This window comes from Chamaea fasciata, unplaced genomic scaffold (genome assembly GCF_029207755.1).
Source record: "Chamaea fasciata isolate MVZ Bird 193981 ecotype frontalis unplaced genomic scaffold, bChaFas1.0.hap1 SCAF_1, whole genome shotgun sequence".
NCBI classification, from domain to species: domain Eukaryota; kingdom Metazoa; phylum Chordata; class Aves; order Passeriformes; family Sylviidae; genus Chamaea; species Chamaea fasciata.
In genome coordinates, this window is record NW_027094086.1 from 110,723,272 (window position 1) to 110,791,524 (window position 68,253).

General features: G+C 41.1%; 1 protein-coding gene across 1 annotated transcript; it reads left to right on the forward strand.

The window, feature by feature from the left end:
- The first annotated feature begins 3,950 nt into the window (after window positions 1–3,950).
- Window positions 3,951–57,261, forward strand: ZNRF2 (zinc and ring finger 2). Its single transcript, XM_066193680.1, is given in 6 exon segments — window positions 3,951–4,485; window positions 4,487–5,036; window positions 34,821–34,916; window positions 53,144–53,249; window positions 53,961–54,038; window positions 55,172–57,261. Coding segments are annotated over 5 exon segments (1,002 nt in total). The 5' UTR covers window positions 3,951–4,293; the 3' UTR covers window positions 54,019–54,038; window positions 55,172–57,261.
- The last annotated feature ends 10,992 nt before the right edge of the window (window positions 57,262–68,253 follow it).

Genomic DNA, 68,253 nt, shown 5'->3' on the forward strand with positions numbered 1-68,253 from the left:
ACATCAATATGTGTAGTTATTCAATGCAAATAAAAATCTAAATCTGGATAATGGGGTCTCCTGCATCTATAAAAATGCCAGACACCAGCTGGAGCATCACTGACACCAAAATCTATCTAAAGGGATTCCTACAATAGGTTTATGTATTCTTTGTAGTCACACTGAGAGGGATTATAGGGGACCTGCTTCCCTCACTGTACAGATGTGAACATAAAACAGCCTTGTCTGCTGGACGGCTTACTCTAGCTACAGATGTAAGGCATGTGCATTTGACACATCTTATTTCAGGGGGATAAAACAGTTCTGTTTTGCCTTCCCTATGATCAACTGAACACATCAGAAGCCTCTATTTTCAGTTATCTGTGCAGAAGTGGTGTGCAGAGCTATTTCTTTCAAACAGATGAAATACACAGTAATGTAAAAACTGCATTGACTGACCTCTTCCAATCACAATGTGCACTTCTAGCCTGGTACCTGCTCAGAAAATCTAGTTGGCTAAACCTTTTTTAGAAGGTTTTAGAAGCCCACACTAGTTATTATAAAATTAAGCTATACCTTATGAGGACATGCCATTACTTTTTAAATATTTCTCCTTTAGAAAAGAGTACCTGATTGGTTCTGAACAGAATGAAACTCTGTCTGGCTTTATTAGTTCAGGGCCAGATGCTTCTATCAGTAATGAAACCTTGCATAAATCCTTGTTTCAGTGTGCCTTTAAAAGCCAGCAAAGATGGAGGCAAGAGGGGAGAGAGGAATTTGAGTTGGCATAGCTCACTGTCGAGCAAAATGCAGGCCCCTGTTCCATTTATCAGCACATATTTCTCAAAACATGCAATATTACGAATTTACACCTAATTTTGTATGCTTAGGGCACACCTGTCACCTGGTATGTTCAAGGAAACTGGTCAAGAATCAAGTTTGTTATTTTCACTTGCTGATAGACAAGGTGGTATAACCAGAACTGAAATGGAGGTATGCAGCTTGTAACAAAGAACAGTGAGTATATTTGCCTGTCTAAACCAGTTTTTTCCCACTATCCTGGACAAGGAACAAGTAATGCTTATTTAAGTATGACTATGATTCCCTAGGTATGTTTCTACAGGAAAAAAAGCAGCATTCACTCTATGGACCTACAGAAGTTCATTTTTATAAAACTATCTGCTTTTCCACTGAGTTCTTGAAATCTATAGAAGTATGGTCAGCAGCAAGATACTCTACTCTCCCTCTGCAATGCTTTCTCTCGTCACTAGTGACTTTCTTTTGTAACTTAAAAAGTTTTTATGCAAACATGAACAAATGGGTGGAGGTTACAGTGCTAGGTACTTGCCTCTACAAGACAAGACAGCTAATAGACATTTGTTAGAAGAAATTTTAGCTTGAAAACCTAACTGTACTGTTGCTTATATAAAGCAAAATTTCATATCCAGAAAAATTTCTATTCATTTTTCAGAGAGACCAGGAAGAGTTGAGGGGAGAAAGCTGGCTCAAAGGCATGGCACTTTTTGTTTTTCTGAAGATGTAGGTGTTATTTGAGAGACGTGTTTTGTTTAGACTCACACTTGATAGTGAGAGAGCTGCAAATATGTCATAGATGCAAAACAAAAACTGAAGCCTATAAAAAAAAAAGAAAAAAGAAAAGCATATTGCACTGGGAGCAGTCATGCTCTCTGAGAAGGGAACACAGACTGTCCTGTTGTGATTTCTTTTCTGTAAAATATCCTATGCTGTTAAATGTAACTTTCTGACTGTAAGACTGAGTAACTGTATGTCTTTTTTGTAGGGCTTTTTTTCCACCATAAGCTTCGTAATTTAATCCTAAATTGAATAAAGTATTATTCACAGTCAAATATTATCTGTATTTAATACTTGCTTAATTCTTAAATCCACTGTAAAAAAATATAGAAAGTGCTGTGATACTGTGTAGCAATGTACTATTTTCAAAATGCTGTTTATTCTAGCAGCTGAACAGCTCTACTAACACTCAGCAGTGGAAATTTTAAAAACTCCATAAAACTCTGAGCATGCTCCCTCTAACCGTGCTCCAATAGGGCTCAACATGCCACAGGCATTCTGTGAGCAGCAGAAATTATGAGTCATGTTTGCAACATCCTTTGCCCAAGCAGATTCCTGGAATCTAGCAGGATAGGAATTCCTACGGTAGCTTTCCTTTCTGTGGGAACATTAGAACCTCTATCTTCTACATAACCACTTATTTCCTATACCGTTAATGTCTCTCGGAGATTTGGCTGATGCTGGACAAGGATTTGAAAAGTAACCAGTGGCAGAGCAGACAGAATATCCACACTGATTTTCTTCTTTCTGCAGGGAATTGAACTAGAAAGTGCTCGTGATTGATCTACTTTGGAGTATCTACCAGTGCTAGCAGAGACTGCAGCTTATAATTCACAAGTGGGGATGACATAGCTTGGGACGGCAGATTATCGACCCCAGCTGTCTGCCCAACACCCAGCACACAAAAGCTGTCTTGATGAGACAGCTGTGGAATCACTGCCTCTTGCTGAAACAGGCAAACAGTTTACACCAGCATTCTCTAAATGGGGTTCAGAGTATTCACGGAGTGTCTCAGCTATCCAGAAAAGCGGTGTTGAAATGAAGAGTTAGTGCTAGTAACCTCCTGTGCCACCCCCAGCGATGGTACCTCTTCTTGCAGACCCAGCTGTGAGCTGCAGTGATGCCAGAACATGATGCCACATGCAGTTGTAAGAGGCACGGCAAAAGGAAGGGGAACGGGAAGCGTTTCACATCTGAGAAGGAGCAGCGAAGATGCCACAAGTGTAAATAATACTTTGCATTTTAATTAAGGTTTGGATCAGTTTTATGGTATTAATTATAACATGGCTTGGATACTGTGCCACTGTGACATAGGCAGGAATGTAGCTGGAATCCCTACTGAGACAGTCTGACAGAGAGTCCTGAAGCACTGCTTCATGGTGACATAGTCTATTTTAGAGCAGACAGTAATCCATAAAAACAAGCAGTTTTCCTCAGATGACCGACTGTAGGAATCGTTTATATTAATTCAGTGTATGTGACACTCAGTATCCAACAAGGCACAAAACGGTTTTATGTCTCTGAATGTCTTGTCATGAGCAAACTGAGCCTGCTACCCACATGGGTATTATTCACTGGGATAAAATTTTCAGCCTAGTTAATCCTCGTGTAAGAAAACCGTGACTTTGAGTGAGAGACTGAGGTATACAGGATTTTCCTGTAGCACCTGTGAACCAAAGATGTCAGAGATTTTCGTCCTTCTTGTCTCGCTTCTCGATATGTCCACACGTCTCCTGGTACGTCCAGGTTCTCGGAGAACAGAGACTCGCAGCGAACCGTCAGGCTTGGAAGCCGCCGACCCGGGAGAGCTCCCAAGGGGGCCAAGGGGCCCTTACCCCCACTGTCCCGCCGAGCCGCGGCCAAGGCGGGCAGCCAGGAGCCGCCCCAGGCGCCGAGCTCGGGCATCCGGGCGTTCGCTGGGGCCGCAGTGGCGGAGAACCGAGCGGCGGCGCGGCAAGAGGGCACAGGAGAGCACCGCCGCTCCGGCACCGCGGCCCTGCCCGCCCCGCCGAGCCGCCTCCCGCTGCCGCCGCTCCTCTCCTTCACCTGCCGGGGCTCGAACGGAGCGCGGACACAGCGGCCGCAGCCGGCCGGCCCCAAGCACGGCCGCTCGCCTTCCGCCAGCGGGGGGCTGCCCGCGGGACGCGCCCGCGGGCGAGGGGACAGCGAGCTCCCCTCATGTGGGTGTCTGTGTGTCCCGGCGGCGGACCCTTCCCGGGAACTCTCCCTCCTGCCGAGGCGAGCCCGGACAGAGCCCACGCGGGCCTCACCTGGCGCTGTCCCGCACCTTGCGGGAGGAGCGGCGCGGGAGGCGGGGCGAGCGGGCGGGCCCGGCCCGTTGCGCCGCCGTCCCCGCCGCCGGGGGCTGGTCTCCCGCCGGGCGCGGGGGGGAAGGCGAGGCGGCGGCCCCCGCCCGCCGTAACCGCTCCCCATCCCGCCCGCTGGTGCCGCCCCCAGCATGGCGACACGGTAGAGGAGCGGCTGCGCCGGGGCGACCGCCCCCTCCCGCCTCCTCGGCACAGGCACGGCGCGCCGCGGGCGAGCGAGCGGCCTCGGCGGCGCTGCTGCCGCCGGTGCCCCGCATAGGGCTCAGCGGCGGCGGACGAGGAGGAGGATGGCGGTGGCGGTCGCGGCGGCGGCGGGCACAGCGGCAGCAGCAGCAGCAGCGGCGGCGGGGCCGAGCGGCCGCGCGGCGGGAGCCAGCACCGTCCCGAGCAGCTCATGGTGGCGCCCCAGACCCGCCAGCAGCGGCCGCGCCGGGGCCGCCAGCTGAGCCGGATCCCGGCGGGCGGCTCTCCCCTCTCCACACCGACCCATCGAGCGACCCGTCCCCCTTCCCCGGCTCTCCCTCTCCCCCCTCCCCGGCGCGACCCGCGCCTCGGATCGCCCCCGCCGGGGCCGGACTGCGAGCACCCCCGGGCGCCGCGGGGAAGGCGGCGGCTGCGAAGGGCACCGGGCAGCGCCAGGCGGCGGCGGGACCATGGGCGCGAAGCAGAGCAGCCCCACCGCCGCCAATGGCCGCACCCGGGCGTACTCGGGCGGGGATCTGCCTTCCTCCAGCAGCAGCAGCAGCGGCGGCGCTAACGGGACCGGCGGGCGCTCGGCAGGCGGCGGCGGGCGCTACGCGCACCTGGCGGCGGCGCCTCACGCTGCTCCCGGCGGCGCGGCGGCCGCGGCGGCCGGAGGAGCGGCGGCGGCGGCGGGGAGTGCCGCGGGGTCGGCACCCCGGAGCAGGTCCTTGGGGGGGGGCACGGCCTCCGGGGCCCGGGCGGCGCAGTCCGCCTTCAACATCCCCCACAGCAGCGGCCCCTACGGCTCGCAGGACTCGGTCAGCAGCACCCCGGAGGAGGGCGGCCGGGAGCGGCCCGCGGGGAGCGGCGGCGGCGGCGGCGGCGGCTCCTCCGGCGGGCCCCGGCTAGTGATCGGCTCGCTGCCCGCGCACCTCTCTCCGCACCTGTTCGGAGGTAAGGGACACCGGCGGCGCGGGGAGGGCCGGGGTTGCGGGCGGTGGGATGGGGTGTGTGTGGGGGGTCTTTCCCCGGCTCCGAGGTGGGACAGGTCATCACTCCGGGGGGAGCTACGGCTCTTCCAGGCGGGCGTCCGGGTTTGGAGACGGGGCTGTCGGGCCGGCGTCTCCTATTGTCTGTAAGGCGAGCTGTGAAAGGGGAGGTTAAAAATGAAACGAGCCCGGCGGCGGGGAGGAAGCGGAGCCTCTCCGGCCGGCGACTTTAGACTCTAATAGCTGTAATCAGTGCCTGTGTAAATACTCTTGCCTGCTACTTACATAATTAGAATTTAATTGGATCATGTGTCTCCGCCGTTTATTCTAAAATCGGACCAAACTCCTCTTTAGGCACTGATTAATGTGTGGCTGATGGTCGTTCCTCTTTCTGAGTTCTCGGCTTCTCTGTTCAGAAAGTCCTCTTTTCTCAGGAAAACAGAAGTTAAAATAAGTTTCTTTGTTAATGCACCCTCTAAGAGGTGAGCAGGGCCGGATAGCTGTCCCTGCCGCTGGAGTACAGGCTCGCAGCAGCGGTGCCCTGTAGCCTTGAGGATGGGCACATGTGCTCTTGAGGCAGGAGGAACACTCAGCTAAACTCTAAAATAACCAGGAAGCTGAGGCTCTTTGAGAAGCACATTAAACGTGGAGCACGTTGTAGTTGGTTTTGTTGTTGTTTTTTTTTTTTTTTTTTTTTTTTTTGCCTGTCTTGCGCTACCGAGATTAGTAGGGCTGCATAGGACGAGCATTTTACTGCCTGTTTTTTACCTTGAAGTTGAAAATCATCTTGTTAGTTGCCAACTGCTTTCAAAGTTGGTGACCCCTTTAAGTACTGCTCATTCTAAAGTCTGTTCAAGTACGTCAAGCAATGAGCAAGTTTTATTTTTAATGCATGTATTCTTCAACTGATAGTTTAAATACATACATACATACATACATATACATATATAAGCACATATATAAGCACATATATAAGCACATATATAAGCACATATATAAGCACATATATAAGCACATATATAAGCACATATATAAGCACATATATAAGCACATATATAAGCACATATATAAACTTAATATCCCAAAGCTTTTTTTAGGGGGAGGAAAGAAGAGGCTAATGGAAAATGTCTACATTTCTGCATTCTTATTAACCCATTTATGAATACTGTTTGTAGCAGGTTGGCTTTCTTGTTTTCAGTAATTCACCCAGTTTTTAGCCAAAGCGGAGCTGCGTGCAGCCTGACCCTCGCAGGGTACACGAGGTATCTGTCACATGGCCTGCTGCCTCTGGCGTGGTGACCTCAAGACAGCGTAGCTCTTACTTCCTATATCTAAAACTGCCTCGTCCCAGCGGTTGAACATTAACAGAAAGCTGTCAAACCCTATTATAATAAATAATATTTTCCTCTAAGAAAGAAAACATAGCTATTCTCATAGTACCAAGCTGCTGCACAGGCATGCTTTGTTGCAAGGATACTGATTACACCATCAGAGTACCTTGAGGAGGAAGAAGGTGCATGTGTTTCTTCTAGTGATGAAAGGATGTGCTATCATGGAGTATTGTACAGCTCCTGCTGAGCACAAGGGAGTCATTAGAATGTGTATCCAACTGTTGCTCAAAGGTGAAACTCTTTTTCCCCCTCCTTGCTTAAACACTGTGCTGCAACTTGCCTTGGTGCCAGGAAGGAGTGGATTAAATGTAGATGGAGTGATGAGGATAAATAACCTAGGAACCTGTGTTCAGATGCAGGAAGGTCTCTTCAGAATAACTCTGAATTTGATCTTACTTTTCTATGGCATGTAATAATTTTTTAATTGCTGTGCTACACTGTATTTTGTCCTTGGAGTGATGCAAAGCTTGTTGCTTTTACCGGTTCAGGAGAAGCGCCAGGAGAGGTACACTGTCTTCATCTACTCCTTAATAGATAAGGACTGCCTTATGTTAGGAGTATAACTGGGAAGTTTCACGATACAGTAAGATTTTTAGTGAAGAAGCAAATAGATTCATTACAATCTTGTGACTACATAAAGACAGTGTATCTTAGTGGGATGAATAACTGCTTAATCATAATACTGCAACACCTGTGAAGAAGGCCTCACTTGAAGCATTATTCTTTCTTCCATTTTAAATATTTTGTGATGTTGGTGATACATTACTCCACATCCCACTCAGTGTTGCCATCCTTTTCTAGTTGCCTGCTTTGTGTTTTCTTGATTCCTTGTAATAACTACATGCTTGGGAAAAGTAGCCCAACTGGAGATCATGCATTAATAGCATCAGCATAGCGAAAAATAACTTGAAGCATTGTTTTTGTCCTGGTGATAACTAGCTCAAGCTTGTCTAGGTGTGGTATCTGGCATTTATCTTGTGTATCTTGAGCATGCTTGAAGTCCCCTCCCTTGTTTTGTAACTTGCAAATTAGCTGAATTATTTCTTTTTATCCTGAAAACTGCCAAAATTAATTGTGAGGATTACCATAGCAATTCTGTGAAAATTAAAATAAAAAAGAAGAACAAGAATACCTCCTGTAAGTTGAACTGAATCTCCAGCTATTTAAGTTTTTAGGCATACTGCTTGGCTTCGTCAGTCAGTGACACGTGGGTGGTGCATTTGTTAAATTACTGTAATTAATTTGCCTTTAGTGAATTACACTCTATTGTCACTTTTACTGAGCTGTTTTGCATGCTGAAGTAATGTATAAATATTAACCCTCTGATGTAACATGCTTAAATATATACTAAGCTTGTTAATGCACCGTTTGAATGAGAATATAAAGATTACGTTAATGTATTGGCAAGTGTGTTCAGTTCATGCCTCTGTTCCTTTAGTAGGAACTGTAGTGCTAACAGCCTTTCCTGACTGTGAAGGTCTCATGTTCCCATCTGACCTCAGGCTAAGGCACTTTTATGAACAACATAGAGTGGAGTAAATACTGCTGTGTAGCTTTTTCTCATCTCAGGGGCAGTTCACCTCACTCAATAATCAGGGCCTTGGTCTCACAAAAAAAACCAAAAAAACCCCAACCAAACAAAAAAATGTATATGTATATATATGCGTGTGTGTGTGTGTGTTTAACTTTGTGCTGTGAGCATGCCTGGAGTGGCTTAGGGCGTTAAGTAGAGTGAGACCCAAATTCCATAAGATCTTACGGCACTCCCAGAGAGGCCAAACCTGTGCATGACATTCAAGGGCTTTCTTGCAACACAGTGCCAAGTTCCAGCTTCCTTTAAGGTGATAACACTTATCGGGAATTTTGACCAGTAGTTTCCCTGCTCTGTTCCTCAGTGAATGGGACTTCCTCTCTCCTTCAGCCCCAAAGTAAATATTCTTACCTTCTGTTATGTGTAGAAGAGTTGGCCCTGAGGACCATGGGGCCAGATTCACATTAGTTTTTCTACTGTGTTTTTAGAGATTACATACTCGTCAGTACTGCAGCAAAGCTACCAGTGTAGTTACAATATAGCTTGTTTTTGTCAGTGATGCAATTGGTTCAGCTAAAAATGGACTTCTGGGATGGTCTTTGCTTTGGGTAGCTGCTGATGTGTTACTTCCATCACTTGAAGTGTTGACAGCTCCTCAGAACCTTCTTCAGGTTTATGTTCCTGTTTCTGGGTGGTCATAACTGGGAGAATTCTTGGCAAAACCACCTAGTATAAGTATCCTTCTGGTGTTCAAATTTGGGGATGTGTTATAAGACAGTAGTGCCATTAAACTGTTTTTTGTTTAGTTTTGTCATTATGAGTCTCTTAGGGAATAACATTTTAAAATTCAGCTGAAGGTAGCAGAAACTCAAACATACTGAGTTTTTAAAAATTTTCACATCAGTTCTTCTTTCAAGATGATTGAGCAGACTGTACAAGTATTATACAAAATCTGAATTTGTGTTGTATATGGTCATATACAATTTTATGTGATGTTTTTATAGGTAGATTTTTAAATGTGTGGTGTTTTCAGATAGAGCTGACAATCTTCATGTCAAGACTGGGAGTAATGATTTGGAGATCAAGTTGCATCTGTTCAGCTTTATTAGGAGAAGGAAGTTTGTTACGTTCTTATTAAGCCATATAATGATCAGACTTTTTTTATTAAGTACTTTACAGTGCAGGAGTTATCACCAGCTACTGAATGTACATAACTCAGCATGGGTAGAACTTCGTAAGTATATTATAGTAGCATCTCTTTGTAATAATAGTAGAAATAATGAATTAATTCTTCATTCTATAAAAGAAAGTTTATGAGAGCTTCAGGTTCCTGATTTCAGGAACCTGAATTCCTAGTTGGATTGTGGGAAGCAGATAACAGTAGAAGAATGATGTGAACTCTCAGGAGAGTGTTTTAGATGTCTCTCACACTGCCTAGAAGGCCACATCTTGTTTTGTTTCCCATCAGATCTGTTTAGTTATATGATACGTTTGGATATATTTTTGTGGTTCAACTGTCTTTTGGTCATTTCCTTGCCCTTCTCTTCCAATATGACACAAGTACTATTGCTTTGAGAAATTATAAAACTCTGAAACACTTCAGACTTAATGCTGCTCCCATTTTGCCAGCCAAAGGGGCACTCTGGGGTTTTTGCTCTCTGTACTGGGAGAAAGGTTGGGAAGAGTGCCTTGCAATGGGACTGTTTGGATGCTGGGGGCAAGGGATAGTTATGTTCCATTACATCAGTGAGTTGGCTACAAAGTGAGAGAGAGGAGTTGCTTTTGCAGTTTCTAAAAGATGTGGAGGATTTTGTAAACACATTAGCATTCCCTTCACCAAAACACAAATTGAAAAACCCATTATACTAGGAGAGCAGTCCAAGGATAAGTCCAAGTTCTGTTGATAGTGAGCTTTAGAAGGTCTGTTCTGACTGATGAGTTTGAGGAATCCAGTCCCTTTGCAGAGTCTCACTATTCCAGTGTTTAGTTGGGCTTCTCTGCTCCTGTGTACATTCAGTGGGCAATATACACTTCCTGGTTTGGCAGCAAAGGTGTAAACCCTCCTGAGTCAGGGACAAGAAGAAGTAGCAAAAAGTCCCACACCACCAGCCACCTGCTCCAGCTCAGTCAGGTGAGTGCTTATAGTCTCAAATGTTAAGTGTTTGGACAAAGTAAGCTGAAAGAAGAACTGTTTGAGTCTTCTGGTGGTGCTCATTAAGTTCCTGGGAGTCATCTTTCATTTCCTTCAGTTAGAGAACAGTGTCTGTGATGGTGGGTAGCTTGGGGCAGTGAAGTAAGGACTGAAGTGAGTGATATGGGATCTTTGAAAGGCTTTTTTGTTGTTTTTTGAAGGGCTTCTTTTTTTTTTTTTCTTGTTCCCCTCTGCCTGCTTGGTAAACAAAAGGGTTTAGGAGAAGCCAGATAATAAGAAATGGCAGGACTGCATTTGTGGGTGAAGTGTAAATAGTAAACCATCTGAAGAAAAGGAAACAGCCTAATTGTAATGGCATATATAAATATTTCTTTTGGATATCAAGGTAGTGATAATACCTGATTGAACCTTTGCAGTGCCAGTTCAAACAAAGGCTTTCTCCTTATTTAATGTCTTCTGAATACCTATGCAAGCCTGATATTCTGACAGTATCTCTCCTCACGTTCTGTCATATTATTGCAGACTAGTCTCCAACAATCTCCCAAGTAATTTCTTTGTCTCATAAAGAAAGCCTTTTGTCACTGCTAGAAATTCAAAACTATTTTTAAAACACGTTGCCTGTGCATCTGTTTGGGTAAGTTCTCCTCCCCTGTTCTTGCCAGCTGCTCATGAAAGCTTCATCATGCAAACATTCTTGAATTGCTCTCTTAGCCTTGCTGGAAAGTTTTAGGTTTTGAATAACATTGAAAAATTTTGGGTAGGTTTACCTTGATATTTGCGTGCAACCAATTTTATATTATTTTCCAGATTTTTCTGCAGTGTGTCTACTGCCCATTAATGGCTTAATTAGTTTCAGGAGATGTGTATGGTCGTTTCAACAGATTGTGTTCATTTACTGTGGTAATGGAGCATGTTATTCCTGCAGATGTTTAACCCGTGAAGAGAAAGAGAGAAATCCTTGAGTGCTCTGAGTTTTTGTTTTGGAGCACCTTTAAAGACATGCATCTTTCCAATCAAAAGAAAACAATTTGTATAAAACCACAGCTACCTGAGTAAAACCAGAACTGCCTATCTTAAGCATCTAGGAGAGTGGTTTTTGTTGTCTGCTATCTGGATAGATATTCCCTAAATAAGTGCCTATGTTCCCAAGACCACCTTTCCTTTGTAAATGATCATCATGACTTTCACGAGGATATCTCAGTGTGCCTCCAGAGGGCTTTGACCTCTGTTGTTTGGGAGGCTTCAAATTCCCGGTGCTTACAAAAATGGAAGGGTAAGCCATAGAACGAATGAGGCTGGTTCTCCCTTTCACTCAGGACATGCTTCTATTTTCTGCATGGAAATTGAATAGTATTGACCTGGAGAGATCAGGAAGCACGCAGGAAAATCTCATAGGCCTCGGGGTGTCTGACTGTCTGCCAAGCAGAATACCAAGTGTTGTGTGGGATTTGACTCTCTCACTCTCAGTTGTCTTCCTCAGGGACTGACCTAGCTGGGTGTTTTCTTGTTAGTCTGCTCTGTCTCAAAATCAGACCACCACAGCCCGTGCACAGTCCCAAAAGGGTGGGTGTGCTGCATACCATCAGGGATATTTTTAGCAGATTCTGTTTGCTGACTGACTTAGTGTGCTATAAATACAGAGTTCTCATCTGGCATGCACTTTGCGTGTCTTCTAGTAACTTATAATAAATTCACCTAAGAATAATGGCAAGGAGAAGCAAGCTGTTACAATTTGTTTGGCTTTCCATAAAAAGTATCATTTATATAAAGCAATTATTTAGTAACATTTTAACTGTAAATGGCTTTTAAAACTAGTGTTTTCCAAAACACTTCCTAGTTGGGCTCCCATAATTAGTCCTTATGTCGGATTGATTTATGCTGCATTTTCATTATGGTTTTAAATGTTGAAGGTGGTGTTTTTACCTATGAGAGGTTACTTGAGCATCTGGAATACTGTCAGTACTAGTAAATTACAGTATTTTTTATGCCAGTATTAGTGTATTCCATAAAGGTTATTATTTGGTAAAAAATGAAGCTTAGTTATGACTCCCCTGGAATTTTTTTCCCTGAAGTGTAGGTGTATATGCAATTTCTTGAGTTGAAATATAGTTAAGGCACTTAGAGCACTTCAATGCAGGAAGGGGATGATCCTATGTCTTATTAAAACACAGGTGCATTTGTCTTTGAGTGTTGAAATTGACACAAAATTGAAAGATGGATTCTTGCTGAATTGAACTGAGTGTAACGTAAATGCAGTTGTTCTGTACTGCTAAAATAAAAACTGTCATAGCATACACTAACAGACATGAAGTTTTCCTTGTGCAGCAAAAGAAAAGACTGCTCAGAGGTGCCTTCTGCAGATTGCCTGAACACATAAGCAGTGTTTTGAGAATCTTAATTTTTTTTACAATGAAATCTGGACCACTCTGGTGATAGTCCTTCAGAAAACTTACAAACTAGATTGTCATCCTGTCAAGAATCTTAGATAGTTCCCTGAAAATCATGTTACTTTGAATCCTGATTTCCTGCAGCTATCAGAAGTTTTACTTACTGTAGAATGAAGAACATCACTCCTCCTTTATTCTTCAATGTGAATGTGGATAAAAGTTCCAGTTTGGGGAAAAAGAATCTTGTTTCTCTAATGAAAATGCTGTGGCCCTACCAAATAGATCAGAGCATTGTTAATTAAGCAAGTGTCAGAGAGGTAGTGGTGGACAGTCTCCAGTACATAAAGATCAGTGACAATAGTAAAATGTGGTTCTCTGTGGTCATTTAACTGCTCTGCTTTCACTATGAGGCAGTTCTCTTTCTTCTCACTGTCTTTGCTGCATCAGCAGGGAGGACTGAAGTAGCCTAAGATGTCAGACTTGAGAATTTCCTGTCCATTTTTTGTGTGTGTTGTTATCCTTTGGGAAGAATGAGTTTAAAATCACACACCTGTGTTCTGAATATTGGAAGGCATAGTTTGCATGTGTATGAGTGACTCAGGGCTCCTATAATATCTTATATTGGATAATCATGATTCGTCTTCAGAGCTGATTGTGATGAAGTTTTCTAAAAGGTGGTATGGCTGAGTTCAGGTGTGAAGTGCCCAAATGCAGGGCTGGCTATGCAACTGGCCTTCTGATTTTTCAATGCTGTGATTTTTTCAAACTCAGTTGTAAATTAGAGCTGGTTTGAGTGTTTGAGTTTTAGGGGTTTTTTCACTCTCTTAGCCATGTGGGTATAGTTGTTAGCGGCAGTCAGATCAGTTTGGATAGATACTTGTTTTATTTTTATATTGGGAGTATTACTCAGTGAATGACAAGTAGATTGGTTGCTTGAGTACAAAGCAGAGCAAAGATGACCTGATTTTTTGTTAAAGCTCTAGCAATCTATAAACAAATTACAATTCTAAAATAATAAAACATAGTTGTAAAACTATTTTTATATTTTTAAAGTGCTGTGTAAAGAAATAAAATACCTGGTCCACCCATGCAGTAGTGCCACAAAGCTGTTGCTGGCTGAAAAGAAATTATCTACTAAAACAGCACATGAATGAAAACAGCATGAAATTCACAAATGGAAAAGGGCTGCATGCTATTAAAGAACCCTTTGAATATCTAATTCAGCTGTCCTAACATTTGCATACTAGATATCTGATATTAAGATACCAGATGACGAGTGTAGAGGCATTGCCTTGCTTTTTAAGGACTGAAATAGTTAAAATTAATTGAAGAGTAAAGCATGTATAGCTCAGCTGTTGGATTAGTTTATATCCCAGTGTGCCATGTCTGTGAATTTGTGTGTTTTCTAAGTGATAACATTTTCAAAGACATGTGATACTGCGCTTCTTCATAACCATGGCTGCGAAAATCCAAAGTGTTGAAAATACTATTGAAATAAAATACAGTACTGAAATAGCTTCTGGTTTGGAGGAAATACAGATGCCATTGCTAGAATAATAAACCATGTACTAAAATAAACTGGTTTTCATGCACTTGATAAGATCGAGATCCTGTGACAGCACAGAAGTAGGGAGTGGAGGAAATGTTCCTTGGAAATGTGGGACTAGTTTTGCTGCAAACAAAGGGATAAGAAAGCTAATGCAAATAATGTGTTTTACAGAGTGCAAGGGGGGGAATGGATGACGTGTTCAGCCCAGGTTATTCCCTTTGTGTCTCCACTTGGCCTCTCCAGTGGTAAAGCACACAGTTGTGTTTAGCTGGTGAAGTCAGAGGAAATGATGAACACATCTGGAGCTGGAGGGCAAAAGTTCCTCGTAGTGGGCTAGGTTGGTATACGTGACTTCTCTAGAGGTGTGCAGGCAACCAACCTTTTACATGTATTTAATCATTGTACGTTTTGCTTTAAAGCTTTGTTTAGAATAAGTGTTTAAAAGCATTGTCAGCTTGGATGATGTAATTTCTTGACGTAAAACCATTTAATGTGTTGGGGAAATGCATTAATTTGTGAAAAGTGAGCTGGAATTAAGCTCTCAGAAGAGAGCTTGGACTGACAGCAGTGTTGAGATTGTTGCTATCCACACAGATTTGTGTGGTCATGGAATGTGAGGCCAGGGAGTGGTTGTCAGAAGCATTCAATTTTTTAAATTCTGGCCATTGTTGATTCTCTTTTAGGGATTGGCTAGCCAATAAGCAAGTTGCAGAGAAAGGCTGCCATGTAACAACAAATATAAGGCAAGGCATACTTAGCATTGATAAAACTATTCAGAGTATAATTTTTGCCAGGAGTTGAAATAAATAACAGAAATTAATTTTTAATATTCTAAAAGCAAGGACCACAATAAAGGTCCTTGAAATCTTTTGCTCTGATACTTAAACAAGTTAAAAGGGTAAATATTTAACAAATTTTTAAAAGAATTATTTAGCCAATGGTCAAAACTACAGCTTGCCAATACCCCTGTATTTTCCAAAGTGCTGCAAAATACTGCACCTCTAGGTACTCCTGGTTTTCATCGTTGTTCTATCATGGATTTGCACTATCTCTGGGCTGTTAAATAGCTGTGTCCCATGGTAGCCTAAAACTCTGTTAGCTGTAGGCTGCAAGCATTCTTTGAAATGTGCTTAAAAACAAATATTTGTATTCAATGTGTTGCTGGCCCAGCATTACTCACAAAGATGCAGAATTAAAATGAGTGAAAAATGTAAGCACCCCAGGAAATGTTAACCTCAAAAGAAATCATCTGGCAAGGATGCCAGATTTGTAAGCAAGAGAGAAGGAAAGGTCTGTATGGAATGGTGGTGTTCATTGCATTCTTATTTAGAGGGATTTGGGATGCAGGGATATGAGTACTGATGCCGTTGTTTTCTAATCTCTTAAACTATGGTCCTGTGACACTAAAGTGCTGTGTCACTTTTTGAGAGCCTCTCCCTTTTTCTTCCTTTTCCCTTGCCTTTTGCTGTTTTCTGTGTGGGTGACTCATCTTACTTGCAACACCTTTATTAGTGACTGTAGTGCTATTGAAAACAAAAATAAATATGCAGAAATACTGACTTAGCTGCATCTTAAAAATACTCACATTTGAAAAGATGATCAGTATTTGAGTTTAGGACTTGTTTCTTTGTTTTTCTTAAAAGACATAATTTAGGGTATTATATATAATATGGATTTTAACTTTAATATCCTATTTTTATCTAGCAATAGTATATCAGTAGTACTAATGGAGAAGTAATGCTGAAGAGAAACTTACTGAAATAGATAATTAGTTCTGTATCAAAGAGAAGAGGCCATTTTGATTAAATAATTTAATTTAGAGTATCTGTTCATAAGTATTTCCTTGAATTCCAATTTTTCTAACTTGCATTTCCTCAAACTTGAAAATTGTGATGTAAATTTTTTTTTGTTAGCAGTATTTTGAAGCACATGAGTTAAAACTGATAAAATTTGCTCCCTCAAAGAGCTAACCATGTAAACAGGCTGTACATCTAGCAGAAGGCACTATAGCCTGGAATTTAAATGTCAACATATTAAATTCTAATCCTATTGGTTTTCTGTTTATGCCTTAAGGATTTGTAAATTTACAAAATTACACACTTGTAATTTGATTTCAGACATGTGAAATTTCAGATAGAAATAAGAAAAGAAGAAAAGCCTCAAGACAGGACCTTATTTTTCTTTTATTTTCCCTCCTGTAGTTTCTCTCTGACATACTAAGCCTCATGCTCCTTCAGGCAATGATGATGAATGTACTAGGTACAATGTTTTTGAGCTATTGGTACAGCTAAAAGACTGTGAGGACAGCTTTACTCCAGTCAGTGAGCCTTGCTCGTGCAGAACTTTTTGTTTGCTCGCAAATCTACCTTGAAGGGCATAATCCCATTTGTCAGGAATTGTCATCTGTAACTGGCAAGGATTTTTTCCTCTGCTGAAGGGGAAGGAGCTCTGTCTGCAGTCTTGGTGTTCATGTTCCTTAATTTTTGTAACCCTCTGCAGAAACTCATAAATTGTAGGCAAATTTTAATGGTGCTTTCCTAACCCTGGAAGTCAGTGAGTTCTATGGCAATTGAACCCTCTAAGTGAGGATTACAAATATCACCACAAGTAATTGTATGCAGAGAGGTAGGTATAGAAGGAAAGATACTTAGCCAGAAATTTCAGTCAGCTGTTGTTGTAAGCAATACTTAAACATTGTTTTTTTCTTTCTCACAGAGTGTTTTGGAAAATAATTCATAATTTAAAAATTTTTCGTTATCTTATTTAGCTTATTATGCATACAATTACTTTTCTCCAAAAACTTTATGCAAAATGGCTTGAAAGGACAGACTTAATTCTCATGAGTGATGTGTGGGCAAAAGTCTCTCTGATGTTCATAGCACATAAAGAGACCTTGGGGTTCCTACTGGCACTGGAATATGGGATCAGCTGGGTTTAGCCCCTTCTGAGCAGATGGTGTTTCTTCTTTCTTAATTTCATAGTGGAAAACTGTCTAATTTCTCTGGTATTTTATTTTGACAACTCATTTTACCATTGGAAAAACTCCTAATAAGCAAACTACTCTTACTGTTTTGCAACTGATTTCCAGTTTTGAATGCAGAAATTTGCAATTGATGCATTTTTTTAAAACAGATAGTTCATTTCTCATTACGATCATGAAGGGCTCTTTTCTTCCTTTCTAATTGTGCTTGACTCTTGCTAGCTATTAGGTACAATTTCAATGATGCATATAGCCTTGAAATGTAACTGAAAGGACATTTATTGCACGTAGTATCTCTGGATTTTTATAGCCTCTTACCTTGAATTAGGCTTGTAGAAAGCTCTAATTTGTTAGATGTGTCTGAAAAAAGGGACCAGGGCGGTAGTGAAGAAGACAACATTTAACAACAAAGTCACTGTTTTTAAAAACGTAGGTGGTTTGTTTCTGTCAGTGGCTGCCTGCCTAGTGAGATTCAGGAAGATAGATTGATAAGAGAATTCATTGAAAACAGGCTTGTGTATAGAGTTATCTAGTGTTACTGTTTGTGTTAGCTAGTAAACTTGAAGCTGCTGCTTCTTGTATAAACAAGAAAGCCAGCAGCAATTATTCTTTAAAACTAAAAGCAGCTGTTTGGGCCATAAAAAGACGTTTCTGTAACACAGACGAAAGCACCATTGTGACTGTTTATACAAATTGGCACTCCTGCTGTATAAACAGAGACTTTCAGGGGTTTTCTTACACTTGCATGTACCTCATCATCCTGGTACACAAACTGAAATTTTTACCTTTAAGCCGTGAATCTTGGCCAAAGGCTGAGTAAAACCTAAAGGGCCTGGATGCAGAAGATAGGCGTCACATATTAATATGTTTGTGTCATTCTTGTGGTATTTGGCTAACTGCACGGAATAACGGGATGAATGGCAATCAAGGACGGATTGTTTGAGGTTAACACCCGCTCTGTGGAGGCCAAGGAGAGGAGAAAGCAGCACCCCGGGCGGGTCCGTCGGCGGGCAGACCCTGTTCAGCACCGGCGCCCTGGACAGCTCAGGCGGAGCCCGGTCCCGCCGGGCGCTCCAGGTGCTCCGGGACCCGGGCGCTTCCATAGCCCGCAGGTGAGGCACGGCACTCACAGGGGCTGTACGTGCCACCCTGCCCCAAAGCTTTCCGCCTGCCTGCTGAGTCCTAGTTTACAAACCAGGAGTTCGCCATAGGCTCTCATTTGCCCCAGTGCCCTGTGGTGCAGAAAGCAGCTTTCACAGCCTTGAGGGTAGAGTAGGTACACTTCCCTGGAAGGCTCTTCCTTGTTCTTTCCAAGTTTGACTCACGGGCCTGCAGTTCTTTTCTTTTTTAAATCAGAAATTTATCTACTTGTTCACTTTTATCTTAGAAAATAGGTTTCTGTCACAGCTTTCCAAAACATTGCTAAACCACCAGCTTCCCTGTTCTTAGTTTCATCTCTGTTGTTCATTTTTCACGTGGTTTTAGGACTTTCTGGAGCTAGTTCTCATTTTCTGCTGAAAGTTTCGTTAGGCTTGTGGTTTCAGCTGGACTTCCCTACTTTACAGTAAGTGGAAGTAGAAAAGAAAAAGCAAGTTATGCAGATCCTTGCTGTTCTCACTGTCTGTTTTACCCTCTGTGACCTCACTGTTTTGAAAAAGAGAGGATTAAAATATTTTACCTTAAATGTTTTAAAAACTGGAGAAACCTCTGATATGTTTTGAGTTAGTATTAGAAAGATGCCTTGAGCAGTAGGAGGCTCACTGAAAGATTAATCTTTAGAAATAATACTTGTTTATCTTGACAAGAGGATAAAATCTACAAGGTGGTATTCTGAAATATTTACTTTTTAAAAGGGAGAGCTTTGCATCCAGTAATACTGAGATAACCAGACAAGATCTAGCTTGTGCTTGGAGGAAAAAGAACAAAACGTGAATAATTAATTTCATTTAATGGCTTGCAAAGCCAAGATGGAAAACATGGCAGTATTTCGATTCCTGTGTGAAAACAAGTTTTGTAAATACTTTAGTGACCTTTTTCCTTTCTTTTTATGACCCTGCCGCAGAGAGCTATGTTTTAAATATATATGGTTTGAATATTTTTTAAAATATTGTTAAGTGCAGTTTATTTAAGACAGTATGTGCTTTTTTCCCTACTTAACTGTCATCTTTTTAGCAAAGTGTTGCAGAATTTGCCTTAGGGGTGGGAATCCTAAGTAATTATAAATTCCTTTTTATGCTGAAGACCTTTTGGGTCTACTACTATATCATTACATCAGGTTCTATAAGAACATTGGTAGCTTTATTCAGTTTGCTGCTGAACAAATAAAAAAGTAACCCACGTACATTTCATGCACTCCCTCCCTACTGGAAGAAATAAGGTGAATTTCAGGAAGAAAAGAAAATTAACTGGTTTTGCTATTTCAGTTGTTGGAGTGTATTTTCTAAATGAAAAAATGAAAATCCATCATTAAACAAAATTAATATTAGAGTTTTCATACTGTCCTGGGAAAGATGTGTTTGCAAATCACTTGTCCTAAGTTACGGGTAACTTTGCTTTTTTTAGGTTGGACCCCTGCCATGTATCTGGGAACTGTGGCAAGTTGTTGGGTGATTTCCAGGGCTGCATTCTACTTTTCAGTATTAATTTTTTTCTTCCCCTTAATCCTGCTTCATTTGCGAGATGATCCATAACGTGATTTTATTTATGAGTCAAGGGGTTTTATCGAAGTCACATTCTAGGAGTTATTTCCTTGGTATTCTGATTTCTTAGGTTTGGTATGAGAACAGTTTTTTTCCCTGAATAGTTATAGAAATATAGGGATTGGACAGTAAATGAAATGCTATTTGTATTTTCTTGGTTGGGAGTGGAACCTATCATCTACATTTACATTAAATACATTTAAATCCTACTTTAAGCTAAGTTTTATTTTTTTTTCCTTGCTTAGTTTTCAGTTTCTTTTCTGTAAAACTGTCCCTGAGGGACAGTTGCTTGATAATACAAGTTGTCATAAGTGGCACTTTAGAAGATGTTCCTGTATCTTTTGTAAATTGCTTGTGTATGAGCCATTTGTCTATGAAAAATAAGGCAGCTTTGTAGCTGTCTATATTAATACATTTGAGGTCAGAATTTTTGTGTAAATGGGTTTTAAAGACTCTGATTTGTGTACTCATGTTCTTGCCAGAATACTAATAGATTAGACTACTGTATCATTCTTTTAATGTTTGGAATTGATTCCAGAAGGCTTGCTGGTGTTATTTTTTGAGGAGGAGCTATAATCCCACCTGTGTTGTAGATTAGTAATACAGTGAATTGACACACATTGGATTTTGTTTTTCTGAGCCTAGATCACGTGTTTCCCCTTGAAGCTGTCACTGTATGGCTCTAGAGTAAGCAGGTGACAGTGTAACAAGATCCATCCATCTCAAGATTTAGTGGAACCCATATGAATTTTATTGCAGGCAGACACCTGGTAAATGAGTTAAGTTTTTATTTTTCTTCTGGAAGCTATTGTGTAGATGTTAAGTGCTGTGAGTGTCCTTCCTTAATTAAGAGTTTAATTTGCAATGTTGTTTTGAGTATCTCTGATGTCAGTAAAAATTGTCCTATTTACACAGTAGTGAAGAAGGACAATTTTCTTGTTTTTTTACTTCTACCCAGAAATGTATTCTTATGTATAAAAGAATTCTATTCCCATATATATGACATAACCCTTCCAACTACATCTATTTTTTCCTCTTAGGCCAGCTTCTGGGTAGTTGTGATGTAGTTTTTAGCTAAGCACCAGTTTTACACCAGGAGCAGAATTTCAGTCCATCCTACCATATTCTGGGCAAAGTACCTGACAGAAGGTGCAGGCTGAAGTCTTCTGTTCACAGAACAAGTTCAGCATTCATTCATTTTCCAACCCGGAACTGGAGGAACTCCCTGAAGGTTTAGAAACATGTTCGTTTTCTGCAGCATGCCCACTGCCCTGCAGAGACATCTTCCAGAACAGAAACTGCTGTTGTAGGTTACAGGATTAATAGAATTGGTACAATGTTTGCACAGTTCTGGAAAGAAGAGACATAAGTTTAGTGGTTTAAGCGGCATTTGCACTGCACAAAGCCAGGAATTGTATTAAGTATTGCTTCATTTCAAGGGAAAAAACCCAATAAAAAGAGGTTTCTCTTCGTAGAACAGCTCTTGGTTTACTGATCTCTGATTTGATACAACTGCTGTTAAGGACAGGTATGGCAAGACCTCCTCTAGAGAGAAGACTATGCTTTTGTGGTGACTGGCAGGAATGCCAGGCTTCCCTTAGGAGCTTTTATTAAGTGTTCCCAAAAATGGTAGTTAAAGGCAAGTTTTAAAAAAAGTTACTTGGTAAACCCACAAAGCCTGGAGGCAGAGGCTGTCCTTTACATGCCTACAGCTTACTTCTCAGAAGTCTTAAATACAGGTAGAATTTGCTGTGGAAGGACTAGAACAAGTCTGTCTTTACACCAGAGTTTATGACTTACACCAGGCTTAATCTCACTACTCTGTGTGTGGCTGGGCTATGAAATTTATCACAGTTGCTCTTACACTCATCTGTGTGTAGCAGACTTGCCTTCTGAGGGCTTCTTCCACAATGAAAGGAGTGGATTCAAACTTGTGTCCATGTGGGAAAAAGCTCCCTTGAGCTCTCCTAAAATCCAGAATAAAGAAAGCATTTTAGAAGACTGGTAACAGTTTGAGAGATTTATACTTCAAGACTATTATGGGGATTTTTATTTCATAAGACATTGAAAGTACATCTCCTGTCTACTGAAATAGAAGTATTTTTGAGGTACTAATGCTCCTCTTAGATAAAGGAGAAGATTTAATTTGCAAAAGAAAAATGCCTATAAATCATGTTAAGTGTTAGAATTAACAATGTGACAGTTCACTACCTGAACACTTAGCAGTGTGAAATCTTTCTTGCTTGGGAAACGGTTTGCTTAAGTAAAAGTGCCTTTTGAGGACTATTGTTTTCTTCACAGACTGTTTTGGAAAGTTAGGAATTTCAACCTAGAATAAAAGGCTACTGTGAGAAAACAGATACAAATCTGTGTCTCTAATTATTTTGACACTGGGGCAGTAGTAGTAGTCGTCCGAAGTAGTCTACCTCAGGGCTTTTAATGCTGAAAAGTCAAACTTATCATTCGGTCTATATTTTTTCCAACTGCAGATCCCTGTTAAAATGTGTGAGTGGCATTAAAAAATAATTTATGAGTGCCTCTCTGAAGAGAATTACATCCCAGGTGTTGGGTTATTTAATGTGTATCATGGAAGGCGTTTTTCTATAAGTAAGTTGTTCTCTGGTAAAGTATGTGTTATAGTATGCATTTGGGGCACATCTTTCATTTACTTGTCTCTTGTTCTGCAAGTCCACAGTTTTTTAGCATGGGATTTATTTAACTGCTTGTTTGGAGTTTTTTTATGTCGTGGAAGGATTTATTTGGATGCACCTTATTTGTCTTTGCCCTCTGGCTGCTGTTTTCGTCTTGTCAGTCTCCAAATTGGCAAATACAGTGGAGAAGGAAGGTGGAGGGTTGGATATGTAAATAAGCTGGGAGGAGTGCAGGCTCAAACTCTGGCATTTTTTATGCTGCCATCAAGAACTGTTTTTAATTTTTTCAAAACATGATTTTTTTTCAATTAGTATTTTTTTATTTATATTTAAACTACGCAGGCACTGGATTTAGGGACCTGTGGTAGAGCCTTGCTAACTCATTAGATAAGGTGCTGGTTAAGAAGGCAGTGCTACATAAGAAAGGCAGAGCAAATTTATGTCACTGATTTACTTTTTCTGTGACCCTTGTCTCAGTGTCATTGTGGGCAAATAGGCATTTTTATATAAGGTGACAGCCAGAGACTTAAGAGACTTGTTTGACTTTCTGTGTAAGGTAGGACTAGTTTTACTGCTTTTCTCAGGTATATAATGGAGACGTTGCTCCCATTGTAACCATTGCTTATTCTTGTCTATTTTGGAGTGTAAGCTCTTTGTAGGAGGGACTAATACATATATGTGAACAAACATATTTTTACCACGTGTCATGCTGTGATTCTGATCTAATAAGGACACTCCTGAAACAGGATTACTAACTGTGATTGCTCCTTAGTCACTTGTTAAAAAAAAAAACAAACCAAAACCAAAACAACCTTTCTTATTAAAGTATAATTCATTAGCATGTTGCAGTTTCATGCTATCTCAGTTTTCAAACTCAAGACAGTGTCCCTTTTCTTTTATGAGCATTGCTTATGTATATCAAAGGACAGGTCATGATTTTCTTTGGAGAGTGAAGAAAAAAAACCACACCTTTTAGTTAGGTGTAGGTTTTCTTACCTGCAGTGGCCTTATGGATGAGTAGAGTGATGAAAGCGTGTAACACCCTATGTGAAAGCTGTAATTAGATAAATGAAAACATTTGAGTTACTGTGTCATTCTTTTCAAAATGCTGAAAAGTCAAACTGTATTTCAATCTATTTTCTTCCAGCTGCAGATCCTTGTTAAATTTATTTAGAGTCTATGCTCTGTGTGTGTGTATGCATGCATATGTGCATCTTATTAGCATGATCTGGTTAATGTAAACAAGATGGTTCTTTTCTACACACAGATGTTTAAAATGGGTAACTAATCAAATTTCTCAACAGTTTGACTGACAGACCAATGCAGCAGTTGTAAGCAGCAAAAAAATAGGAAATGCTCAGTAGCATTCCTTACAAGGGATATTTAAAACATGAGTGATACAGAAAATAAGAACAGTTTGTTCAAATGGTGATGTCTTAGCTGTGAAAAAGCAAGAATTACGTTTCTGCCTTAGTTGCTGTGGTAGTAGTGCTGTAACATCATTTGGAAGTTTGGTTGGTTTGGGATTTATGGATGTTCTTAAAGATTTTGCAGAATATGTTATGGGTGCTGTGTACTCTCTTAATAGTGGTGAAAGACTAAATATAGACAAATCTCTCATTGATATGTTTAAAACATGTAACTCAATAGCTTTTCTTCACTTTTTACTGACAATAATTGGAGGGGGTTACATCTTTTTGACTTCAGATCTGTCTTTTCCTGAATTAATTATGCATCTTCTTTACTGTTCCTCTTATTAGGCATTTTGGATGCTTTCTTCACAATGGTACATTCCCAATTGCTCTTAAAAGGTTCTTAGACATAGGAACTTATGCAAAACTAGTGGCTGCTTACACAGATGTGTGTTATTGAAACTTCAACAACACACTTTCCCAAAAAACATTTTCCCAAAGTTTGTATGTTACTCATGGTAAACACTTTAATTATGTTAATACTGAGGAATTTAATGGTTTCACTCCAATGTCCACTTTTGAAATTACCGTGTTTTGTAACCAACCCTTGAACATATCTATATTTTTGTAATATTCTCTTTAGTTGTCCTAAATGTCTGGGTTTTTATGGTCCAACACCCTAGTTTGGCCAATAGTCTATACGTTAAGGTAAATATTCTCCAAGTTGGAAGAATAGATGGGTCAGTGGACAGTGAACTTCTTTTAGCTGAATGTTCCATTTAAAAACAAAAGGCTGTTTTATGATAAGTATAGAATGTCAGTACTTTTAAATAAAAAGAAAATTCCTTTGTTCTGACAACGGACAGTACTTTTAAGCCGGATTTTTCTAATAAATTTTGTTTTTATTCATAAGCCATACTCCTACTCTGGAAAAAAATCAAGCCAAACAAACAAAAACCACAAAAAGCCATCCCCCAAACCCCCAAACATCCCCACAACAAATTCAAATAACCAACCAACCAGCCTTGTTTACTCAACTCTCCCCAGTTTCAAGTGAATAAAAGTAAATGAGTGCATTGGTTAGATATTTCCCTGCTGAATTGATAAATTATGTCGTCTCTGAAGGGCTGCTATTTTGGAGAGATAAAGGGGGAAATATAGAGTATAATAGTACAGGAAAATCTGCTATTTTGCTTAAGTAATAAAAATTATTGTATATGTAATGAAAAATAGATGAAAAGCACAAGAAAAGTATGCTTTGAAACCTTTGTTCTTGACTTTCTTGAAACTGTAATAGGTAAAATCTTCCTGTTGTACTGAGTAATAAATGTAATACTAAATACTTCTGGTATATAATTTAATGTTACTGTCAAAAAATGAATCATTTTTCTGTTTAGAATGAATATATAAACTCCTGGGAACATCCCACATAATAATTTAACATTTTACCTACATATATTTTTCCCAGATGTAATCTTTTTATTTTGTACTCTGACTTTTTTGTCATTGATTGGTTTTCCCTTTTTTTTGTCACTGCTACCTCTATTTCTGCAGGAGCAAGTAGGTTATTGGTAAGTATTTCGACTAAATCAGACTTTACAAAGTTTTGCCGTAGTGAGGACCTCTTTTTTTTTTTTACCCTCACTTACTTTGGTAAAAACTTTGTAGACAACAGACTAATTGTCTGTAAGTGCTGTGCTTTCTCAGGTCTCCATTATCGCCTTGTTTGTGTAGTAGAGTAATAGTTCTCAGATTTTCCGAGAGACTTTGTCTTCTGCATGCTTTCAAGCAGCATCATTATCTGTGCTGTCTTCCAAGATGCTGCCTTCTCCTGGGGCTTGCTCCTTTGTTCCTGTCTGCTGCGTTTCGAGTGCAGTGTTTACTTTGTCTCTCCCATTTCTTTTTTCATAAGACCTCGTATGCATTTTGACCAGTTTGCTCAGAAGACTTCTCTTCGTCCAACAAGATGCTCTGTTTCACGTGTTCAGTTTAGTCATCCTCGTCAACCATTATTCAGCCATTTTCACATCATACCTCTTCCCTTTTAGCTATCATTAAATATATTCTCAGCATGGTAAAGCCACCCTCTCCTCTCTTGTTATCGTGCTTCCTGTAATTTTGATCAGATTTGTTGCACTGTACATTACAAGTTTTCAAGATGTTTATGCCTGTGCATTTTGAAAAAGTAGGACTTGATTCTTCTGATCTTGGAGCAGCTCTTCCTGAACTCTCTTTTCAATGATGTGATTTCTAATGGAAAAATTTCTTTAACCCTGGTATGTTTTTGAAAGTAGTGACTTTATTGACAGTGTGAAGTAGGGCAGGGGAGTGTAGGCAAACTGGTTCCCTGCACTTAAAAATTTGTAGTTGTCTTGCCAAATTACTCAGTTGCTCAAGAAGTGCCTTCTTCTGTCAACAGAACACAGTTGTCCTGTCTGTCTTCCTCCACTTGTATTGCAAAATGATGAGTGAAAAGACCTTTTTCAGGTGTTTGAGAAAAATGTTGCTCCAGGCAATAAGAGAAAATTGAGGGAGTAACAAAATTCAAGAAGAAAGAAAAAAAGCAAATGTATAGGTTCAGGAGAGACTGGGAACGAGACAGAATTCTTCCTCTTTGAACAGTGGTAGGTGAGTTAAGAAGAAAAAAGCAACGGGGGATATGGGGTATCTCTGAAGTAAGAGTTTTCAGGCATTTCTTTTGTGTAAAAGTTTTCAGGCTTCCAAGCTGGCCTGCAGTGAGTTGTCATGATAACTGAGCTAGTTAGGTTGATCTTGCCTGCCGAATGTAAATAAAATACGTTTGTGCCCTGAACTATTGACTGTGCCTTCTGGCTACTTGCTTTCTGAAGAAGGTAGTCATTTGGGCTCAAAAACAAGTCCACCCTGGCTGAACTTCATATTCAGACAACAGCTCAGCTCCCCAAGGTTTCACCCGAGTGGCAGATGGCCCCGCTTGTGTACAGAAGCCTCTGAAATGGTGATAAGGTTAGTTTCTTCCCCTACTCCTCCTTCATACTCCTTATGTTACCCTGCTGATGAGGCTAGAGGGGCACCTTGCTCTTGTCTCTGCTTGTCAAAGATCTGAGGATGGTGAGACATGAGAGAGAAGAAAAGTGTCTTTCTTTTCTTGTCCTTGAGTCAGATTTTGGAAGGGAGTCTTCACACCTACATGAAAAAGAGAACTGTGTTTCCTTGGGTTCTCTCCCCTGTCCCCCTCCCTTAGGGAAATACAATGGAAGTGAAAGATAGTCTTCTGGGCAAAGTCTCATTGTTTAGTGGAGCTTTTGGTTGCTAGTTGAAAATGTGTTTCTCAAGCATTGTAAGCCAAAAGCTAAAATCTTCTGGGTTTAGGGTGTGGGTGGAGCCTTTTTTATATGAAAACTGAGGCTTGCTCCCAACCAAAGTTTATATTCACACTTGTCAGTCTTCAGCTACTTCAGATCCATTGAGAAACTTGTGGTATGGATCTGGGATGGGAAGGGTGTGATGTGTCTGAAATGCAGGAATGAAGTAATAAGTTAAAGAGTGAATTAATGGCTTACAAGTCACTTGAAAAACTGTTCTTGTTTATGTGCTTGTCAGTTTGAAAGTGCAGGTACTCTAGAACTTTGTATGACAGAGACTCGAGCAATCTCTCATTTAGCTTGACTACAGATCCCTATGGATGATGGGATGGGAGAGTAACACTGACTTGCAGAACAGGTGGAGCTAAAAAGGTCTTTTCCCTTTGTTGGGTGCTTGCATCGGTCTGAAATGTCACTCTTAAAAGGCTGTTTTTCTAATAACAGCTGTTCTTATTTTTTGATTTGAAGTTAATATCAGTCTTTCCACAGGTATTTCCTGCCTGTAATTTCATCTTCTAGTTTGCAAGATAAATTAAAATTGGGCTTCTTTTCTCTCTCTTAATGGTTGTGTTCATCCAGTTTCTAAAACTGTGCAGCTGTCAATTACAATCAACATCACATGATACTTCTACATTGATATTAGACACCCGAAGTTGTGTAGTTGATAAAGGCTTTGTTTATGAGTCAGAAAACGTCTTGTTCAATTTCTCTTCTTCATTCTGTATTGCATTATTTTTCAGTGATTGCAACTGAAGATCTAACTTTTCCACTTACCAAGATGAAGGGAGCTGAAGAAATTATGTAATAAGGTTTTGTCTTTAATAACTTTTTGCTTAGGCGATGAAGTATTATCCAAACGTATTTTTTCTATTTATTCTGTGGACTCCTAACTAAAATAGTTCAGGTTTTTTTTATCTCCCACTTTATATATTCCCCTTTCCCACTGAGTTCTGTGGGACATTCAAATGAGAAAATACAGGAGAAAATCCCTTGTTTCCGTCAAGGAATTCAGAGGTTTGTTTTCTTCAACAAAAAATGTTATGGCACAAAAGTGGGGAAGAAAACCCCACCAGATTATGAACCTGAAATCAGTAACTAATTATTTGTTCTTACTGTGACTCAGTTTTCTAAAAAAGACAGAGCTTAGAATGTTTGTGTTGTGTTCCTTGTTACTATTTGATTTCATATTCTCTTCCAAAGTGAGGGGAGTATTTATTTATTTCTTTTCATCTCCAGAAGTCTTTCCAGGTTGTGCTATATTCTTCTGGCTTAGACAACTGTCAGCATAAGAAAGGATGAAAGGTAGAGAACTAGATGTGATTTTTCACTGAGACATTTTCTTCCTTAACAAAAAACTTACGTCCATAAAATGGTAAACTTTCTCTGAGTAGCTGTTTGTATTGCCAACTACAGCACCTAGAAATTTTCCTGTAGAAGGTTCTCTGGGAATTGGTAATGCTCTTTTTTCTTTTGCTTTCTAACTTAGACTTTTTAAAATGTTAGTTCTTTGTTCTTGAATTTAGTGTGAAATAATTTTCATATTCTCTTTGATGGTTGGGGTAAACTTGCCAGGCAAGATGTTAGCTGTGTTAAAGCAATATGCTTTCATGTACAAAGCTTCGTGGTTTGAGCTTACAGAATTACTCATTCTATTTTTCCATTTCAGCTGTCTGAGGAGAAGAGAGAATTCTGTGACCATATAACTTTGATAGACCATGTGGTCTTTACTGGACAGCTTATTTTTTAAAAAAACTTCTTGAAGTTTTACGAATTAGTTTACAGAGGAAGGGAGCAATAGAATTTTATCTTCACCAGAATTGTTATTTCACCAAGAAGCTGAGTTATTTCCATTTATTTTTCTGCTGTTCTTAAAATTTCACTTCATAGTCTTCTACACAGTTGAACAGAAAAGGAAGAAGTGGAAGAAAAAAGAGGCATTATGCTTTGACTTTAAAATATTTATGCTATTTTGATGTATATTCTTATAAGCCAACTGAGAGAATTTGGTCTAGGTGAAAAAGTAGGTGGATGCTGAAGTAGTTGGGGAAAAAATCCTACAGCTGCTTTAGGAAAGGAATTCCAATCAAATATCACAGTGGTCTGCTTTGGGTCTGTTTTCAGTCAATTTCTTTTTTCGAGGCTAGGCACTTGAAGAAACTAAATAAAATGCTAAACTTATTAGCACTATAGAGGGTAAAATTTATGTTCATAATTTTTTTGACAAGTTAAAAGACTGCTAGTAATGGATTAAAAAAGATAATAGTTCATAAATGGGAGTAGAACTATAACACTAAAAATGGACTTGGCTGGCAACAGTTCTGCTGAAGATTTAGGGGTTGTTGTGAGACATGAGAGGAATGAGCCAATTACGTGTTGGTTTGTTTAAAATGTACCTACCTATATCTACACCCATAAAAGAGATATCACTGTGTGTAGATAGGTCTATATATAGTAACACCTAGTCTGATGGAACAATGTCATAGGTAAGTATTAATTTCTGCTTAGGACTTGTGAAGTCTTAGCCTGAAAGCTCTGCCCAGCTCTTGGCAATGTACCGTGGTAAGATTGGAGAGAGGCTACAGCACAACAAGAGCAATAAAAGGTTTTAGGCACCAGGGCTTGTGAGGAAAGATTAGAGTAACCTGGGTTTTTTCATACTGAGGAAAAATATAAAGGATGCACACTTCCCAGTGTCTGCTTATGTTTTATACTGAGCAGAGTTACTGAAGTCTACTGAACATGTAAGAAGTAACCAACTCTTTTTTTTGTGTTGTACTGTTTCCTTTTTAGCATCATTATGCAGGGTTTCTTTGTGTGATAGTAGTTTTGCTTACCACCCTCATACCATCAGATTTACTGGATGCTGTGTTTCCAGATTGTCTGTATTTCTAAGTACCACAGAACATGTGTGAGTATGTCAGGCATCTTACTCTCTAATACACCTTAGAAAAAGTGTGTGGATTCAAGGATTTCTCTTATGACTTCTTTAAATGCAAAACAAGGTGGATTTATCCATCTTATTTGAAAACACAAGGATACAAAGATGTAAAATAGTAATTTGCTGCATACCTTAAAAGAGCAGCTGCTCCCATTCTACTTTTAGTTTAGCTTTGGCAGTGTTCCAATTGATCTTTTCTGCTGAAAAGTTACTCTGATCAGGCTGATTCAATTTTTTGTGTTGGTGCAGGTTTTATTTGTGCTTACTTCTTGCTACAACTGTTTAATAGTGACTGAAAGGATCATCCACTCTTCTGTGCGAGTCTTAACGTGTTTCTTCATGTGCAATTCTGTGACACTGCACTGTGTTGTCTGGAAGCTCTCAGCAGGTTTTTTTGTAGGGTTTTTTTTTTTTTTTGGTTGTTTGTTTGGTTTGGCTTTTTTTTACCACAAAGTAGATATTCCAGAATAAGTGCTGGTATGATTTTGTAAAAATTTTAGCAATCCAGGAGTTTGTTTTTCGTTGGATGTTTTATGTTTGCTCTGCAGTGCATTGAGGTGCAAGTTAAGCAGTCTGATGTTTGCAAAGCAAGGCAAACACAGTAAGGTATCACTAAAAGGTTGAAATTGGTCCCCATAGAATGAGTGCCCACCCATCAACCTGTCCCTGTGGGTAGTTCCCAAGTCTGCCAGAGATGAAAAATGTGAGTTTGGTAGATGGATGTGAGAGAAGATGGGATTTCTTGGCTAACTGGAGGTTCATTTGCAAAAGATGGTAGAGCTTGAAGAAAGCAATACATTCAAGAGAGAATGAGAGAATTCACCTTTGATATAAGTCCTGATACTTAAGCAGGTTTAGTTATTTCAGATTTTCTGTGTCACCTTGGGATTTTCTAGTAGCTGTACCGCAACTTTCTGTTCTGTCTCCATTTCTTGTAATTGTAATTTTTTTGTTGTTGTGTTTTAAGTAACGTGTTACTTTCACTATTGTAGTCAGGGTTGTGAAACTAGATGGTGGGAGCTTGTAAGAATTTGACTCCCTGCCCTCCTACGGATGCAGTTGTAAAAGTCAGCTAAAGGTGTGTGCTTGCTCAGTTCTTAAGTGTTGTACTTCTGTACATAGGGAATGGGGTGAGAGGTGGTCCTTCGGCTGATTTAGGATGTGTCACAGGCTGAGTTCTCTACTATGGGAGAAGGAAAGACAATTTTGCAGTGATGTACTGACAGTGACAATGCTAATACAAAGGTGACAGTTGTCATCTGGGACGAAAGTAAGGGATGCTGTGAAATCATCACCTTTCTAAGAGCTGGAATTTTACCTAGAACTGTATATTATCCGTTGTGCTCCCCTTGTAAAGAGAGTGAGAAAGTGGTTGGTTGAGTTTCATAGGTTTTTGGAAGACACTTCACGTGATGCATGAGATGACACCTCATCTGATAACTGCTTCTGCTTTTTTGTCCAAATGTCTGTGAATTATCTACAAAACTCAGTAGAACAAATCATGCAGAGAGCAAGTTATTTCTGACCTATTGCTGATTCTTAAAGTCATGTGAAACTTTCTTTAAGTCATTGGAATTGTTCTTTGAGAAGATGGTAAAAACAAACATAAGTTATAAATGTTGTTAGCCTGCTGGGCAGGGGTACAATAGAGTCTTTGTTCTTACCCAGTACTTAATTGTAAACTGGGTCATGAAACTATTGCCTTCTGATTTGAGGAAAGGTAGGAAAATATGAGCTTTTTTAAGGACCTTTAACTGGCTTGTGGACATTGTAGATTGTTCGCTTATTTACATTCTTCAGATACAGTTAGAATAAAGTAAATATTTAGTCTATACTAAAAATAATTGTTCTTTGGGATTACTGAAAGGAGTTGGAAATGGTAATTTCCTTCACACAAAACTTACACTGTGCATCTGCTGGGGCAGATGGCTAAATCCAGAACATTGTGAAGGAATGAGAAATCGGATTTCACTTGTGTTTAAGGAATGTTTCAAGCAAGAGTTGTGAGCTCAAGGCTCTTTTTCTGCTATTATGCTAATCTCTGGCGTACAGCTGATGGTGGTCACTGGAAAAACATCTTTTCCACAAATACACGTTTTACTTCTCTCAGCTAAGTTGCTCCTTAAAGCTTTAAGTGCGATGGCCTCTGTTCTTTGGGTTCTTCAGGTCTGCACACTGAGTAGAGCTACAGCCATCAGGTGTCCCAGACTTGCTGTGTCAGGAGGATGTTTGTAGTTGTTTAACCATTACTTTCACATCCCCCCTGACACAGGACAAGCCACAACAAAATGTATTGTTAAAATACTTACTCCATTGCCAGAACACAGATTATATACTAGGTTTAAGGGCAGGTGCATGGTAGTAAAAGCATATTCATCTGAATATTCTAGGTGGATAACCGGAAAGATTTTTCATAGCTGTCTATCTTCAAACATGGTTTTAAGTAAAAACAGTATTATTGTTAAATTATCATTATTATTCACTCAAGCTCTCCTCAGTTGTTTTGGGTTGGTGTTTTTTGGTTTTTTTTTGGGGGGGGGGGGTGTTAAAATATTTCCTCCAAGAATTGCTGGGATACTTACTTTCTTAACACTGTTAACTTTAACAATGGTCTAAGGACCTGTGGATTGTTGTCCATGCCCCCTGTCACTCCCAATTACATGTGCTCAGAACTCTAAGGAATAAGCTGAAAGAGTTCTGTGCAGAAAGCAGAGGGAACTTGTTAATGACTGTCTCAGTGCTTAACTAGCCATGAACATAAAAGTTAACTTGCTGTAATACAAACACCCCCTTCTGTCACAGCAGGACTCGGTCTGAAGCATATAAGGAAGTTAGAGACTTTTTCACATCAGACTGTGTTGTCAAGTATGCCTTATAAAAGCATATAAATGAGAATAATGTATGGGTCTTAAGTCTAGTCAAAACCTAGTAATCAACAGCAAAAGGGTGATAAAGATTGAAAGAAAATTTACCCTGGGTCAGTTTTTGAAGAAACCAAAACAGAACAGTAACGGGTAGGTTGGATGTTTGGAGGAGTGAGACACTAATTTCGATTTTAGTCACGTTGAGGTGTAGCCTGCGTGGAGGAGGCTACACAGCGGCTGAAAGGTCACTGATAAAGCTTTCAACAAGTAAATTAATGCTTTCAAGTAGTTTTTTTCAAAAGACATGTTTGGCTGTGCTGTGCTTATTGATCTGTTGTTTGTAAAAATGTGGGTTGGGGGAGGAGGAATAAAATTAAGGAGAGAAGAGCAATATTTAAACTGAAGTGTAAGATTGACACAAAGAAAAAATAGATATGATTAATGCTGGAAGAAGCAGAACTGTACTTCATCTCAGGAAGTGGTTTCTAGCACATGTTCAGCTGCTGCCCTGAGTTCCTTATGGTTGTTACTAGCTGTCCTCTTTGACTTGCTTCCTATGAGCTGCCAGTAAGAAATAAATCATTTTCTTGATAAAGGAAGTGCAGTACTTGTATCAAGTGCTAATGCTTCAGGTTAGTTGCTTGATCTACATCTGGATAATAATTAACAGTAAAGGTGGAAATTCTCAGGCATCAGTTATTTGAAAGTGCAGCATCAAGTTGCTTGTCATCCTTGACTGACTCAGTTTATTGTGGACTCCCAAGGTTAGAAGTACAAAAGCAAGAGGCAACAAACTAAAGCATGTGGGAGCAGGCCCACATGGGCATGCTGGTGGAAGGTGCAGTGACCTTTTTTACAGGCCTGCATCATTACTCCTCACAGCATCAGAGAAAATGTTGTGCCTTTGTGCTGAGAGTGGATGTAGATTACATATTTTTGCCAAATGTTGTCCTGTTGGACAATTTACCTGTAGCTGTACTCCTTAACAACTGTTATGCATCGAGATCCCTGTTGGTGGTTGTTTTGTCTCTCACTTGTGTGTTAATTATTCAGCAGATCAAAATCAATCAGGCTCTTCTGTGGACTGTAAAAGTTGTCCAGCTGATCTTGTCCTTTAACTGGAAGACTGCTGTCTTTGGCAATGACATAAATTAAGGTATTAAGCACTTTTGTCATAGACTGTTATGCAGTTGCATCACAATCCAGACTGTCTTAATTATTCTTTACCCTATGTTGCCTGAGGCGGTGACCTCAAAAGCTAAACAAGGTCATGCTTGGCTAGGATGAGAGCAGTCAGACAAATTCAGTGCTACAGGAAGTATTAGTGATTCAGTAGGTGAGGCAACACCCCTGAGTTAATATTTTCCCAGTGCCCCAGACTGGTGAAAGATGCTGCAGCTTGTGTGATGAGATGTAAAATCAAGATCCTTGGTTAAAGTTACAGTGCAATTCCTGGTAACAATGAACATGTTAATTCAGGATTCCTGCCCAAGGTCAAGTTTTAATGGCAATGTCCTGTACACATTTGTAATTTCTGTTTTAGTAGAGTCGTATGATCCCCTTGCTCCTGCCCTAAACTGTTCTTAAGTTGTTGAGAAAGTTTGTGTTCCAGAGGTGCTGACAATGTTTGCAGTTGTCAGTGGAATGATTTCCAGAAACAATGGTCCGTTTTGAGATCTTTTGAAATCAAGGGAATTGTATTTATGTAAGAAATGTCAGGTCAAAACCGAAAAGCCTCCAGGATTTCTTTCTTCTTTCTTTTTATGTGTGCAGAATAGCTTTTTGGCTTGAATATATATATTTGCTACATGGTTGAGTATGCTCACACTTACATGTTTTTATTTTCCCTAGGATTCAAGTGCCCTGTATGTTCAAAATTTGTATCTTCTGACGAAATGGATTTACATCTTGTGATGTGTTTGACAAAACCAAGGATAACCTACAATGGTAAGAATGAAGTAAGCTGATAATTATTTATTAATTTTAAACATGGGTGTGATAATAATCCTTTACTTAATAAGATATTCTGGTAACTAGTTTGGTGGACTCAGAAATTATGTGGGGTTTTTTGCTTGTTTATTTTTTCAAATTAATTCCTAAGAATTTGATCTTTATGCACTGCATGCCAATATAATTTGCCCTGTGTCCTGCAAATATAAGATTACTCTTATTTAAATGTGTTGATTCCTTTTTTTGACCACTGGTCAGTGTGTGTTTTATGTCCAGTTGAGATATGTGTAGTTTACACATCCTTTCATCTTACGACATCAAGTAGTGAGGTGGGATTGAGTCTCCTGGGGACTTTATTAAGGACTGTTACTTGACATGCTGTGCATTTGCACAGTATTCAAGAAAATTACAGTTTCTGGAAGGAATTAAAGAACTTCTTCTTCAGTTGATTCCGTATGTGGTACTTCATAACGATTGGTTATATGTTTTTGTTGTTTTAATCAAACTGGCCCATATCAAATGAATCACCTGTAGTAGTGCTGGTTTTTTCCCCTACTACTAAGCTCTCCTTCTAGGCAAGCTTTAATGCATGGCAAACAGGACTTTTGCCACTGAGATCAAACCTTTCTATCACTGTGGCTTAGGCTGATGCTCAGTTCTATGGCGAGCACACAAAAAGGTTTGAAGAAACCAGGAATTAGAAAATCTTACAGAAATTTTAGTGCCTGCTTTGGCAGAAAATCTTACAGTGCATCTTCAATGAGATTGTTGCCCACCAGTCATCAGATGTCAGAACAGAATGCAGTTAGAAAGGAATTGTAGTGAGGAGAGGGAGCTGGATTTTTTTTGTAGGTGAACAGCTAGAAGCTGAAAGTTGGTGCTCACAAGTTACAGCAGGGAAAAATCTGATTCAGTGTTGAGTAGAAATGTCACATACTGAGGGGGGTCAAGGTGCTTGAAGAGGTTGTACAACCTCCATCCTTGAGCAATTTAGTTTAACTTGGTCATGCTTTGAGTGAGGGGCTGGACCAGAAGATCACCAGAGGTCCCTTCCAACTTAACTTATTTACTGCATAAATAACCTGCAGTGTCATGGGCTCTTTGACCCTTCAGGCACCTTGCTGTTAGGGTATTCTGCACTGGATCATTTTATTGAAACAAGTCTTGAAGAATGGTTGGGGCCCACCTTATTTTTTTGATAGCATAATGTTATCCAATACTACCGGCCCTTTATTGCAAAAATAATTTTAAATCATATGCTTAGAGTTGTGAAATCCATTTGAAAGCACAGTACTTAGGAAAAGTAAATATTTCTTTTTTCTTCCTGGTGTTACCACACATATATTTGACAAGGTTGACTTCATCTAACAGGGAGGGCTTTTTTTCTTTTTATTTTTCCTTTTTAAATTCAGGTCTGAGCATTTTCCAAGATTAGTTGTGTACTGAGGGATGTTGGACATTGGAGAGAAGAGAAGCATGCTGGTCGCCCCAGTGAGGGCAGGAAAATGCACTTGGGATCAGTTAGGGTGGAGCAGGAGGAGGCAGACTGGCAAAGAACAAGTTCTGGCAATAATCCATCTGATGGGGTGTGCACAAATTTGACTGACTGAAATCCTTTTTCCCCTGCTGCTTCCTACATGTACATATGAGTGCACTCAGCTGACTAACTTTTGTTCAAAGAGACAGCAATTACATAATGTAAACTCTCAGTATCATTTATGATGTTTTTTGAATCACAGTGGTGCCATGTTCAGACTCCTTTTTTCTTCTTGCATTGTCTCAGCTTATGCACTACTGGTTGGAGCTCCTTTGGGCCATCTTGTTATCTTTGTACAATTTTTAAAGTCAACAAACAAGCAGAAGTAAAACCTGTGAGTGGCAGCTGAAGCCACTCTGGATAATCTGCAGCATGACAAAAGTGGTTGTGGGCACTGCAATATGAGTTAACAGCAGCATGTCATCTCAGTTTAGGAGTGTGTCTGCTGTACAGTGAGCCTCAGAAACTGATTCTAGGAAATGGTTATGTTAATGTGAAATAAGGAAATTATCGAATGAGGTAGGCTGGTTTGAAAGAGATAGAAGTATGGTCTCATTTTCATAGACACTTCAGAGAAGTGTGCATTGATCCTTGTGGCTCCAGTTGGTTAGCTCCTGGAGTCACGGACTAAATCTTAAATTGTAGCCTGTAGCTGGCTATTTAAATTACTGCAGCATGAAGAGATTGAGGATATGGCTTCAGAGTTATGCAGTGCTCAGTTGTTACTTTGTGTTATAGTTGTGGTCTCTTTAATGAGGCTAATGAAAGAAAATTAACGAGCAGATTGGTAACTTAATGCTGCCCTGATTTCAGGCCCAGACCTGCATATGACTCTATATGCATGCATTTTTTCCTGTCTGTTTTGCTGTTTGTCATCATGAGATCAGTGATGAACCTGCCTTTTTGCCATAGGCCAAGGGCATCTAAAGTTTTGTCTGGGAGAAGAAAAGATGCTTCTGTCAACTTTTGATATCTGCTTCCAAAATGGAGGGCATCTCTTTATGCTTTACTTTCTCATTATCTTGGCCTCATGCCATATATACTAGAACAGAGCCAACCAGGCATCATTTGCTTGTGTTGGGCACTGATATTTCCCAGTCTTATCATCACTAGAAGGAAAAATACCTTTTTTCTTTTCTTCCTTTTTTTTCTCCTCACCTTCTTTTGTCTCTGAGTTTTATGTTGCAAGTGGTTGAAGGGAGCCTTAGACTTTGCGGGTGCAGAAATATTTAGAGATTGAGCAGTTGGATTGAATTGTGCTTATGTCTTGTTCTGTTCTAGATGTGTTTCCTCATGGTACTGTAAATGTATTAGTTGTTCTTTCTAAGAAACACCAAGGAACAAATTGTATGTATTTTTTCATTCTGAGAAGACAAACCTTTCTTTTTAAATATGAGTCTGAGGCATATAGTCTCCCCAGAAAAAAGTTACAAGACTGCTTAGCTGTGATTTGAAGTTTAAATAAATTAATGAGTCCTCCCAGCCAATCTCTAATTGCTTTCTGAGCTACCTTTGTGCATTGCTTTTGGCATTTGAAAGGGTCAGTGAACTGCAAACTCGGGCAGCTGTCTGATTTACATGTGTTTTCTGAAAGAGTGGTCACAAAGTTGTCTCAGTTCTATGCTGTAAGTCGTGCTGATTTTCATATAAATATATCAGTACATTTTATTAGCCTTATTCTTTCAAAATCATGTGACTTGCCTGCAACAGAGATCTCATTGCTGACTCAATTAGGCACTTAAAAAGAGCTCTTTCTTTTTTTCTGTGGAACTTTGTTCCACATTTCTTGAACTACTTGTGGTGTTCACTCATGAACCAATATCTAGGCATTTTTCTACAAAAGCTGGTTAAATGAATGGTATTGTGCAAAAAGCATCATGGTGTTTGGTGATGTGGTCTTTAAAAACCTTCCCTAGCAATTAGCAACTTCTGTTACTTGCTGAGTTGCTGAGGAGTCAGAGTAGGTCCCATGCACTGGTTAACCACAGATTGCCAATAGCCAGTTTTGGAAGAAAGTGGGTTACTTGCTAGTTGACAGGGTTTGTTTTGTTGGTTTTGTCTTGTTTTTTTTTAAGACTGCTAAAATATTGTGTAGCCATATGTATTCCTTTGAGCTTCTCCAGAGTGTTAAATGAGGCCCTTTGCACCATCTTGTTCAATTTTGTCATGGTGACAAGCAGGGAGCCCACTTAGGGACTGCTCTGTGAAAAGTGTTGCTTACACTGTAGCCCTATGTTTTGGTCAGGTACGGGCATTTATGTGGATTTCTTCAGTGCTTTGGAAGCAATTTACCTTAAACTCCTTGCTGATGATTACAGTTGCCTGGTGAAGTTTGGGGTTTGATTATAATTATTGCTTATTTTGTGTTATTGCAGTATTGATCCAGCTTTTTCACTGGAAAATGTTTTATAAAAGATTGAGGAGACACAGGAGAGACTTGTGACTTTAGATGCCTTGCGACAAGTGTACCCAATTCCTTCTGATGAAACCCTCCAGTTGGTTCTGAAACAATTCTGGTTTTCATTTTTAAATTCTTTTGTTTGTTTCTCGGCACACTATGTAAGACTCCATTATTTTTATTATTGTTAGAGGGCCTCTCAGAGGGCAGGGATAGCAGCCTGGTGCCTGGCCAGATGGGGAAGCCAGTGACCCTGGAGAGCTGGGGACAGCCAGTCAGCTCACTAGACTGGTTGGCTGGCTTGGCGAGCCGGCCTGTCCTCTTTCAAAAGTTTTGATTGAATTAGCACATTCCTGTGGAATATTTTGGGTTTCATCAAGTCAGCACTTTCTGTTGGAATGGTGTTCTACTGGAAACTTTCTAAGCCGATCTCCTCAAAGCTGCTCACTGAGGAGTGGTTCTGCTTTGACACATCAGTGCTGCTCTTGCTCAGAGCACTCTGCATTTAATTCACATGTGGCAGTGGGCCTGACTGTTGGTCAACGTATTTACTCAGGTTCATTTTAAGGGGAAAAGCTTTCACTAGTGTAAATCAGAGAGGAAGAGTGTTGAGACATCCCGTGCATGAACTGCTGAAGGGTTTTTCCTTGCTTGAAGTAAGGACCTCGTAATTTTTCTCTTTAAATTACAATAAGTGAATTTTTTAGACCTACCTTATTAAAAAACAGCAGGAGATCAGACATCACAGATAGCAGGGATTACAGATATGATTTTATATTATAGTTTATCCAATTTCTTTGAAATGGAGAGTTACTATGTGGAAAACTGTTACAGACAGAATATTAAAAATTAGGGTATGTGTACCAGAAGGGAAAACAGGAGTGGAACTCAATGTGCTTTTCCTGTCTGGCTTTGTTTTCTGGGGTGTTTGGTCCATCACCAGGCACAAATACTGGAATGTTCCCATGCTGTCTAATCAAATTCACAGAATCACAGGATATTCTGAGTTGGAAGGGACACACAAGGATCACTGAGTCCAACTCCTAAGTGCATGAAGCACACATGGGGATTGAACCCACAACCTCGGTGTTATTAGCACCGTGCTCTGACTGATGATCCCATCTCCAACTGATCCCATCTCCAATTGACTTCGGCCACAACAGTGCAATTGATTCAGAGAAGCAAGGATGCAAAGCAGGGGTTTGTCATGATTTAAACACACTGATTTTTGTTCTAAATCAGTTTGAGGTGTTGCATCAAGTTTTGTCTTGTGAGGAAAGCATTTCTTGCTGGGACTGCCAAATGCTGAGGCTGGCAGGTGAGCAAGTGTCAGAATTTTGAGCTGGAATCTGTGTAAGCAATAATCCTTCTAGAGGAGTTTTCAGCATTGAAATGATGGCCATAACATGCATTTTGATCAAGAGCAGAGATTTAAATACTGGCATGAATCACCTAAAGGACTAAATAAAAATATTTTGTAAACATTCTTTGTGACTGGGGCTGACCTAATTTTTAATAACTCAAGTTATAACCCTTGTTGATTGCTGCCTTTTTCAGCGTCTTTTGGGCACGATACTTATGCCAGAACTTGTTGAGTTCATATTGCTCAGTAGAAGGAAAGAAGAATAGTGCGCCTTAACCTAATATTTGAAGCATCAAGTTGCATGTTCTGGTAGTCCTGCCCACTGCAGTGACTTGACATACTTGATCACTTCTGTGCACCAAGGGAGAGTTACTTTGTTCAGCAGGGCTGATGCTTCAATCATTTTGACTGATGCACTCAAAACTTCAGGAATGAAAAGAGTTATTAACTTCAAGTTAATTTCTCTGTCAGGGTTCCTGAGATCATACCCTGAAAGACCTTGCAAAAGGGCATCTTGCCAGTCTGCCTGGAAAAGCTTAAGCCTTCCTCCTCGTCCTCATCCTTTAATAGGACTAGACTTTTAGCAGAGCAGTACAAAATAATGCTAAGGCAGATCAGTTATTTCATTCCACTTTATCCAAGGTGTAAAATTCTCCATAGAATTTCTTGATTCTATCATTTTGAAAGTTTAACAAGGTTCTTGGCTAAAAGTTTCTAGCTTCTTACTCTGCCCTAGGTGGCTCTGTACTCTGTCCTCAGGGATACTGGGGAGGCAGAAGAGCATACTTTAAAAGGTAGTTTAAGAGAAAAACTAACATGTAAAAAGACACTTATCCCCTGCTTGCAGTTAAAATAGTGGTATTTACTCTTTCTTTTGATCTTGTGTACTCATGAACATCCTCCAGAGTATGTGGGAGGTTCATTCAGTTAATGCTTTAAAACTGTTTTTTTTAGTTGACCTTGAAAATATAAAGAATTGTTGAACTTTGAGATTTTGTTTAATGTGGTGACAGTAGAACATTATTATAGTAAATAATATTTTCATCTCAGACATTTGCACAGATGTTCTTCTGTGAATTAATATAACATTGGCCCAGACTTTTCATAACTTGTCTTGCAAATCATTGTTAAATTTGAGGATAAATGTCACTAAATAAAACCACTCTAGTTCAACTTGTGCAACCTGTGCCTGCCTCCTAAAGGGAGAGGAGGTAGGACCTGCTTCAGTGACCCCATTCCAGCCTCAGTCACTGGATGAACTGGGTCAGTCTCTTACAGTGTGGAGTTGCAGCACTTTTAGAAGCCGCAGTCTCTTATCTTTCCTCCACACCCACAAACTGTCAACCCTTTGCTTTGGAGTCAGTAAAGTAAGCTGTGTGTTTGTACTGGTGTGGCTGTGAAGAAAGCTCATCAAATGGGAACACAGTGTAACTGACAGGGAAGTACTTTGAATGTCTGGAGCAGCAATTCCCAGAACTGCAGACTGCCCCATTTATCTCTGCAAGATATACTTAATCATGGAGATGTAGTGGTGGAGGTTGAAGTATCAATATTGCTTATTATTTTACTTTCCATGCAAGAGAAAGCTGGGATATAGATTTGTAAAGAAGCTATGACAGCTCACTTTCATGGTTCAGGTTGGAAAGGCTCAATAGATGATGCTGGATTTTCTTTCTGCTGTAATGAAGTAAAGTTGACATGCTTGGATTCTGCTGAGAAGGACACACTGCAGAGATCACACCTATTAATATCTCAAGCTTTTTTTTCTGATTTGTTGTGCATGTGACTTGCTCTTTTAACAAACCTTTGGGGAGAAGTATTTTCTGCATACTTTACCTTCAGCCAGGCCTAGATCTACCAGACTGAACTTCCTGTGACAAAGCCATGGCAAAATAGTTTCAATGTCACCTCATACTTTATTCAGTTCTTGAGAGCAGGACATTTTTTTTCTTAGTACAGTGGAATCGCCTTTATGTAAATGCGTACCTGTACCATGGGAATATTTTGTATGCAGCACTGGGTAAATGCAGTAAAGCTTTTGACAGCTATAGAACAAGCCTTCTTGTTTCTGAAAGAAATAGAGAAAATGGGATCATTCATGTGCTGAATGGCTCAAGTTATCTTTTTTGCTTATATGCTACTCCTTAACCTCAGACACCACTGTTGTCTTGCTGTTGCACTGACAGTGGCGCTGAAGTCAAATGACAATTCCTGTCCTAGAAAACGACAGGTACACCTGTGAACCAGCGCCGCAAGGAACATGTGCAGGTGACGGGAGGAGGGGTGCAGCCGGGGCGAGGAGGGGACCCGCCAGCCGCGCTGTGTGTGCTTGTGCCTCTCTTACATAATGGCAGCGCAGCGCTGCCTGCAGCGGGGCCCGGGGACCGCTCTGAGCCCGGGGACAGCGCTGCCCGCTCGCCGTGCCGTGTGTGACTCGGCGTCATGTGATGCGGGCAGACAGCAGCTACCTTCCATGCCTTGCACTTAATCAGTCTTTAGCTTGGAGAGGTCATTCAGAGGATGTCATAAATCTCGGCTGCAACTGCTGCAGTCTTGTGACTGCTGGGAACTTAGCTCCGGGGGAAATAGTGTTCCTAGTTTTGCTAGTTTTGTATGGTAATTCTGCAGTCTTTAAAGCTGATACCTCTAAAACCTTAAGATTTTAGTTATTTGCTAGCAGCAGTATGCCTTTTTTTTCTTTTTCCTAGTTGCCCTGTGGAGACAAACCCTTGATATATCCCTTTTCTGATCACAGAAAAGGGATTTCGTTTGCTGAAGTTTGAAATAAAACTACTTGAAATCATTAGGTTTTAAAAAATAGATGCCATAATACATCTCACTGAGATTGAGTGATCTGTGAAGGAATTTCATGGTATTTCCTGCCCTAAATTTTCACTGTTTTGCAGGAACTAATACAGATTATTTGCAGATCAGGACTTTCTCTCTCTCTCTCTCTCTCTTTTTTTTTTTTTTTTTTTTTTTTTTTTTTTTTTTTTTTTTTTTTTTTCTTCCTAAAGAAATATAAAAGAAAAAGAGGCACTTCTTTCTGGCTCAGAAACTGCCCCAAGGGCAGATCAATTTGAAAGTACTGCCTGAAATGTCATTTGTAATTTATTTTTTTTCTTCAGATTAAAATCTTGCTTTGAAACCTGCTACCCTTTGATTACTTAAATAGTCCTGTGCTTCTGAGCTGCAGACTCAGCCCTTCAATGTACAAAATAAGTCAGTCCAGCTTTTGTAGGGGATTTCAGTGATAGAAGAAGCCAAACTCTTCAGAAACAAGCTGAGTGAGAACACTGCTAGTGTGATAGAGTACTCTCACTTCTAAACTGGGGATTATTATTTATCATTGCTTACACAGGGGAAAAAAATTACCAGTTTCTAGTATTTTAAACAAACTCCAGTGATTCTAGAACAGGATGTAAAACCCCTACTGACGTAGGTACAAAATACTAGATTTGCCTATTTTATCCTCCCTGGGGAAACCTCCTTGCTCCCCAAAGTTTGTGTAACTTTGCCTCACATGGCTACAGATTTGCTCAGCTTCAGAAATAACCCCAAGTTCTCACACACTGCTGAAACGCAAGAAACTTCTCTGGTGTTTAGTGCTGAATTATATTTCCGCTCATGAAACCTTGTTAAAATCTCCTCGTTAAAACCTCAACTTCCATTTTAACCCTGCACTAACAGCTATCTGTAATTTGAAGCCGTATCAGATTTTCATCATTATGACCATGTTCCTCATGCCCTCCTTCCTTGTGTGAAGTTTCATTAGGTACTATTCATGTGTAATGTTAGGTATTTGATAGCCCCTGTGTAGCTAAACAAGAATGTAGCACTCGCTGTTAATTTTTAGCCCATGAATAATGTTTATTTGTTTGGAATGAAGAGGTGGAGGAAGGAATAGTTTGGTTAACACTTACCTTTTTTCTTCTCCCAGTTCCAAGGAAGTCTATTTTAATCTATGGCTTTATTGGCTGAAATGATGTCGTAATGGTGTTCAATAGTTTTGGTAACCTCTAAATTGAAAAAAAAAAAAAAACGAGAATAAAAATACTTTAATATGGCTGCAGAAATGTACTGCCAGATTATGGGCATGTAATTTGGAACAAATACTAGAGAAGTGTCTTTGGGGACTTCTGGTTTTTTAAGCACATCTTCCATGTTAATCTTTTTGCGTTACTGTTCGTGAATGATCATGATGGTTGAGTACTGTTGGAATTGTGCTTGTTTTTAATTTCACTTAGTTGCTTTAAAAGTTAAAGGAAGGTTTATTGATGGTTTCTTTTATTTGGTTTGGTTTTTTGTTGTTTTTTTTTTCTTTTTTATCCTCTTGCAATTTAATACTTACGTACTCAGTTTCTCACTGGGATAGTGATAACCTGCAGGTACCTGTTAGCACCAGAAATGCTGTATCTCTATGCTTGCTGCAATAAATTATAATACTGGATAATGGGTTAGTGTAGAGTAGAAAAACTGAGATAACTTTGAAAAGTCTGACTCAATATCTGATGTTATCAGAACTTTTTGCATTCAGACATGTTTTGCATTCCATCTATATCACAAGGATAATTGCATTTAAAATAGGAATAGCTTGTAAAAAACAGTCTGTCTGCTACAAACAGAAAAGACAGACAAGTAAAAATTATGCAGTGATTTATATCCTTGTCCCGTGTATGCACATTAACACCAGACATTGTGTTAATCTGGAGAAGGCTGATCTGGAGCCTGCTGGGAAAAGTACCTTCTAGGCCTAGCACCTGGCACTGGGGTTAATAAGCCAGACTTTATGCACATTGAGTTTTGGCACCAATGTTTTCATTGTGTGTTGCTTAGTAATGCATCCTATCTTCCCTAAGAATAGTGCCTTAGTCACACACACCTGCTTTTTCTCCCCCCCCCCTCCTGTTTTACCTTAGGCTCATAGTTTCATCTTTCGTGCCATCTCCCTGTGCACTCATTTTGCATCAGATCAAACCAAACTCCTCTGCTTGCAATGAGTCAGTTACTTGGCCAATGTTAAAAGACTGGAAAAAAGACTTGGCAAAACTCATTGTGCTCAGGGCACCTGTAGGAAGCCTGGAATAGGAATCTGAAAAAGGACAAAGTGAACAAAACATGGAATCAAATCCTTCATCTAACTTCAAAACAAGTCACTATTAAAATAACCCATATTGCCCAGACTAACAGAATAGATAACTTCATCTCAGCTGCTTTTCTTCATTCCTTCTCTCTGCCTCTGTTGTTCAGGGACACTTACTGCTCTACCCTTTCCTTCTGTGAAGTTTTCTAATGTGTTTCTTTCTAATGCCTTCTGTCGGGTGAGAGTTGTCACACATTTCATTAGGCCACTGTGTCCTCATCACACTCCTGGCTTATTGCAGACCATGAAGGATGAAACATCTTATTTGAAAATCTTTGCAAAGCAATTTCTCTGGCTTCTGGCTGTAGTTTCAGTGATGGTGAATGATTGAAGACTTGCTATTTGGAAAACTTTTCTCTGCAGTCTTCTAGGTCTTCTTTTGTGTTGGGGATAAAATAAATTTAGTCACTTTAAAAAGCTGACAAAGCAAAAGGGATTTCCTAAACTCAGCGGGGATCTTTTTGAACAGCCACATCAAGATCCTGCACTTTTGAGATATTATCCTACTTAGATTTTTCCTTCAGCTTGGTCAGACAGTCATCTACTGTTGTTTCCTCTGCCACATCCATGCTCTGCCTTACCTGCCAAGTTTCTAAGAACATTGTTGATGATAGCATCCAGTCTTAATTTGGAGAAGTTGCTCATTTTAACAGACTTAGAGCATCTGAGCAAAGTCTTCCTTTTGACTGTAAAGTTATGGGAAGAGAACCGTCTCTGTACTGTATTTGGAAGGAATTCTTCACCCTTCTCCTGACCACAGTGGTAGCTTTTCTTCATGAAATCATTAACTCAGATAGCCAAGTGATTTACTACCAGAAGAAGCTTTTGTAGATAAATATTCTGGGGGTTTTATGCCTGGCTGGTCGTGGTGGGGTTGGGGGTTTTCTGTTGTTTTGGTTAGTTGGTTGAGTGGGTTTTTTTTGGTGGGTTTGGGTTTATGTTTGCTTGGGTTTGGGTTTTCTTTTTTTTACCTTTGGTAGTTATCTGCTATGCAAGACGAACTGAAATTCAGGTCTCTCATTTTTCTTGAGCCAACCCTGCTTGGTAGCCCTGCCCGTTGCTTAAGTGGGAGCTGTATGGCTCACCCACCTTTGAACTGGATTTCTGGATTGCAATCCCAAGTTTTCAATAGACATAAGTTGATTTTTCATCTATCATAACAGTTTCGTAGTACTGGTATGGATTAGTGGGTACACATAAGCAGCACTTAAACATTTTGCTTTGTTTTACTTTTGAATAAGCAAAACTGAAACAAAAATTATAAAAGATCTGCATGTGTGGATCCCATGCTTCTCTCTTGCCTGCTTCTGTAAATTTCCTTTATCACAGCTCTATCTCTAGCTCCCTGTAAGAAACTATCCTCTCTAAATGCAGCAGACTCTGTCAGCAATGCCTTCTGGTTGCCTCTGGCCATTAATCAACCTCTCCTTTTGTAGCATACTTGTGGTGTAAGATCCTTTTTGATAGTAAACTCAGCCTTGAGAAGTGTAAATCATTCTAACCTCATGGAGCCAAGGAGGATGTATTCCCCAAGTGATCCTTTCTTTATGCTGTTTCCTAAGGTATCTTGTTTTGCTGCTGTTTTGTTTCTTGTGGGTTTGCCCCTTTACATGGTGCTTTTAGCTCCTGACATTCAAGATTAACACGAGATAACCTGAGAGGTCATGTAATACTGATGAAAAACAAAAAAAACAGCCCGAAGCCAGCTTCCTTATTCCTGCAATGAGCAGCTTTGTTTCAGGCAGCTTGTGCTAAGGGTACCCCATTCATGGTGGAATTTCACATGAGGCACAAGTTTGCTGTGGCTGCATTCAAGACTTTTTCACCCAATCACCTCCTGAGAAGACAATATTTAGAAGTATTGTCTCCCAGAAGCAATGTTTCTGACAGGAGCGAGGTAAGCCTTGGGACAAAATACAACATGCCAAGGAAGACTCTTCAAGAACAAGGTACCGCTTGGATCGTTCAAAAAACAAATACATGTCAGTTCACTTGATGTGGGGACTTAGTTCAGATGGGTAATGCTGACAAAAAGTTGTTTTACCTCGTATTCTGGAGGACAAAACTGGTTTTTTGTGGTTCATTTATGAACAGGTGCAGCTCTTTGGCCCATACCTAGACCAAAATTTAACAATTTAAAGACATGGTACGTACAAATGTGGTGAATGGAACTTATCTTTAGAAGTCAGTGCAACAGGAGAAAGTTACTTATCTATCTTGAGATTATTTAACGTCCAAAGGCATCTTAAACTGCAGTCAGTCTGATTAAACAGACGTTGGAAAGACTTAAGCAGAAGTTTTAAAGTCAGTCAGATAATTGTATTGAGAGTAAATCTTGAATTACTGTGGAATGGCATAGTCACTGGCAATAAATCTCAAAAATGGGAGGACAAGACATTTCATGTCCAGTTGAGCTGATAGAATTTATCTAATATGAATACCTATTTCACCCCAACACTTTATGCCAGAAGTGTAAATATGGACTGAGGAAGCTGGTACACTGATAACAGTAGCACAGGAATGGCTGTGGATGTCGATGCTTGGCAGTGGGGGGCTTTATTTCACTGACTACTTGGCCGTTTTTGCAAAGCCTAGCTTTTCACTGGGAGCCCTGAGGTGCAAACTTGACTTCCTCTGTGAGTAAGATACCCTAATTGCACATTGCATCAAACCTGTGTTACTTATACTTGGGATCTGATTAGTTTGCTTTTTCTCAGAACCATAACTTGTATTGGCACCCTGTATAGCTCCAGCTAGGTTTCCCTTGTTGCTGAAGCTAAATCTTTCTACAAAAGAATTCAATTTTCCTCAGTGTGCAAATGCTTTTGCTTTCTATATTAATTCGCTACCTGGATACAATTCTATTTAGATAAACTACAACTGCACAACACAGCCCTTATTACTCCTGCTCCCTAAAATGTATTTCTATCACTCTTACTTCAGTTTTTATCTTTATCTAACCAGAAGTACTTTTTCTCTGCCATAGACCCGATTGTTATCTGCCTAAACAGGAAGCATCTAGCTATTTCTCAGAATTTACTGAGCTCAGAATGTCCCACAAAAATTTAAATCCAGTTCTTCAAATGTGGGTTAGCTAAGAAACAATGAAACTTCTGCAGCCATCTCCTTCCATCTCAGCTTGGTGTTGCAACACAAGTATTGCCACTTAGGCTTAATTCTGCAAATATTTTTCTTGTGTGACTTTTCCTTTGTTTGGTGGACTCCCTCCCCTTTACTTTTGTGTTTTATGAAGAGGAAGCACCAAAAACTGTAGACAATGTGTGTGCAGGAAGTCTTTCATGATGGATATCTATTTGTAGATAGCTCTCTCAGTCCTGGACCAACACTGAGGTAAGAGAGATTGGGGAAAACAAGGATAAAGCTTGGACTTTGAGTAGGAAATTATAATGGGCTGCCATGTTGCAAGGGGTGAGAGTGAGATGCCAAACAACATCACCACACCTCCAACCCAGCAGTTCGTCAAGCACTTTTTCAGTATTTGATGAAGTGTCACATTTGTTGTAGCCTGTTAGCTTGCTTTGGAGAGGTTTGGTTTTTGTATATTGTGGCTGGGAAGGTATTTGTGGATTCCTTAAGTTCTAGGAATTACCACATGAGTCTGCCGTGGTGTTTGGGGTTATTGTATGCATGAAAAGTTACTGCCTGTGCTTGTTTGATCAGCACAAGGTATGGGGTTTTTTCAGCAGCATAAAAGGGAATTTGGATTACAGTTAGTCAGGGGAGCTGAATACTGAATTCCCACCTGCACATCTTTGTGGCGTTGTGAATCCTGAAAACTGCTTAGCTGTGGTACAAGTTAAAACATTGAATGTTAAATATCTTCCCTTTTACATCTGATCTCAAGGAGGTGGTTTATATTAGAGCAAAAAGAAATGTTTCTTCTTAGGAACCCACTGCTTCTTCAGAAGGTGTGTTCCCTGCTTAGGGGTAGTGAAGTTCCACTTCTGGCTGTGAAGGCACAATCTTCATGGGTGAACTAAGCTAATGGCTTCAGCTCTGCCTTGCTCAATCTGCCAACTGACCCTGTAGCTGTGAAAGCTGAGTGGCAAAATAGGCATCTGCAGTGACAACTGAATGATGTTCCTCCTTCTGTTGGGAGCTCTGAACACTTAAGAATCATCTTTCCTTCAGAGTATCTTTCTGCCTCAACTTCTGAGCAACAGTGGATGGCTGACCTCATCATCCAAGAATAATCCCTAGAGAATCAAGAGTATTCCTCTTGTGGCAGCCAGCATACTGAAAACCAGGTGTAATGTCAAAGAAACTTTTAATTGGTAAAGTATGTGCAAAATTGCCAGAATGCCTGGTTTTTAATCCTCTACCACCTGTTTTGCTATAAATGCAGAAATGGAGTAGAATTTATTTTCCAGTAAAGATAAAAGCAGAAGTTTAGGAGGAAAAATTACTGACAACCCAAAGTTTAAGCAGTAGTAACCACGGGTAGAGGAGAAGAAGTACTTGTGCAGACTCAGGATGGAAATACTATGCTCTTTTTCAAGATTTCATCTTTGACACCAGTCATTGGCTATTGAGTACTTGTTCAAGTAGCTGGGAAGGTGGAGGAGTGTTTACCTCCTATTGGGTAAGTGCACGTGGATGTGGGGGTGTGGTATTTGTGTATGTACTCACATGTGGGCGAAATGGAAAAATGGGGCTTAATTCCTCTTCCCACTTCCATTTAGGTAATACACTGAAAAAATGTTTTAATCATAGCATTGATAAAGTTTTAAGCTGCTTTACTCTTTCTTTTGGTTTATATGTTTTGTTGTTTGTTTGTTTGTTTGGGGTTTTTTAAGGGAAAAAATATAGAATGTATCTGCTGAATCACTCTGCTGCAGGAAAAGATGAAAACAAAAAACATCTTCAGACTGCAGTGGTTCTGTGCAAAATGATATACAGAGTTTTCTGTAACAGATATGTTTAAAAGTCATTGTTAAATGGCCCTTAAACTGACTTCCATCTGACATAAGCCAGTGTTGGTGCAGGCGAATGCTGTAAAAACAAGTGCAGAACAAAATCTGACCGGATTCACTCCTTTTTCTTTGTCTGAGATTGATGATCTGAATCACCTGAAATGGTCAAAAGGTAGTCAGATCCAAGGTATCCTAAGTCCGTGAAGGATTGGTTTTGCTGTCATCGCTCTATGGGTGTAATTAATTATGAGCTTAATTATATGAATTTGGAGTATGTTAACCTGCAAGTTACACATGGGCATTTACAGCAGTTGTTTTTTTGTACTCATACCTTCAGTATTTATGCACAAGAGCCTTAGGTAGGATTCATGAGGTTTACACAATTAGGGAATGCTGATTCCTCATTATTGCTGAGGAAGAGGAGCATTGAGTCCTGTGAACAGAACCTCTCTTGCAGGGGTGGCAGAACTGCGTCGTGTTTCTGAGGTGCAGTCTGTGCCAGCCATCATTCCCACTAGCTCCCTCTGGCATGACTGGGCAAAGCCCAGTGTGTGCCTGGTGCCTCATCCCAGTTGGGAAGCCTGGGGGGAAGCCAGGGAAGGCAGCAAGCTGTTTGCCAGGGACTCGTGCAGTAGGGACAGTACTGGCAAGAGGGTGAGTACAGGAATACTGAAGGGAAAATAAAGGAGTGTCAGACACTTACGCCAGGACTGGTGGGAGATACAAATGTTTAAACTGGCATCATGCCCTAATGTTGGCCAAAAGGTGCAGAACCTTGCTAAATTGCTCAGTGGGAGTTCAGACCCAAGCATTGTGCAGTCTGGGGAGTGCAGGATAAGCCAGACATGTACAATAGAGAATGATGGAAAACTGTTCACAGGAATGCTTTCTTTTATAAACTGTATTTTTATCAGACAGCTTTTTAATTTCTGTTATCAAAGCTTGACTAAATGCTCCCCTCTGAAGAGTGCTTGAGGGAGTGAGACTGGGATTTAATTCACTAGAGATATCGTAGTCCCATTTTGGTTTGGGTAGCAGCTGCTGATCTGATAAAGGGACTCTGTGGAAAAAGTTACTTTCATTGAGTATGCTCTGTATGTATGATACATGCTTAAATTATTAATGGTGCTGCTTCCTACAACCTAACTGTGAGAACTGCTCACAGGAGTTCTTGTGAAGTTGTGGAAAGGGGTGGTCTAGGAGGATGAAGTCTGACAGTGTCAGACAAAGATTGATATCTTTGTAGCAGGACAGTGTCTGGAGAGTTTGCCTACTGGTGTCAGATATTAGAATACCTTTGTATTAAAAAAAAACAAACCCCAAACAACCAAATAGCAAAATCCAACCTCAAGGAAGTATTTATCCTTAGCACCCTCTTCTGGGCAAGTTGACAGGTAAGAGTTCTTAAAATCTTTTGTATTGTTTTAAGTTACCTTGTCTCTTCAGTATCTCTAATGTTCTGAGAAACTTACAGCTTCTGATTGAAGCTTACTGAGTTGATAAACTCTGATTGGAGTTTACTGTCCATAAAATACATTTTAAAATTTTATTTTATGTGGTGGATGTATATTGTTTATTATTTTGTTTTGAACATTTTTCTTTATAATAGTTCACTTCATGTTAGATATTTTTCACATCTCCATGAAGGTGCTACACACGTGGCATTATACAATACTTTTAGCATAACCAGTGAATATAGTGGAGACTGAAATAAGCCCTGCTTTAGAAACCCAAGCACCTGCAAGACAGCTGGCTGTCATTTAATGGAAACAGTGTAGACCTAATTTCCTTTTACTTTCTTGCTGCCTTGGTAGCTTTCTAGTTGTCTGTCATTCTCTGTTTGGAATGCCAGTGGTGATGGAGGCACAGGAGAGAACAGCATAGAGCTGCTGGTTTCTCAGACATAGCTACAAAGGGTACTCTTCATAAGCAACCACTTGAGGTGCCTTTTGGCAAAGAAGGGGAAGCTTTTCCCATGAAACCATGGAAACTTGAACATGTGGACTTTATTTTGCCAAGTGTGTGCCTTTCTGATCTGCCGGTATAGTTGCTGCGTGGTCTCTTGTTGGGAGTGCCCTGTGGACTGTGTGAGGTTGTGTCTAACTGGGACTTCTAATCTGCATCTGGCAAACAGGGTCTTATGTGATCTTCTGTTTTGCTTCGTGCTAAGACTGAATTCTGCATTCCACATTCTGGCTAAGAGAACTGTCCAAGAGAAAAGGTTTTTATTAAAAATAATATGTTTTCCCAGAAACTTCTTAGTGAAAGCCAACTCCTTTGCATTCCTAGTAATTTACTTTTTCTTCCTTTGTTCTGGGACTTGGTAATACTGCAAAAAATTCAGTGTCTCCAGGAGTCATTGGAGCCATACAGCAATGATCTTTCCTTCATGGAAATCTCACATTCCTGCAGTTAACAGTTTCTTACTTTACACTGAGAAAAAGGTGGATGTGATGTAGAACATGCTAGTGTGGCGAGAAGAGGTTGAAGGTGTGAAATACGAGTTACCAGCAAGGTTGGTCAAGGAAAGCCAGATGTATAGAGGAGTGATGGCTAGGAGAGTAGAAAAATCAAATGACAGGCTAAGTGTTTAGATGCTGGGAAGAACTTTACCTAGTTACTTACCTACAGTGCCTTGTCAGAGAAGTGGTAGGTTCAGGCTTAATCTTCATGTTAAAGACTGAGCATGGTTCTTATGAATCTTCAGTCAGTTGGTGTGTCACTGATCCTTATCTTTCTGCAGGACAAAAAATACCTTCTTCTGTAGCTGTCCTTGATGTTCTGAATGAAGTACATTTTGCTTGTAGTAGTCTGATTCTCAACCATTTCACTTTGTGCTCTTTCCTCAGAGGATGTGCTGAGTAAAGATGCTGGGGAGTGTGCAATATGCCTGGAAGACCTGCAGCAAGGAGATACTATAGCACGGCTGCCTTGCCTCTGCATATATCATAAAGGGCAAGTATTCCTTAGGATGGCTATAAAATTTCAGGAGGTTGCATTTATGGGGTAACTCTTCTTAAGGGATGCTTAAAGAAGTGCTTGAACTTAGCTGCTTTTTGCACTTAAAAACAACAAAGTAACAGCAGCAGCAACCTTAAAGATGTTTTTTAAATGACATCTTTCTGCATCTCTACCAAATGTATTTGAAGTTAATTTTCCCTGCTACAAGCTTCTCATTCTCGGAAAATCACCCGGATAGGGAAGGAATGTGTATCATGGCTGAGGAGCTTAGGTCATGTGGGCTTAAGTTTTGTCAAATGCTAAAAGAGTTGAGCAGGGAGAGGGAAGAATGTTATTTTAACCTGTTTCATTTTTTTTTAAGTGTCTGTACTTTACAGAAAGTAAAATGTCGATGAATGATATAAGCAAGATGACAATGTTAATTGTGAATTAACCTGTGTATAAAATCTGTAATTTGTAAAATGCTTCCTTTGAAAATTTTAACACTTAAGAAATTTAGGTTTTCAACAGTGTTTAATACAAATATTACAGTGGTTTGGGGTTATTAATTTTTCCAGTGATGAGTGTAAGTGCATATACTTCTTTGTATAATATAACATTCTATGAGTTATTGAAATTGAGAAGCCAATTTATATTCATATCCTACTGCAAAATGTTACTGGTATGCCTGCCAATTGTTTTCATTTTTTGTCTTGTATCCAACAGCTGCATAGATGAATGGTTTGAAGTAAATAGATCTTGCCCTGAGCATCCATCAGATTAAGACAAGATTCATATTTTTAGGTAATGTTTGTTTATGTTCCAACAATAAATATCTTGATTTTCTGAAATAACTGTACTGTTTCTTTTTAATTGTGAATTTACTACTCTATCTCAGAACTACAATATTAATCAGTAAGGATTGATGTGTATTGCAGTATAGGCTAAAGGTTTCTACATCCTTACATGGTGTGGTCTTTCCAGTTTTAGTACTGGAAAGTGGCAATTCATTGTCAAGGAACCTTTAGTATTAACTTTCTAAGAGTATTTTTCCATAGAAGTGAAACAAAATCAAAATAATTACACAAGAAATTGTGCAATTTTGGACTGTTCCATGAGTACTGGCATGTATTTCTGACAGAAGGCTTTGGAATCATCTGAAAAGGTTGAAGCTAGATATTTTCAAAGCTACTTTAACGTTAATGCATTCCAGAATGTTTAAAGCATAGAAATAAATAAAAAATATTTATGTGTTTCTATCCATCCCATCTCACAGAAGTTCACATTTTTCCAGCTTATGTTTTGTGTTAATGATTGCAGATCTGCAATCTGTGTTAAAAGTTTAAAGGATAGTTTTATTCTTTAGTTGACTAAGTCAGCAATTTTACCTTACATTAAAGAATTGCCCCTAAGCCTTGTGAAGCACACCAACAATCATCATAATTCTTAGAGAAATAGAGGTACCTGAAATTCCGTCTGGTAGCTGAGAGTTTGGGTTTGTTGTTCTGAGGGAAATTAAGAAAAAAAAATCTGGCATACTCATGACTAGCATTTATTTGTGCATTTGTTTCATGTTGCTTCATGTGTCTGTGTTGTAGGGGTAGCAAAGAAAGCCTCAAGGGAGGTATCCTGCTACAGAGAATTGTTTTAACCTCAGGGCAGTGTTAGGTAAAATTCATGAACAAACACACTTCCTATATTGCCCCCAATCTCTGGTTGTGGCGGAAGGCTGCATGCTGTTCGTGAACACCTCTGCCTCTGTATGGCTCATGGCTGTCCAGCCTCATGTTAAATTCTATTTGCTTTTTCCACAGCAGGGATGGTGATAACTGGGGGCTCAGGAAAAAAGGGGAAGGAAAACTCAGTGATTGTGCTCATGCTGTTTGAGTGGTTTCTGTACTAAAATGATCTTATTTTGTCTTCTGCTTTTCCAACAGCTGCTTCCACTGATCAGAAAACATAGGAGATGTGAGGTTCCCTTGCTGAACACAGCGTGCCTGGCTTGAGACTTAGTTCTTTGTGGCTGAAAAAGGCAAAGATGGACAGGGACACGGAGAAAGCATTGCAGACACCGTTACTTGCCAGTAGTGCTCAGTATACCAAACACTCATGCAAAGGACACACAGGGATTTTGAAAATGCTGCACATCCTGTAACAATCGACTCCCCAGAGACATTACTGACACTATTTTGTATCGAAGGCCAAAGTTCCTAATTTCAGCCTAACTTCTGGTTCTGTGACGAAGCGAGTTATTGGACATGTTTCCTACTGCCTCCAGTGGAAGTGGAGACGTTCAATACCTGCTCTCTGAGACCCTCGCAGGGGGACGGCCCCAGATTTGAGTGGGAACGTTTTCACCTTCTCGTTGGCTGAAGAACAGTAAATGGCAAACTAAATAAAATCTTAACAGTGTGACCTTAATTTACTGAATTCACACCCTGTTTTACGTTCTTCACTTTTTTCAAGAACAGAAAACATAAACCGCTCCGCGTAGGAATTCTGTATTTCAGAGTTTTGTAACTAAACCTTTGTCACAATGCAGTCCAAAGAGTAAAACCAAGACAGGTAACTAATTTATATTGATCAAGCTATGGAGATTGTTGAAATCTGCACACTGTATTGCCATTTAAGTAACTAAAACATCTCTTTTACTGCTTGTGAGTCAAAATGACAGAAAGAAATGCAGCAAAGCAAAATCTTACAGCTATGCAACTTTTTTTAAAATAGGAAAAAGAAAAGAATTACCAATTTTAAGTGCTGCCAGTTAAGGTAATTTGTTTAACGGGTATTTTTTTAAAGATGTTTCAGGTAATTATTTTATTGTACTACTCTCATCTCCAGGCTGCCTCCTGAGGTGTAAATGAATAACTGCAAATGTGGGCACAGTGAGAGGTTTTTATAGGCATGGGCGAGAGAACATCGAGGTGGGATTTGTGTTTATTTTTCGAACATGCACAAGTTTATGTTTCCTTGTTTGAATGGTTTTTTTTGGTGGCAAGATCTGTAGTACTTTGCATCTAAACCCTTGGCGTCTTCGTGTGGAGACCAGCATTTGACAGTATGGGTTTTCATTTAGTTTGGGGTTTTTTTGGTTTTTTTTTTTTTTTTTTTAATGCCTCTGCATTTGTTTAATTTATTATTATTTTACTGTAATATATTGGTATACCAGAGCTCCACAAAACACAGGATGTCTCTGGGTGGTTACACCAAGTAAAACTGTGGATATGTAATAGCTCCCAAAAAGTATCACAGTTAAAATAAATAATTTTTTTTTTAAATGACAATAAACTGGAACAGATATCAGGGTTGAGAAGCATACTTTTTATATGGAGAATTAATTGTTGTAGTTTCTGAATTTCACAACACAGGGAAGAGTTTATGAATATTTATTAGCAACAGTATTCTTAGTGAGTTTCAATAGTTAAAATAAGTTGCACAACACTGCAAATGTTTGTCTTGTACATAAATAATTCTGGTTGGTTTTTTCTTTGGTTTTTTGTGGGTGTTTTGGGGGTTTTTTTTGTTTTGGTTTGGTGGTGAGTTTTTTTGTTTGTTTGTGGGGTTTGGGGGGTATTTGTTTTTGTTGGTTTTTTGTTTGTTTGTTTTTTGTTTCAGTACACATTTCTCTCTGTTGCTGCTGTTATTTATATCAAAAAGGGCAAAGAACAGGAGCAACTGCTGCTATCTGGAGAACAAGTGCAGTGCATGTTCCTAAACTCTCCCATCTTGCTTAAAGAGCAGTTTTTCCCTGGATAACATTTTCTCCTGAATGTTGCTCTGTAAAATGCCTTTGTTACGCTGCAAATCTGAAGGAGTCCAAACTAGATAATTGTTGTAATTGGCAGTGCAGTTTCTACACTTTTGGGCTTGCATCACTGGTTTTAGCTGAACCTGTAAGCTATGGGGGCCCTGTTGAGTTCTCTTTTTCAGTGGGAGCAGAATCATTTTGTCACATGTTTGATTCTGTAGTCACATCAAATGTACAGTCATTCCCTGTACAGAGTCCTTTTTCAATGAGAATATTTGTGTTGCCTTGTATTATCTTGGGGGAGGGAGGGAGGGGATGAGGAATTACTGCACCTGTAATACTCAAATAGTGGTGTTGCCTGCAAGCCCATTTTCCCAATGTTTTAAACTCCTGATATCTTCTGAAAGTAAAACTTTTCCATTTGCATTGATTTAATGTTTACTGTTGGCTTCATGCCTACAGAAACTCACCTGTAGTCATGTAAAGGGGGTAGTTGGTGTTTTGATGTCCTGTGCTCTGAGGTCATAGATAGTCTTTGGCTTGAGGGTTAAGTAGGTAAATACAGCAAACATAAGTCTTGTTTACAACTTGAGCTCAGTTTTGGTAGTTCATATTTCTAGTTCACTTACTGTTTCCTTAAAACCCTTCATTTTCTTTGTTCAGAGGGAAGTAGCTGATTTAAAGACCCAGCAGTTTAGTAGGACTGTTTTCCCATGTTTAGGAACAGTGTTGGAAAAGCAGGTCACTAAGTCATTGCACTGGTGATGCTTTTGCAGGCAAGTGTCCATCACTGCTTCCATCAGCACAGTAGAGCAGCAATTTGTGGGATTATTTGAGGAACTGATACGAGGTCAGCCTTAGTTTGATGTTATTGATCCATAAATCTCTTCTGAAATACTATGGGAGGTTTTCTTGTATACCTGTAACAGACTAAGCCTGGAATGACCCTGGAAACACAAGAGTGATGCTTGGGTTTGAAAACACCTGTGGAAACTCACCTAGGTAAGCTTTCTGTCACCATCAGCTGGTGATGACCATGCTGTAGGCACAGCTCCAGTCACAGACAACACCTTCATTTTGAAAACATCCTCACAGGGGTGTCAACTCATTGTGCTTCAGAAGGGAAAAATAAACACCGATCAAGTCCTGTGTCTCTAACAAGGAACACCACACTTGTCCACAAGAAGCAATAACTTCAATTTCGGTGCGATATGCTTCTTTGCCTGTAAATACCTTGAGATTGCCAATTATGTGCTGTTTTAGAGTATTTTCTGTCATCTGGCCTATATCTTCCCTAAGTATGTAAGGGTGTGAAATAATTCCCATACTCAGGTCTGCCATAAACATGCTGCTTGCCAGCAGGGGAAGAGTAGATTTGACACTGTCTTGAAATGTGTGATTTTTCTGAACTTGTAGCATACCCATGTCTCTTCAGTAGCAACTCGTGTTTTGAAGTTCATAGTGGAGGTGGCTGAGTTGGATTGTATATAACCGTACCATGTACAATAACAAGGGAGTCAAAACTGCTGTCAGCACAGGGCACTCTTTGTCCTGGCTCTTATAAGTCACTTATAAGTCAAAGTGAGGTAAATGCTTTGCTTTGGAGGAAGGTAGCTCATTTTCTTTCAGTGTATACATTCAGCAATGAGTTGAGTGGGATGTAAAAGCAAAAATACAAAGCATACCATGAATTATTGGTATTTTATTTTTGGGAGGGATAAAGCCAAAACCAGATGGTCTTATTTGTAGTCAAGTTAGTTGTCATAATCAAGGGTAAGTGTACTGGGGTATTTTGGAGTGGAAGACATGTAGGTGAGGTACAAAAGTGTGGGTGGATACTTGTGACCTTGGTCTTTTCCCTGCTTCCCCCCTTATAATGTAACGGGGGTGTTATGACTGAATCTCAAGATTATCTTATCCTACTTCTTAATTTTAGGAGCACTGGGTTTTTAATTAAGCCTTGCTGATAGGCTGAAGAGCTGGTGAAACAGACTCCCAGGAGACTGAAATCTCAGCAAATATGGGAAAGATAATTTTTATTCAGAAATGTGGATCTTTGATATTTCTGGAGGGGTATGTCTAATACGTGATGAGTTAAGAACATTTTTAGTGCACTGCCTTTTCTATGTGAGAGCTTCAGAAAATTACTCAATTTCTTCCGTGTTCCACCAAAAGCAAGGAACTTAGCACTTGAATGTTACTATTCTCTCTTTGTAAATGGTGGCAAAACACGTTGTTTTGATACAGGCAGGGATCTCTCTGAGTTTCTGTGGCTTTTAGCCACTTTCTTGTATTCAAACAGTATTTGTGTGCAAATTTGGTACTAATTCTGCTGTGCAGTTGGGAGTTTGCTGCTGAGAGACTACCACACACCTGGGAGTGCAGAAGTGCTACCATGGGATCTTCCAGTTCACCTTTGCCAGTGGAGGATTATCTTTTTTTTGATGAGTGCTATATTTAATGATTTACTTTCTACCCTTCCAAGCTTAAAAGTCATTTTAGTATCAATTTCTTCGCTGCCTAGCTGAAGATGTGATATATTTAGGCCATATTTTCCCATATGAATAGGCTTTCCATTGGCATCAGCAGGAGTGATGTCAGAGGTTGTAACTGTAAGAGAAGGCTGGTTATGGTTGGTTTTTTTTTTTTCATGCAGCTCATACCACTTAACTTTTTGTCATTCAAAAGACTCTGCCTGAGAAATTCACAGCAGAACTATGTCCAGGATTTGTTTCCTGAATGGAAAATTTGTGATGTTTCTGTTTCTCCACATAAGTTAACCTAAAATCAAGTTGGAGATGTTTTAGCCTGTTGGGGGTTAAAAAAACCAACCCAGTCCATACTCTCAAATTACATTTGGTTATCTTACTCCGCAATTGTAGGCTGGCTGCCCAAGCTGCTTGTGTTCTGTAAAGTCATGTCTCAATTAGTACATCAGAGCTGATGATGGGATAAGCTGTAAAATGACCTCACTGTGGGGCGTTATTGTTGAAGACTTGCTCAGGTAAACCACCATAAGAATATCCTGCACCTGAAAAAGGCTGGACTTGGTTCTGTCTTGGATCTAATAAGTTGCCACTATACAAGTAGAAGGCAGCCAGCCCACTCACTGATCTTTCTGGCAGCTTTTAATCTATGTGTGTTTGTTTGAAAGACTTTTGCCCTTGGGTGTGCTTTGGCAAAGATTTTGCAAAGATAAATAGGATTTGCTCGATTTTGGCAGAGTTTCAAGTGTAAGTAACCCGACGTTGCAAGAACATAATCTGTTGCTGAATCCTGTTCCTCTTGTTTTCCCTTAAATCTGTCCCTTTTAATGCTGATATGTTGTATTTCATAGTAAACACTTCTCAACATGACTGGTCACAAGCTCTCAAGGTGTGAAATTCTGAGAGGAAGAAACATCAAAGCTTGATTCTATGCTCTTGTATATATTCAGATGAAGCTGGAATATTTGTTACCATACAGTGAAGAATTCTCCCCTAGCTGATATTGCCAAAGCACTATAGCTTTCAAGGAAGAAGGGAGGTGGCTTAGCTGCAGAGGGGATGCTTTAATGAACTACGTAAAAACTACTTGTAACAAATTTTAAGAGGTGCAGTGTGGCACTGAATGAGTGGTGATCCAGTGTTAACCTTTATCCCTTGATTACAAATCTCATCCTGGCTCTTCCTACCCTTTGGCAGATACCTGCTGGTAGGGAGCAGAGTGTGTACTCCTTTTTTTTATAGGCCTCTTCCTACAGAGCTAACCTTGCCCACAGTGAGTTAGAGGGAAGTCCATGCTAGCTTCTGAAATGCCACCTGTACGTGCAGTGGTAATGGACAAGATACCTTTTCATTACCCGGAGCGGAAATCAGAATGTAATTTGCAATGTCTAATGTAAATGTAAAACATATTTGTTTGTTTTGTTGTTTTTTTTCTTTCTTTTTTTTTTTTAATTGAGCAGTATGATTGCAAGTTGACTTAAGTTGTTCTAAGGTACTCTTTTCAGTGGTTTGCCAGTACATAATCACGAATGAAAATATTTTTTTATTGATTTTTAGGTTGTATGTTTAACATTCCATTCATGTAAAATATGTACAAATATATGTAATAAATCTTTTGAAGCACAGTTTTCCTCACACTTCCAGGTGATTTTTTTTTTTTTTTAAGTATTCATCAAAGAGGCATTGCTGTGGGGCAGAACATCTGTATGTCTGTGCTGCAGTCTGAGCTGGAGCAGGGGAAGGAAAAGCAGTGCATGGTTTAGAGTCACAGCCAGAAAAGCAGCTTGGCATCTCACCTGTCTGCAGTCCTGTAGGTGGGAGTGCAACCCTCTGGGCCAACCTCTGGCCCCTCTGAGCCCTTCTCACTCTTCACCTGTCCCACAAGCAGTGATGTGACAGGCTTGCATCCATCTGGCCAGGGAAGGTCTCAGCAGACAAGAGCTGATGTAGCTGCTCTTTTGTGGGGGTGGCTGGAGGCTAGGGGTGGGATATCTCTGGTTAATGCATCCTCTGTAGATCTTCAGCAGACATGATGGCCTTCAAGGTTAGCATAAGTTGGAGCTGCCAGGTCAGGAGGTAGGGAAACTCATGGGTGGTTTCAAAAGAAAAAAAGGAATATGGGGCAAAGATGGTAGCAAACAGTCCTTTCTCATCACCTGGAGTCTGGGAACCTCCATCAGAGGATCAAAGTAACAGCTGCTCTTTCCTTCCAAATACCACTTTAGCTTCCTCCCAAAACACTTCATGGTTGCTTCTTTAAAACTGATTCCCTCACAGCATACCTGTGGCTGGTCAGTGCATGGATTTCTTTGTCCCCAGTAGTTACCAGTAGTCTCATCTAAACGTCCCTGAACAGCTGGAAGGAGGCTATTATAACCGGCTCCTGCAGAGACATGTTGCTGGAGGGGGGAATTTCAGCCCTGAGCCACTGAGGATGTTAAATTGTTCTCCAGTGGAGCATCCTGGCAAGGGCAGAGCACTGTGATGCCGACTGCCTGGAAACTTTCTCCTGGGGCAGTGGCTGCAGCTCTGCAACTCAGGTCACCTGCAGCAGGTAGGTGTGTATGTGAGAGACCTGGCTGGCTGTGTTACCACTCCAAACCTTCCTGCCTGGCCTGGCAGCAGCTGGGGAGCTGTAGCCCTTGTGCTGAACATAAAGTGAGATGAGGACAGGAGCACAGATGAGCTGTGTGGTTTTGGATAGTGAACAGGGTAAGTCTGCTGCGGGGAAGGCGTGATTTTACACCTCTCCCCCTGCACCAGTTGGGAGTGGAACTGTGGGTGCTCTGAGTAAAACCAAGTGCATTTCACCAAGGTTATATGGAGGATGTGGGGGAAAATGAAAGCAGTTCACTCTCCAGGCAGGAGATGCTTCTTGGGTGCTGCTCTCAGCCAAGGGGACTTGTGCAGGCTGGTAATACCTGCTGATGGAATGTGATGCACAGATTTATGGCACAGGTTCCCCCACAGCTGTGTGCCCGTCCTTGCTTGCTCCACTTTTGAGATAAGCCTTTTGGTGTAGCTAGGGGTAGCTGAACCCATTGCTAAAGCACAGTAACAATTGGACCATCACAATTCTCTCTGTGGGAGATGATAGTTCTAATGCATGAATTATTCAAGTCTGCACCCAGAAACAGTTGGATGTAATAACTGAGGAACATGTTCCTCTCGTTTGTCAGAGTAACTTATTTTCCACCACCCCTCCCCACTTCCCCAGCCGCTCCTCCCAGTTGCCTTCTGGAATTCCTTAACTGCCGGTTATTTCTGTGTTTTCCTCCTCAGTCTTGAGCTGTGTTATGGAAGCAATTGGTAACTAGTTAGAGCCGAGTTTGGCTTTGCATCAGAAAAATCTGCTGGAAATCATTCCAGTTCAGTAGGTACAGGATTTCATGCGTGAAAATTTAAATTAATGACATCTGTTGGTATCACATCCTACCTTCCTCCCTATGGTTGGGACATGCTACCTCTGCCCCAACTTGCTCGTCCTGTAGGATCTGGGATGCTGTGCTGGCCTCAGGGAGTTCCTGGGAACTGTCAGCAATAGATGGTGATGTTGTACACGTGTGTGTTTGTGTCTGGCCCTACCACACGCTGTTGTTTGGTACAGCCAGTGCTCCATGTCCACTTCTGGATGCTGTGCAGAAAGAGGGAACACACAGCCTGCAGCAAAGACAGCAAGAAGGTGGGAAGAGTTCCCCTGCAGCAGCAGGAGCTAAACAGGGAAGTCCCTCCCCTGGCTTTTGAGTGCCCTGTTCTGTAAGATCTTGTACTCCTTCTGAGGCTACAACACCTGAGCAATGTCTGTGCCCGGGGGGGCGCAGGCTGGAGCCTGCTGCTGTCTGCAAACATCCTCCAGCATGTTTGTTCGGTAGAGGAGGCTCTCAGCTCCGTCCCACCCTGCAGGGAGAGGGCTGCCGGTGTCCAAAAAGCAAAACAAGGCCATAGAGCACACTGCTTGTGAGGTGCTGTGCAGCTCATTCCTGCTGTCTCCTTGCCAGCCAGTCAGCCACTGGGAAACAAGGAGCCTCAGCAAAAGCCAAGTGAGATGGAGTTTTCCAGCCCTCATGTAAATACAGCATCTGTTTTCTGAGGGGGATGAGATCAGGGATGCATGGTGGCAGGGAGGAGGGTTTGACATAAATAAATAATTGCATAAAGCCCATCCTCAGTTGACGCAAGATGACTCACTCCTCGGAAGGGCAAGAGCGTAGACGAGGCAGATCTGAGGCGCAGGGACACAGCCTCAGCTGAGCCCGCTGGAAATTGCAGGTGCTCCGCGCCTCTCCGCGTTCGGCCCGTTATCTTCGGAGTCATGTTTTGTGTCGAGCTTCTGCCCTACTTTCGTTCCTTCCTGTTTACAGATTGCTTTGTTTGAACACGCGTTTACATTTTAACAAAACCTCCCCCCTCCCTTCCCTCCTGGTTGTTTCCTTAAGCCGGCTTCAAACAGAAGGCAGAGGAAGCTGCCAGGCCTCTCCCCGAGCCGCATCGGGCTTTGTCGCCGAGAGGAATGACCCCCGTGGGGCTGTTCCCAGCCCGCCTGGCAGTGGCGCCTTCTCACCCGCTCCCTCCCCTCGTGGGCCCGGGGGACTTCTCAAGGGAGCAGCTTTCCTCCTCACAAGCCACCCGGGCCAGGATTAACATCTGCTGAACTCGGGATTAAAGTGTCTGGCAGGTAGTGGGAGCATGAAAGCTTGACAGCTTCATTTGCTCCGGTCTGTGAGGTCCAAGTCTCCCGGCTTCAGCTTATTAAGTTGTTGCCTTCAGTGTGTAAGGGGAATCTCCAGACAGGGGAGGCTGGGCATAATTTAGTTGTTTGCAAGGGGTTTGCTGGAGCTGGAGCTCTGGCTCCATGCCCCAGGGGAGCAAGGGGGACACTTCTGCACCAGGGCTGGTTTGCTGTCGGGCACAGCCGCTCGCTGCGGTGTTGGAAGTGTCCCTTCAGCTGTGTCACCTGCAGCCACCTCCTGAGCCAGCTGCCTCTGTAGGCGCTGGGATGGGCACCATCCTCAGACCAGCACTGCACTGTGGGCAGCCTCCTGGGGCTGCTGGGAGCCCCGTGCCAGCAGCCCTGGTGCCAGCAGCAGCTGCCGGCCCTGTGTGTGGCAGGAATTTATGTATCCCCACCCCAAAGGGGTGTTGAGTCCCGCAGGTGCTGACCTCGAGTGGGTGAGGTGGCATCAGCACTGCCCAAAACCTGCTGTTTTCCAGCGCATCACCCAGACTCCCTGTCTGCAAAAGGCACAGGACATTTCCTGCTTTCCCAGTAGAAAGCAATGACTGTAGTTTTTGCCCCTGGCTGAGTAAGACCAGTTTTTATTCCTTAACCCACCTGCTGTGACCTCTCATGCCTTGATGCTCCTGACCCTGAAGCTGCTGTTTTCTCTGAAGCATCATCCCTGTTTTCACATCCCCCTATGTACCTGAGGGCAGCTATTTCAAACATCTGCAGCTTGTGCCATCAGCTCTCATTTACCTCTAGAAGTGGAGAATGAATACTGGCTGACCTCAGCCCTGTCGAGATTCCCAGGGGATTCAATCAGCAATTTCCCAGGATGAAAGAGGGGCTCCCCTAGCACCTGTGGCACTCCCTGCATCTTCTCACCTTTTGTTCCCACTCCAGCAAGTGAGGAAGGACTTGCCCCAGTTGCTCTGCTGTGTTTTTAGAAGGCTGACCTATCCCACAGAGCAACTGAGAGCCTCCAGCAAGCAAGGAGAAACCTCCTCCTGTGAGTAAATTTGGAGTCCCTGAGTGCAGCTGGCAGCTCCCAGCCTGGCCTCCATTTTCATCTAGCACAATCCTGCTGTTTTGTTTCTACCTACTAAAGCAGCAGTTAAGGCCTTTGTGTACAGCTGCAGCTTTTTCGTGCCCGACAGGTTTCTGCAGTGACCTCTCCTTCCTCATGGCAAACCCGTCGCTCACTGCTGTTCACCTGGCTCTGATGCAGCCCAAATGCAGCCATTGCAGCATTCGGGTTTGCAGTGGGCTCCTATTTCTGTCTGCTGAAGCAAGGTAAGGGAGCAGAATGAAGGCACAGAAAAGCAGGCATGGGTGTCTTGCTTTATTTCAGCATCAGTACTGCTCCCTCAGCATGGGATGGTGGGATTGGGCTGTGGTTGAAGAGCAAAGGCTGAATGACCTTGCTTGACCACCCTGCAAGTCACAGACTGTGGTCTGGCACCTGGAGACACGTGTGACGCCAAGTGAGCCACACCAGGCTCAGACAAACACCCTTTCCTGAGGACCTGGCAGTGTGTGACTGGAGCAGGACTGCACTGTGTCACAGCAGGGCTTCCTTGAAGGCTGCTGTGTCATCTGGCACCAGTAAACACACTCGGCTTGCACCAGCCAAATGCAAGTAGTAACACCTCAAACCAGCAAGTCTTTGCCCCCAGCAGCAGCAGGTGGAAATGCAAAGAGCTCCTGCAGTCAGTGTGGTGGGAGGATTGCAGGGCACAGCACGGCTGCAGCACATCCCCAAGGCACCACTGTGCCTTGCTGCCCCTAACTGGATTGGCACCTGCTGCTGGAAGGGCCCCTCATGGGCATGGGCAGTGGCAGCTGTGAAAAGCCTTCTCCAGCTGAGGAAACTCCTCTCTCTTGTCTGTAGCCAGAATTAATTGGGGTGTCACTCTCCCATTTTGATCCAGCCAAGCATGTGCTTGACAGGGCTTCAGCAAAGCCCGAGCACTTCCAGGCAGCTTGTTCTTTAAAAAGCTGTTTATTATCACAGTGGACGAGTGGAAAAACATGACGCAGTGTACAGAGAAGGCTTCAGCAAATTACAAACAAGTCTTTAAAAAGTTACAGTTGTGTCTGAGTAAACAAGGCTCTCACTGCAAGCTGCAGAAGTGTTGCTCCAATGCCCCTTACAAAGAGGCTGGTAAGATTAGGAAGAGCTTCAGCCAGAAATGCCGTGCAGATAAACAAGGGATGTCCAGATAAACTGCTCTGGCAACCAGTTTGCCCAGCACGACTCCCAGAGCTGTGGGAGCAGACCCCCTGCTCTGGGTGAGCTGGGAGCAGGATACTATGAAACCCATTGGTTTTGTCAAACCCAGAATGAGCTGTGCTCAGACCTTCAGCCCAGTCCAAACAAGCTGCCCAAAATCACCTCTGGAAGGACTGGCTGTGACTGGCTCTGTCTTTGGCGCTGTAATCTTGTTCAGTGCCAAACCCTGTGGAGCTGGGCTTGATCCTGCCATTAGGCTGCATTTAGCTGTTGCAGACCTGTAAATGCTGGTGCAGCCCTGTAAATGCTGCTGTACCTGAAAACACCCCCTGGATGCCTAGCTTGTAACAGCAAGGTATGAAACGAGATTTGCAACAGGGCTGAGCTTGTCACTACAAACAATGCCAAAGGCTGCTCCGGCGCAAAAAAAGGGGCAGATGTGACTGCACTGAAAAGCTTGGGAGGAGCTATTTTGGTCAATTAGTGAAATGAGGACAGGAACTGTTGTTTTAAACACATTTTCCACCTGGTAAATGAACAAATAATTCTGTGATTAGAGCAAAGTAGGAGCACACTTCCTCAAACACAGGCAAATTACACTTCTGGTGAAGGCCCTTCCTTATACCTTCTCCCTTCCATCAGAGTAGGCTGGCAAAACACACTTTGACAAGATGCACGAGTCTCTGATTTGTTAAAGTCACTGAGAAGTCTTTAAAGGTTCTGCTTTGGCAGATGTTTTGGCAATTGAAATCCAGCTCATCTCTAAGTGTGTGCCCTTTTGCTTCAGTAAACAAATGGCTCAGGTGCAGAAATCATTCAAGTTAGCTGAGTTCTCTCTGGCATGGTTGAAAAACCACACCTGTCTCCCTGTGAAAAATCAGTGCTGATACCACAGGCACAGAGGAAAAGCCACTGAAAAATAACTAAGTTGGTTTTTTTCCCCTTTATTTCCTTTGTAACTGCAGGTTTTGTGAGAAGCCCTATGAGTATTTTAAGATGTGTTAGGGAGCTGAAGGGAGTAGACAGAATTGAAGACTGGGAAAGGTTTGCTACCACATAGGAAATGGAGAAGCTCTGACCTGCAAAGCAAGCATTTTCTTTGCTTCATGGGGCAGATATGAGAGATGAGGAGGTAAGGGTTCATTGGTTTGGTGTTTTAACTAGAGATTCTTCTTGCAACCTACCAAGGTTTTGTGGATTAGTCAGCAGCTGGAGAATTGTTTCTCAGAGTTTGGAGCGGGGGGATGGTAACATGGAGAAGGAAAATGGTTCACACTTTTCCATTTTAGGTTTATAAACTCAAACTCTACCCCCTGCACTGTGGGGTAGAGTTTGAGTTTATAAAGCTCCCACAAAAAATAATCAAATACCCCACTCCTCTGCTAACTGGTTTCTTTTAAAGCCTCTAAAGTTACACTCCCCAAACAGTAATAATTTGGGGGAGGATAATGTTTTCTTGCTGGTCCTTATTATTACTACTGCCCCTTGCCTTGCTCTGTCCACTGATTCAAGCATAGAGTAAAAGCTTTCCAAGCCAATCTCAATCCTCCTGTGTGCTCGCCTGTTGCTGGGAGAAGGGATTTCTACTTGACGCAGTTGATTTTCAATCGTCCTTTCTCCCCACTGATGCTGGGCAACGTGACATTGGTGTAGTGCCACCAGCATGGTGCCTAGGCCAGGAGCCAAGGCAATGAACAGCCAGCTAATTAATTGTTCACATTTCTCTCCAGACCCCCTCCCCAGAACAAACATTGTGGAAACTGGAGGCAGCTGATTCTACACAGCCCTCTGGAAATCTGAAGCAGAAGTGGTTTACTATCTGTGTTATGGTT